General features: G+C 36.7%; 2 protein-coding genes across 3 annotated transcripts; one reads left to right on the top strand and one right to left on the bottom strand.

Annotated features, from left to right (window-relative positions):
- The first annotated feature begins 29,583 nt into the window (after positions 1 to 29,583).
- LOC113335533 (peroxisomal (S)-2-hydroxy-acid oxidase GLO4-like) lies at positions 29,584 to 32,758 on the top strand. Of its 2 annotated transcripts, XM_026581566.1 has the most exons (12): positions 29,584 to 29,705; positions 30,437 to 30,584; positions 30,680 to 30,804; positions 30,904 to 30,950; positions 31,034 to 31,111; positions 31,233 to 31,357; positions 31,434 to 31,491; positions 31,569 to 31,631; positions 31,732 to 31,801; positions 31,938 to 32,038; positions 32,218 to 32,322; positions 32,404 to 32,758. In XM_026581566.1, exons 2-12 carry the CDS (start codon positions 30,442 to 30,444, stop codon positions 32,488 to 32,490), a joined length of 1,002 nt encoding a protein of 333 aa, XP_026437351.1. In that variant the 5' UTR covers positions 29,584 to 29,705; positions 30,437 to 30,441; the 3' UTR covers positions 32,491 to 32,758. The 2 variants fall into 2 exon arrangements, with proteins under 2 accessions (XP_026437351.1, XP_026437350.1); XM_026581565.1 differs by lacking the exon at positions 29,584 to 29,705 and having other exon boundaries at positions 30,442 to 30,584; positions 32,426 to 32,605.
- Positions 32,759 to 38,147: 5,389 nt separating this feature from the next.
- LOC113335693 (zinc finger protein 7-like) lies at positions 38,148 to 38,711 on the bottom strand. The gene has a single exon (XM_026581714.1). The coding sequence runs from the start codon at positions 38,709 to 38,711 to the stop codon at positions 38,148 to 38,150; it is 564 nt and encodes a 187-aa protein (XP_026437499.1).
- Between the last annotated feature and the right edge of the window lie 33,378 nt (positions 38,712 to 72,089).

The following is a 72,089-nucleotide window of genomic DNA, read 5'->3' as shown; positions in this document are numbered from 1 at the left end:
ACCCCTCTAAGACTCGAACCAATGCTTTATATAGCCAACAGAACCAAAATTCTCGTGCAAATCCGAGAGTATTTCTCTTTTTTTCTTCTCGAGCAGTTGAGAGAATAATCTCTTTTCTGTTGCTTTGTACGCGTCCTCTGGCCAGTTATTACGCTCGAAACTTCTCTTAAGACTTGAACAAGACTAGGTGCATAGTTATCTAGCGTAAAAGTCTTCCACAAATCTCTCACAAATATTTGAAAGTGAACAGCACGGTACTGTCCTGTTTGGACTTTGATCCATTCTCCCGGTCATTCCAGCCCAATTGGTTGGGTTAAATTGCTTATACTGATCTTTTTATAGTCTAGGAAGTCCAGCCCAGTGAAAATCCGATGTTGAATCTCCTTAAAACTCGCTCAAATTCGAACCCCTAAAACTGTTCTTATGCAGAGTTCTTTTCCCGCCAAAATCCAGTTTGAAACTTTGAAGATGACCTCCCCCTATCCAGTTCCGGTGTCCCTTTATTACATGCCCTGAAATGGGGTGCCCCTTATCCAAATTAGGGGTGCCTTTAGCAATTCTTCTGGGATGTTTTCCGCACTTTTTCGGGGTTAATCCGGGGTATTTCTGGGGTACTTCCGGTACACTTCGGGGAGCTTCCGGTATGCTATCTACGGAGGTCCAAATGCCATATTTTTAGCCAATTTCTCCACAAAGTCTTATTCTTCCAAAAACACCTACAAATAAATAAAATAACCAAATAAGTACGATATCGAGCACTAACAATATATACAAATGAGCTATATTAGACACATAAATGCGTCTATCAAATACCCCCAAACTTATTATTTGCTAGTCCTCGAGCAAATCTAATCTAAAATAAAATGACTACACTTAGCACGTGCAGTAAGCCGTTAAACCACTAGGTGGCCCTAGTAGCGGAGTGTTGTCTCCGGAGGGTTTACCAGAGGTGTACCCACAAAACCTGTACTCCTAATTGGTCACAAGTATCCAAAGAGCTATGAGGACATACATATTCTCAACCTATCTCCAAGTAACTAGAATGCCAGAGAAATTAAAGGTGTCAGCTCTAAAGCTAACTGAAGAGAAGGGGAGACACATCCACACGACTGCTAGATAAAGAGATATCCGCTATACAGCTAGATAAACATTTTAAGATGCGTCCGCTGCTTTACAGCTGGATAATATTAGGAGAGAGATAAAAATGAGAGGGACATCTGCTACACAGCTGGACTAATTACGTGTGATGAGTTAAACCAGTGCTAGAAAGATCTTGTGTCATATTGAAAGCAGACTAACAAAGCAACCAAAATGCATCTTTCTTCGACTCTCTCATAGTGCCCAGTAGAAACAACGCCTTCTTCGGTCTTCAACTGTTGATGATAAACTCTCGAACCTCATAGAACCTTAACAATTAACTCTTCTCTTCGATTTCTTGCTTACTTATAAATTTATTCTTCCCTATGGCCTTATCGAACAAAAAGAACGTAATGATGTTTCATTTTTTTTTTCCATTCATTTTTTTTTTTTTTTTTTTGTTACAAAAATTTACATGGCCATGAGAGAAGGACTTTCAAAACTTGGATCTTCGCAACTTGTGATGTCTTGGTATCATGGATTCTAACAACTTATATCGTTTGCTTTTATAACTTAAACTTTGATTTTTGAATTATTCTCTTCTATTGTTGCTTCTAAACCTAAAACGTCTTCACTTTCTTCATAGATTTTGATGTCGCTCCGCTTGTTTATGATGATAAGTTTCTACTGAGAGAGAGTCACAATCCAGTAACTAAGACTACATTGTGAGATTGCTTTGTCTTACTGGCATTTCCTGACCTACTTGCCTTTCCGTCATGTATGGTTAGGTCCATCACGGTTACCCTCTAAAAGGAACAAGTTCTCTCCTGAATTTCAAGGATCTCAATGTCTTTTTCTCAAATGTCTCAATAAGTTGTTATCTCTAGCATTCCAATTTCTATCTTTTCGGTGAGAAACAATATGTAAACTTAGCTAACCGGATACCATGTGACGCTAGAAGTTTCAAAAGTGCAACTAAAAAGTTTCTCCCATACCCCCAAACTTAAATCTAACATTGTCCTCAATGTTTATAATAATAAAATTAACAGCATGAACGAGGAGAAATTGTTACCACTTGAAGCAAAAAGGGTTGAGGAAAGATATTACCGTGTTGCGTGAGATTGGGTTACCTCCCAAGAAGTGCTAAGTTTAAAGTCTTCATCCAGAAATCAAATACCTCAAAAAGGATCTTCACCTTCCAAAGTCATATACTAATAGCCGAAAAAGTTGTGGGTCCATAATACCAAATAGAGCTAACATCAATATGAGACAACTGGTTCAGAAAAATGAGCAGAATGAGCACATCCTCATCTAAGGTTTCTTGCAAGACAACCAGATCTATCCAGAGCCTCCAGTTGGGCTTCATAAGAGTGTCTTGAAAAATAGATTCATCCAAAAAACGGGTTTCTAATATATGGATTTCCTCCTGAACAGTATCAGGCGGATCAGGTTGTGGAGTCTGAATAGACTCAAGCGATACCTCAGATGCACTAGGCTTGAGTCCCAAGTTAGGGACTTCCAATGGGGATACTTGACGATCACAAGAATCATTACTACCCCCAAACTTAGGGTTTTCACTACTCTCAGACAAACCTTTAATTATTGCTTGGATTTCCGGATCTTCCCAGTCCTTAAAATGCTCAAGAGATTCTTCTAGTTCTGTACCCCTAAACTTAGAATTTTCGGTGCCTCTACATAGACTAGTCACAATGTTCCTAATTTCTAGACCATCGGGTTCTTGAAAAAGGTCAATTGCTTTCTCTAAGTTATAATCAGGTGGTTCATCCTCTACTTGCTTTATAGCTGCTATGGTCCACTCTAAAACTTCCTTATTTTCTTGAAGCATGGTCTCTGGCCTATTCTCCTGATCACTATCCAAATCGGAAGTTATAGGCAAAATCTCAGATGGGCCTACAAATGCATAATTGGGGTCCAACTTAGGAGGATCTTTAGGCTCTTCGAAATAAGGGCTTAAGGTAGATTCGGTAGCTAGTAATGGTTCAAACCTAGATTTCCATCTATCGGTATCTAACATAGGAATAGAATCCAACAGAGAATTTACTTGTTCAATGTTGCTATCATCGTCGAAATCCATGCTAAAACGGGCTAGACAACTCTCTACTGGATCTTCCGATTCGGTGTTTGGTACAGACTTCGGAACTAAGGTTCCTATCATGTTGACCTCTTCAATGCACGTGTCATCTAGCTCATAATGTAGCTTATTGACATTAAAAATATTCAACTCAATAGTCATATTACCAAAGGATAGATTCATAATACCATTTCGACAGTTTATGATCGCATTAGACGTGGCTAAAAACGGGCGACCTAAAATCACTGGTATTTGGTTCTCTGGGTCAGGGACAGGTTGGGTATCTAGGATAATAAAATCCACTGGATAAATAAACTTGTCAACCTCTATGAGAACATCCTCGATCACACCACGAGGAACTTTAACGGACCTATCAGCTAACTGAAGTGTTACCTGGGTAGGTTTCATCTCACCAAGTCCTAGCTTAAGGTACACATGGTACGGAAGTAAGTTCACACTGGCTCCTAAATCAAAGCTCTATATCAACACGGTATTTACCTATTGTACAAGCAATGGTAGGGGACCCTGGGTCTTCATACTTAGGAGCAGTGGTATTCTTAATAATAGAACTCACATGACTAGCTATGAAGGCTTTCTTTCTGGACACTGAGCTTACGCTTTCGCGTACACAAGTCCTTAAGGAACTTGGCATAAGAGGGAATCTGCCTAATTGCATCTAATAATGGAAGGTTGATATTAACCTGCTTAAAAACCTCCAATATATCATTAAAGTTGGACTCCCTCTTAGTCGGAACTAGCAGTTGGGGAAACGGGGCTCTGGGAACAAAGCTGGGCTCATCAGGACCCTTATTGGTCTCTTTGGAGACTCTATCAGTCTCCTCATTTTCTGGCTCAGCAGGGTGAACTATAGCATGTTCACTATCAGGCATGTAAACCTTGTTGTCAACTTTCTTTCCACTCCTCAGGGTTGTGACAGCATTCACATGATTGTACGATTTCTCTCCTTTGGGGTTAGGATCAGTATGACTAGGGAACCTTCCATTTTCTCTCTCACTTATAAACTTAGCTATTTGTCCTACTTGAAGTTCTAACTTGGCAAGACTCTGGGAAGTATTCTTCAATTCCTGCCTAGTTTCTTGTTGAAAGCTCATGTGGTTCTTTGATAGCATGTCATGGTTACTTACTAACATAGTGATAGCTTCCTCTAAGGTAGAGATCTTTTTCTCAGAAGTGTTCTGAAACTGGGTTTGACCTGAAGAATTCTTTAAACCAAAACCTGGGGGAGTCTGAGAATTGCTAGACTGGCCTTGACTCTGGCCCTTAGACCAAGAGAAATTAGGATGGTTTCTCCAACCAGGGTTGTAGGTTTCTGAGTATGGGTCAAACTTCTGACGGTTCTCAAACCTAGCGTTGTTATAGACAGCATGGGCTTGTTCTTCACTAACTTGACCTTCCCAAAATGAATTATCGGGTTCTATTCCACAACTAGAGACTTGAGAGGCTCTATTACTATCATCAGGTTCAACAAGAGACCTATGTTTAGACTGATTCAATTCCAAAGCTTCTAACCTTCTGGACAAAGCAGCAAACTTAGCATCTGACGCAAAACTCGTATCTACCATATTCGTGCTACTTCTATTGACCAAGAGTATTTTAGGGGGTTCAACACAAGATTCCCACTGTTGGGATTTTTCAGCGATAGCTCCTAAGAAGGTAAAAGCATCATCAGCATTTTTACTAGTGAACTCACCAGCGCACATAGACTCAACCATGGCTTTGGTTGAATAGTCTAAACCATCATAAATAATCTGTACGAGTTTCATATTATCAAATCCATAGTGAGGACACTGAGATAGAAGATCATTGAATCGCTCTAAAAACCTATAAAGAGACTCTCCCTCTTGTTGCACACTAGCACTAATTTTCTGCCTAACAGCTGCAGTTTTATGCTTAGGGTAGAACTTCATATAGAAAGCAGCAATAATTTCCTTCCATGTTTCAATGGATTCAGATGGTAGGTTGTTCAGCCAGGTCTTGGCTTCGTCTCTCAAAGAAAAGGGAAACATCTTAAGTTTCAAGACTTCATCAGTAAGGTCTTTTATTCTAATTGTCCCACAGATTTCCTCAAAGTCCCTAATATGGAAATAAGGGTTCTCATCATATTTTCCTAAGAATATAGGGATCATCTGAAGAATACTAGGTTTTATCTCAAAATTAGCCGTAGTGGCTGGCAATTTAATGCATGAAGCTCGGTTGGTCCTAGTTGGGAACATGTAATCTTTCAAAGTTGCCATCGTTGGCACAACTGGAGTACTAGGGGTACTTTTATCACGAAGAGATAGGTTCTCAAAACTGAATTTTCCAAAAACAGGGCTCTCAAAAGAAGAATCTTCGAGCACCCTGCTTAAATCAGAAGAACTACTAGGTTTTTCGCTAATCAATCGACCTAGAGTATCTCTTTTCCAAACCCTATTAACAAAATCGGGCATACACTAAAAAGGATTCAAAAAGAAATAAAAATCCTAACAGGAAGGTTCTAGCAATCACACAGCAGGCTGACTCGACTTTACCACAGCAAACCTAAAGATTTCTAGCAAACAACAAGCATGATGGCTCCACTTAGATTGTTTCTAGACTAGCTTATATCTCTCGAAGGGGAATTCGTTACAGTTTAAGAAAACCCCTCTGGAATCAATCCGAGTTAAAGTAAGTTGAATCAAGGCGAGGGAAGCTCAATGGAGCTTTGATACCCAAGGCCTCACCTCTATCACAAGGCGACGCAGTCACGCATTCAACTCACAGAAACCATTATGAACTTCGAGATTGCTTAAAAGGTAACCAATATCCTTCGAAAAATTTTCCTAACAAGCTCGATACTCTATAGGTCTCTTTCTAATCAGATTTTAAAGCTTGGGTTCGCGTTAGGTTCCGTTTTCCTAAGGCGGGCAAGAAGGGAGCGGTGATGAAATCCGAACCCTTATCTTGTTTAGGCCAGGCCTTGCCCTTTACTAGGAATATAAAAATAGTCCGGTTCGTCCTCAAACAATTATCACCTTAAGGAATACAGTAACCCGCTTGCAGGAGATTCGCGAGTGTTTCGATTGGACTTACCTCCCGTACCAGATGGGCGATGAACCGTTGAAGTCGACTCGGGCCACGACTCTTATGCCGTGTGCGAACCCGAGGGGCCGAGACGATATCGTAATCGTCGTCCTTCCCTGCAAACAGTTTGTATTTAAGGATACCCTTCCGTAGGGTTTAAAAAATAAAAATAAAAATATCCAAAAATTAATGTCCAAAGTCCATAAAAAAAAATACAAAAGAAAAGAAAGTCTAAAAAAAATTACAAAAATAAAAATGTCTCTCTCTTTATCAAAAATAAATAAATAAATAAATAAAATTCTTCTTCTTTTGCTCCTTTTGCTTTGCCTTTTACTCCAAGTCTTTAAATGTCCACCAAAAACTTTGGAAAAAATTTCTTTCGCTCCAACTTCAAGAATCTGAAAGAAAAAGACAAAAAACAAGAAACGTAAAGAAGAACAAATAAATAAATAAAAAAAAAATCTTAAAAAATGCTAACTAAACACAGGTCCGCGTCGGCGGCGCCAAAAATTTGATGGTTTTTCAAAAGTGATTGTAGTTGTAGTGGTAAAAAGGGGTCTTTTCAGACATGTGAAGAAAACAATTTTTCTAGATTTAAATCAAACAAGCAAATAAATAAAATAGTTCAAACCTTTAGAGAAAATACCAAGACTAGGATTCCACCATTGACCAATTAAATAGTAAACTCTAAATAATATTCATGCAATTCTATCTTTAAAAATAGTTCTAATATTTGCCTCAAATGTATTTTTGAAGTAATAATTGTAATCACAAAGTATAAAACATCAAAAGTTTTTAAAACCCAGCATGCTTCATCAAAATAATTCACAACTATTCAATAAAAACTAATATTTCAAATTCAATTCCATGCAAATAATCAAATAATAATATTGCAATAAATAATAAAATTAGAATTATACCAATCAATATGGATCAATGGCTTCCTCCGTCGTCTCGGCTAATGGGTTTAGCTCCTCATCCCAAAAACATAATCATAAGATGTATCCATGGCTTAATAACGTGTTTTTATTGATGAAAATGGTGTAAAAAGAAGTTTGCAACGCTGTATAAATGTTACAGCGTCACTGTTACAATGGTATTGCAGCTTATAATCGACACAAGTGAACTGCAGTAGAAAAACGACACCTATTTCTCGCTGTAAGAACTGTTGAAGAACGACACTTCAGAAGCGTCTGTTCTTCGTCTTCTTCTTCCTCCTCGAGCAGCAGCAGCAGCAACAACAAATTCTCTGTAACTTCTTTGTTTCCGGATCTAAACTCCTCCTAACTCTCTCCTAAAACTTTCCAACCCCTCTAAGACTCAAAGCAATGCTTTATATAGCCAACAGAACAAAAATTCTCGTGCAAATCCGAGAGTATTTCTCTTTTTTTCTTCTCGAGCAGTTGAAAGAATAACCTCTTTTCTGTTGCTTTGTACGCGTCCTCTGGCCAGTTATTACGCTCGAAACTTCTCTTAAGACTTGAACAAGACTAGGTGCATAGTTATCTAGCGTAAAAGTCTTCCACAAATCTCTCACAAATATTTGAAAGTGAACAGCACGGTACTGTCCTGTTTGGACTTTGATCCATTCTCCCGGTCATTCCAGCCCAATTGGTTGGGTTAAATTGCTTATACTGATCTTTTTATAGTCTAGGAAGTCCAGCCCAGTGAAAATCCGATGTTGAATCTCCTTAAAACTCGCTCAAATTCGAACCCCTAAAACTGTTCTTCTGCAGAGTTCTTTTCCTGCCAAAATCCAGTTTGAAACTTTGAAGATGACCTCCCCCTATCCAGTTCCGGTGTCCCTTTAGTACATGCCCTGAAATGGGGTGCCCCTTATCCAAATTAGGGGTGCCTTTAGCAATTCTTCTGGGATGTTTTCCGCACTTTTTCGGGGTTCCTCCGGGGTATTTCTGGGGTACTTCCGGTACACTTCGGGGAGCTTCCGGTATGCTATCTACGGAGGTCCAAATGCCATATTTTTAGCCAATTTCGCCACAAAGTCTTATTCTTCCAAAAACACCTACAAATAAATAAAATAACCAAATAAGTACGATATCGAGCACTAACAATATATACAAATGAGCTATATTGGACACATAAATGCGTCTATCAATCACATGGTTACATAGTGAACTCCAGCTCACTTGGTCTTGCCTGAGGTTTTTTTTTGGGTATTGTTATTGTATCGTCTCACAGATACAGATATGATGTAGTTACATCGATGATATTGTTCGATAGTATACTGACTAAAACTGACCGATACCGAGGATTTCTGTATAATTAAGGTATCATCGTCATCTATCATATCTAGATTTGTAAATATTAAATGTTCAAACATATTCTAAGTAAACAATAATTAAATAAATTATTACTTAGGTTTGACTGAACATATTTCATTTTTACTCCACTGACCATAAAAATTATGTGAAAATATATTAAATTTCGAGTTGATATTTTCAAATTTAAAATTTAGTAGATGATTAACTTTGTGTTTTTAAAATTAGAGCTTCGATCTTCCTTACCCAAGATTCTACGACATTATCTTTCTCTGGAATACAAAATAAAAATCGGATTGTCATATTCCTCATAGTATGTTCTATTTGTGTTGTGAACAATTACAATCAATAAGCGGCTTAATAAAATTGATTAGCAGCGGCCAGTATCGACGAATTTTTAGGATATGGAATTTGCTTTTTGCTTCCCATCTTAAAGATATTAGCACTGAAAATTGAAAGCAGTTCTCCTCTGCTAAACGATGTTTGCAGAAAAAGAAAAAGAAATCACTTATGAAACCCTCATTCTTTTCAAAAGAGATTTCCAAAGAACTGCATAGTTTGCAAAAATCAATAATCAAGGTATTCAAAACTGTGCTAAAAGGGGGAAAGAATGATGTGCATAACTCTTCTTTCTTAAAAACAACACAGAAGCAAGGAATAACCAATACTTCATCCCCTCATAAGAAACCTCTCATTCCTGCATTGGATTGGAACAATTACATTCTGTAATTTTGTTATGATGATTCTTGTATATCTCTCTTAAGACAAGAATCATATTTTTCATGACGGTTATGATGAAAAATTTGAATCTAGGGTTGTTTCGCTTCTGTTTCTTTTAACCTAAAACTGTTTTTGCTCATGAACGGCTCCTTCCTATAAGACTTCCTCTGGGGATAACCAATTTTTCTTAGGGTTTTGGTCAAGGGTCCTCTTGGGAAATTTATTCCTTGTCTTCATTCCTTTTAAAGATGAAGATTTCTCCTTAGTATGAACATTTCATTTATCTTTTCTATCATGTCCTCCTCAAGTCTTTCAAGCAAAGAAAGTGATATTTGGACTGTTCTTTTTCCCTCTACGAAGATTCGTTTTGATTCTTCCGATAATGAGATGTGCTCTGACAAACGAGATTCCTCTCAAGATGGGAACTCCTCTGCCTATCATTTTGATAAGCTCTCTTTAACCATGAATCTCGTCTTGGAACAAGTTCATGCCATGAAAAGTGATCTCGAAGCTTCTTCCAAGAGACTTGAAGAAAAGATGGATAATCTTGAATCTAGGATTCATTTGATCTAAGATGAGTTTGATGAATATAGGGAATATGAGAAGAGTATTCAAAGTAGGTGAAATGTTTCATAGGAGTTGTTTTTGATTATGTCTAGTAAATCTTCTTTTCATTTTTTTAGAAGAATAACTAGGGGTTGGAATAGCCAGTATTGTGAGTACACATAGCTATGTCCAACGTTTTCATCTTGCAATGTTTTTAGATTTATTTATTTAAATTCTAAATTTGATCTGGAAGATGATTTTTGCAGTATTAATCTTTATGGTTTTATATATTGCAATATGTTATGGGATATGTGTGTTTGCGTCCGTGAACTATGATTGTCCCATACGATGTCAAAAGTTATCTCTTTCATATGTCGATATGCATGTATTGATAAAAGATCGATGAACTTTTGACAAAACAAAAATTGAACCTATTATGTCGTTATGCAAATAATTGATGGAAGATAGGATGAATTTTTGTCTACAAAGATTATGTCTATTATATGTCGTTATGCAAATAGTGACAAAAATAGAATGAATCTTTGTCCATTCCATAGTATTGATCTTCCATGATCCATATTTTATGTATACATATTGTGCGGATCCATAAGTCTTCTTATGTGAGCATTTCCAACTAAACTAATCATGAAGTCGTTTGTGGTTAACTTGGTTGAGTATTCCGATTAAATTAATCATGGGTTCTCTTGTGATTAATTTAATTGAGAATTTTGGATACAAAATCATTTCCTTTGTGGTTTTTGATGTCCAAAGAAATCCTTATTTTCTTATGAAAGTAAGGTCGCTCTTGTTGTTCTTTCGGGAATGACATCAAATGGGGGAGAGTTCTTTTGAACTTGCGCTTAATTTCCATATCTTTGTGGGGAGTGCGGCTGTGGAATATTTTTATGAGTTATCTTGTATCTTTATAAACTCCTTGATGAATGCATTTAACTTTGGCTATATGATTGCATCTAAACAAAGTTGATATGTAGTTTTCTTTGGTCTTCAAGCATCTCTGTGGAAACGTCATTATGATCCCGTTTTCGTACCTTTTCCAATTTTATTGACAAAAAGGGGGAGAATTAATGTGTAGTTCACGCTACAAATACATATGGTTTTCGGAACATTATGTAAGGGGGAGTGGTTTTCATGTTGAGATGAAAGTATTGACTAAGTGGGAGTGATACATATCACCATAGTAAGGGGGAGTGATACATATCACCATAGTATTGTTGCCAAAGTTTTCTCATTGTTATGGCTATGGATCTTCAACAACTATGATGCTGAACTGAACATCTATGGAATCATGGGAGTACTTGGAAAAGACGAAGTTTTCGAGTAATGTTGAAGCACCAAGGAGATCCAACATGTGGACGAGAAGCTACAAAGTTTTATTTATTTTGTAAACCATATGTACTGATAGTTTTGTCACTAAAATTGACAAAGGGGGAGGTTATTAGAGCATTGCTCGGTCGAAATCGCAAGCGTTGCTATCTCAAGCTTGTTTGTTAAATTTAGTTGTCAAAACTATATGTCTTGATTTCTAGTCTACTTATAGCTAAGTCTCGGACTAGGATAGTTAAGTGTAGTTGAGCTCCAGACTCCACGGTGATCATCTAACGAAGACGAAAAACTACTCGAGGAACCAGTGGAACTTCATCCGACTAAAAGGTATATGGAGACTTGAACTTATCTACCACTCAAAAGTTTATCTACTTTATCTCATACTCTTGAGATAAAAGTAGTATAAGTATGATAGTTTTCATACATACACATTTTCTATTTCGAGCCGTGTTTATCTCGCCTATCTATTTCTCGAAATATGTGTTGGTAAGCTTTCGCTTTAACCATTTTCATCTTTACCCGTGACGAAAGTCATGATGACGTTTCAATCTCTTGAAAATTGCTTTGATGACGGTAGTAGTGAATAACGACTATAATAACATTATAAAAGAATGTTTCAATGATTGAAATGTGGAGTTGAGATTATGTAACCATCTACGGATATAAGCATATATAGTGTGTTCGCACATTAGTGTATAAATCCATGTACGCATACTGGCGGAACTTTTCCTCCCGGAAAATTCTGCTGAGTTTGTTGTTACAAACTAGTAAACCAGTCACCTTAGGTACGCATACTGGCAGAACTTTTCTACCCGAAAAATTCTGCTGAGTTTGGAAACCAAAACCAACTCAATCTGATTGCTAAGGTACGCATACCCGTACACGTACCCAAGCTGGTTATTTTCTCAAATCGGTAGTTCATGAACTTAAACAATAAATTATAACGAATGCAATCTTTACAAACCATGGCTATATTGTTCATGAATTGATTCAAATGAATCGAACCGATTTTGTTTCAATTGTGTCTATGTATAAAGACCTAAGAAATTGAACAAATCTTCAACTAGTTCTTTTGATGTCATTAGAACTAGTTATGAAGAAGATGAATACGGTTAATATAAAAGTACTCATATGACTAACCATTGGTTAACTATTTGTGAACCAACTAAGTGTATACGTTTAGGTACGGTTACTCAAACCTAAATGAAATACATTTCATTTGTGTATGACAAGCTAAGTTTCGATCCAACGGTTGAAAGATATTAGCTTGTATCTAATCAGGTTTTCATCTAATGGTGAATATTGAATGCTTTGTTACTAAGCTAACATTGATTGCAAACCCTGATTTGAAAATTATATAAAGGAGAACTCTAGCAACTGGAAAAACTAATACCCATACCTCTTGTGTGATACTAGTTGGTTTATCTAGAGTCGATTATCCTTTAACCTTAGGTTTCTTCTCGAGACCCTGTAAGTTAATGACTTAAAGACTTCATTGGGATTGTGAAGCCAGACGAAACTACTTCTCTTGTAGTTGAGCGATCTGATCTTGCCATTTTCTATCGTACGAGTTCAATTGAAAGAATTGACTTGAGATTATATCTCCGATAGGGCAAAGATAAAAATAAATCACAAACATCTTCGTCTCATCGTTTGTGATTCCGCAATATCTTGTTTCGCTACCATACGATTAGGATTATTGTGAGGTGATTGATAATTCTAGGTTGTTCTTCGGGAATATAAGTCTGAAGTATCGATTAGTTCCTGTTCACCTTGATTTTATCAAAAGACGGAACAAAACTCGTAGGTTTATCTGTGTGGGACAGATTTATCTATTACCGTAGACTTTTCTGTGTGATAAAGATTTGTTTATTCAAGTCTTCGACTTTGGGTCGTAGCAACTCTTGGTTGTGGGTGAGATCAGCTAAGGGAATCAAGTGCATAGCATCCTACTGGGATCAGAGACGTAAGGAGCGCAACTGTACCTTGAATCAGTGTGAGATTGATTGGGGTTCAACTACAGTCCAGACCGAAGTTAGTTTGTGGTAGGCTAGTGTCTGTAGCGTCTTAGTACAATGTGGTGTTCAATCTGGACTAGGTCCCGGGGGTTTTCTGGATTTGGCGGTTTTCTCGTTAACAAAACTTCTGGTGTCTGTGTTATATCTATTCCGCATTATATTTTGTTATATAATTGAAAAGAAATAACAACCTGTGATGTTTCTAGATCAGTGACTCCCGACTTCTTGCATTCTCTCAATAGTCTGGTATATTTTTATCCCTTTATTTCTTTATTGTCATAACTCAAAATTTCTTTCTATATTAATATTTTTTATATTTTCTCGCAGGCTGGAAAAGCTTCTTTTGCTGTTGCCTCAGACCTAGAGAGAAGACGCGAAAATATTGAAAAGAAGAATCTTCAATTTCGCACAAAGAATGAAGAATTGGAAGCTGAAGTTAAAGGTCTTCGCGAGAAAAATAGGCAATTAGAAATTGATTCTTCTTCGTATAAGAACAAAACCTCTAGCCTTCAGCAAGCTAATAATCAGCTTTAGGGTATGTTACTTTTCTCTTTTCCCTTCATTCATTCATCCTATTGTTTTATCTTATTTAAATGATCCTTTTTGCAGACATTTATGGTCTTTCTGATAAAGCTACCCTTCTTCGTTCATTTCCTAATGCCTTGGATAATGATACCCTTCTTGAGCGTCTTAACAATTCCTTAAATAGCTTCTCAAAGATAGAATTTCATCTCTTTCTCTAAATGAGCTTAGATCTAAATTTCGCCTCTTAGAAATTGACCATAGATCTAGTTTAGGCTTAGCCAACGATTTAAGCGTCTCCTTCTTGATTCTAAAAAGAAAACCAATGAGTTAAGAACCAAAATTAGCGGTCTCATAGATGATAAGGATCGCATCTCTGATCAAGGTGTCAAGGCTTTGGCGAAATTCCAAGAGGCTCTTATTGAAGTTCAACTTGAACGAGATGAAGCTAACCGCAAGAACATCGAACTCTGCGAAAGGGAAAATCAAATTCGTTCTCGTCTTCTTATAAGTAGTGAGGATGAATTCGTTTGGGCTGCGAAAATCTTAGATGATGATAGAAAATATTTAGGTGTAAATGTTAGTCTCCAAGTTGAGCATACAACCTTGATTAGAGATATGATTTCTGACAGAGAAGGTTACTAACTGCTCTTCTTTACTAATCTTTTGCTTCTTATGAATTTTCATCAAGTTAATAATTGATTGTCTTTTGCTCGCAGATTCTGAAAATAGATATCGTGAAAAGATTGAAGAACTCGAAGCTGAAAAGGAGGAACTCGCAAAAAAGCTTTCTTCTCGCAACGACAAGTATTCAAGATTAAAGAATCAAATCAAGATCACTGTTGCGAATTTTAAGAATGATGCTATGCATTTTGGCAATCAAACTATCCAAATGGTTTGTGACGATCATAATATCCCACATTCTGATTATCCTTGTCTATTAGAAGAAATCCCACAGAATACTCCCAGTTTGATTATCTCTGATAGCGAAGCTAACGATGAAGAATCTGATAGTGATGGAGGTTCTGATGGTGATGAAGATTCTGACGCAGACAAAGAAGGGAACAAGTCTGATGAAGATAATGAAGGATCAACTAAGAAGTAGTCTTTATTTCTTTCTTTGATTCTTTGTAATACTTGTACATTTATTTCTTCTTTCTGTATATTTGTGTTTCTTTCATTTTGACCTGCATTCATTAAAACAATTCTTCCTTGCAACACAGTTAATCAATATAAACATTAATTTTTGAATCTTTGTGTAAATCTATCATATGGAGACAAATAACATTTTCTAATTTCATTCATTCCCATACTTGCCGCTGTTATTTGAATCCAAATGAGAGATTTCATAAAAAATTTCTTATTTTATGCCTCAATTTCGCAGTTAATTATATATAACTTCACAATCTTATGCGAAGTGAATTTTGATTCTTTTCAAAATCTCATTCCTGTGTGGTCTTATTTTCCCTTCCTAATTAAAGGTCTTATTATGCCACCTCTTGTCATTGCGACAAAATCGCATGACGTCCTTGCACTTTCATGCAAAACCCCATTGATCTTGCCTTAAATTTTTATTTTGTATTATGGCCTCTTCAGGAATGTTGCGACAATATGACAGGCCTAAATATTCTTGCGAAAATGAAGCCCCATAACATTGCCGTCTTGAGACGAAATCGCAGGACGTCTTCGCACTTTCATGCGAAAACCCATTGATCTCGTCTTATCCTTTTCTTTTGTATTATTTCCTCTTCAGGATTGTTGCACAAATATGATAAGCCTTAATATCCTTGCGAATAAAAAGCCTCATGACATTTGCGTCTTAAGACACTTATCATCTCCCTAATGGAGGGTGCCGCCATTATCTCCCCCCTAGTTGCCCTTTCAAGGAGGCGTACTTCTACCATACAAGGTTAGATCCTCCCATCCAGTCTTAACAACAACCAGTTGTTTTCGCAGCCTCTTATCCGTTTTACCTATAGGGATTATGGTTACGAGACTGCACCCTAAGTGGGGTTTTCTTCAGGCCGAGTGCAGTATAAGCCAAGATTTGTCAAGAATGGCAAAGTACGCTTCAAACGTCCCTGACACTCTTGACTCAACCGTGTACCTCAGCGCCTTGATCAGATCTGCACTCCTTGGGAGAGTCCTTATTACCTTAGTCCCCCAACTTAAGTCATATGCTTAAGCTGAGAATCCAAGGTGCCTCTCCCGGATGGGCTTTATTGACCCCAAATCTCCATGACTCAAGTTCCGGTGGTGGTGTAGCCTTTCCCTGAGCCATGCAACAGGCACCCCCTTCTATGACGTACTTTAGGTCTTACATTTACCTCTTGCGAAATTGCATTCACGAACTAGGGTGTACGCCATAAAGGTTTGCCCCTTTATTTTTTGTCATTTTTCTCTGATTGTCTTCTGTAAAATTCATTATTTCTGCGAGGGTCTCGCAAATCATCATATTGTATTTGAATTTCGCAATCTCAATTTTGCCATTCAATCAGCATTTTTGAGAATTTTACTTATTGCGAGAGTATCACAACAACTTAATCATTCATACATTTCTTGTTTTTATTACCTTTGTCATCCTCTGCTTTTTTATTATTTTATGTTACTACTTCCTTGGTAGTAGTTAGTTTATCATTTTTATTCTGAGCTAGCATTAGTTTCGCAACATCTCTTCTCCTTTCCTTTCGATTACATCCACCATCAACTTCTCACTTCTTTGTGTATCCTTGATTTTGTTTCGCCAGTTTTCCTTCTTGTTTGCTCTTCCTTCGCAAGATTCTATCTCAGTTTCGTAACACCTCTTTCCTTCAACCCAATCTCCCTTTATGATTCCTACACCACTGGGGTGAGGGAATTTGATGCACTGTTGGAAAGTTGAAGCTACACCTAGAATCCCATGTAGCCAAGGTCGACCAATTAACGCATTTTAGGGTGATTCTACATCAACGATACAGAATAAAATTTCAGAAGATATTCCTTTCAATGGAATTCGCATAGTAACCTCCCCTTTAGGCTTGTTGGCAGTATCATTAAAACCATATATCTTATATGTTGATGGTATAAGATCATCATCTCTTCCACTCATGGTTTTATAAGTATGATAAAATAAAATGTTCACAGAGCTTCCAGTATCGATTAGAATTCTATTAATTTCCCATGAATCTTCAGCTTCATCATCCTCATCTTCTTTTGGTTTTGGATTAATTTATAATTTTACTACCAATGGATTGTCATGCACCTCTTCTCCTTCTGGAATTTCTTCTGCGGTAAAAGAAATGATCTGTTTCTGCCATTCCTCTAGTGGCGAGATTTTCGCAATATTCATAATTTCTCTTCCATCATTAACTCTTGCGAACACTCTACTCAAAACATTATCATGAAAATCTTCAATTGTCTTATATGAATGTACAATAGAGTGACAGAATAGATTTTTTTTTTCTTTTGCACCAACTTCTATGAAGAATGTTTCCTTCTTTTTCATCGTGTTCACTTTGTGATACTCTGGTGGTGGTGGCAGTGGTTGATATTGTGGATGCCCTACCAGAAATTCGTTTATTTTTCCTTGATCTATCATTCTCAAAATAATTCTTTTTACATTTCTGCAATCATTTGTTGTATGTCCATGAAAATGATGATAAAACAAAACTCATGGCTTCTGTGGTTTGGAGGTGGTTCCGTTCCCATGTTCCATGGTGTTGGTATATTTTCCATCAAGATTATAGCTTCCCATATCTTCTCCACACTTGCATTTAGAGGTGGCATCTTGATTTCTTCCCATACTACCTTTTGACCTCCTTGTCCTCTATTATAGTTTCGTCTTTGACCTCCATAAGTTTCTTGTGGTTGATCGAGTCTTTGAATCTTGTTATTTCCACCACGATTGTAGAAATTTCTTTCTCTTTCATACTCTTCTTGATCTCGGCTTCCCATAGCCACCAGTTTCTGTTGATTGTTACTCGTCACCTTCTCTTGTTGTACTTGCGAAGTATTCGCTACTGTGTTTATTAGCTTGGGTAATAAGCTTGCATTCGATGTTTGTGAGCTGGTGTTCGCAACTGGATATGATTCCATTTCATTTTGCCTTTCCTCTAGAGCAATGTATTCTTCTTGAAGTTATCGCGATTCAGTCATTGTGATTGTATTCTTGACTCTAAAAATTTGGACATACAATAGGTTTATTGCAAACATAGCATTGATAAATGATAATATAAGATATCTCACATCTACACGGCAAGCCATTTCGCTACACATAGTTCTCCATCTTTTAGTCAGGTGTTTCAAACTTTCGCCAATCCTTTGTTTTAATCCGAACGCATCTTCTATACCAGGTCGCGAGGAATTATTATTGTAGGATCAGAATCTCGCAATGACGATATTTCAACGAAATTATCAACAACACAATACAACAGCGTCGCAGAACAATTTCAGGAAGAATATAATAAATGACGTCAGCTAAGATCACGAGAAAGATGTGATAGTCCTGTGAAAATTAGAGAGCTATTGAACTTAATATTTGTAAGGTTGCGAGAATGTCGCAGATCATACCCGAAAATAAAGGACAGATTAGCTGTCATCCACTATGTCTTTCCCTATAAATAGTCGTTCAAGTTGTAAAGAAAAGAGAGATCTTTTTTGAGTAAGAAACAAGTAAATAGGAGAGAGAAAGTCTAGAGCAGAGATCATTCTTGATTTCTTTATCTTTTCTTGTAAGAACATTCAAAGATTGAGCAATAAAATTAAGAGTTTAAACCTAAAAGTGGCTTGATTAATAATGAAATCATATGAGGGATGTAGTATAGGATTTCCAGCAACTACATAATAACGCTAGAAACAGGGAGATTGCGACACTCTCGCAATAAATAAAATTCTCAAAAATAAATTTTATTGAATGACAAAATTGAGATTGCGAAATGCAAATACAATATGATGATGTGCAAGAATCTCACACAGATAACGAATTCTACAAAAGACAATCAGAGAACAATGACAAAAGAGAAAGGGGCGAACCTTTATGGCGTACACCCTAGTTCGCGAATACAATTTCGCAAGAGGAAAATGTAAGACCTAAAGTACGTCATATAAGGGGGTACCTGTTGCATGGCTCAGGGAAAGGCTACACCGCCACCGGAACCCGAGTCATGGAGATTTGGGGTCAATAAAGCTCATCCGGGAGAGGCACCTTGGATTCTCAGCTTAATCACATGACTTAGGTTGGGCGACTAAGGTAATAAGGATCTCCCAAGGAGTGCAGAATCTGATCAAGGCGCCGAGGTACACGGTTGAGTCAAGAGTGCCAGAGGCGTCTGGAGCGTACCTTTCCATTCTTGACAAGTCTTGGCTTATACTGCACTCGGCCCGAAGAAAACCCCACTTAGGGTGCAGTCTCGTAACCATAAACCCTATAGGTAAAAGGGATAAGAGGCTGCGAAAACAACTGGTTGTTGTTAAGACTGGATGGGAGGAGCTAACCTTGTATGGTAGAAGTACGCCTCCTTGAAGGGGCAACCATGGGGAAGATAAGGGAGGAACCCTCCATTAGGGAGATGATAAGTGTCTTAAGACGCAAATGTCATGAGGCTTTTTACTCGCAAGGGTATTAAGGCTTGTCATATTTGTGCAACAATCCTGAAGAGGCAATAATACTAAAGAAAAAGATAAGACGAGATCAATGGGTTTTCGCATGAAAGTGCGAAGACGTCCTGCGATTTCGTCGCAAGACGAAAATGTAATGGGGCTTTATTTTCGCAAGAATATTTAGGCCTGTTATATTATCGCAACATTCCTGAAGAGTCTATAATACAAAAGAAAAAAGTTAAGGAAAGATCAATGGGTTTTTGCATGAAAGTGCAAGGACGTCCTGCGATTTTGTCACAATGACAAGAGGTGGCATAATAAGACCTTTAACTAGGAAGGAAAAATAAGACCACACAGGGATGAGATTTTTAAAAGAATCAAAATTCACTTTGCATATGATTGCGAAATTATACATAAACAACTGCGAAGTTGAGGGACAAAATAAGAAAAATCTGCAAAATCTCTCATTCGGATACAAATAACAGAGGCAAGTATGGGAATGAATGAAATTAGAAAATGTTATTTGTCTACACATGATAGATTTACGCAAAAATCAAAAAATTAATAATTATACTAATTAACCATATTGCAAGGAAGAATTGTTTTAATGAATGCAGGTCAAAATGAAAGAAACTCATATATTAAGGAATATGGAGAACCAAATGAATTCGCAAATATACAAAAAGGAGGAATAAATGTACAAGTATTATAGAAGATTAAAGAAAGAAACAAAGACTACTTCTTAGTTGATCCTTCATCATCTTCATCAGACTTGTTCCCTTCTTTGTCTGCATCGGAACTTTTATCCCCATCAGAACCTTCATCACCATCAGATTCTTCATCATCAGCTTCGCTATCAGAAATATTCAGATTGGAAATATTCTTTGGGATCTCCTCCAAGAGACAAGGATAATCAGAATGAGGAATACTATGATCATCACAAACCATTTGAATATTTTGATTTCGAAAATGCATAGCATCGTTCTTAAAGTTTGCAACAGTGATATTGATTTGATTCTTTAATCTAGAATACTTATCGTTGCGAGAACAAAGATTCTTTGCGAGTTCCTCTTTTTCAGCTTCAAGTTCCTCAATTCTTTCGCGATATCTACTTTCAGAATCTGTGAGCAAAAGGCAATCAACTAATAACTTGATGAAAATTTATAAGAAACAAAAGATTAGTGAAGAAGAACAGTTAATAACCTTCTCTGTCAGAAATCATATCTCTAATCAAGGCTGTATGCTCAACTTGGAGACTAACATTTACACCTAAATATTTTTTGGCATCGTCTAAGATTTTCGCAGCCCAAGCGAATTCATCCTCATTATTTATAAGGAGATGAGAACGAATTTGGTTTTCTCTTTCGCAGAGCTCAGTATTATTGCGGTTAGCTTCATCTAGTTCAAGTTGAACTTCAAGAAGGGTCTCTTGGAATTTCGCCAAAGCCTTAGCACCTTGATCAGAGATGCGATCCTTATCATCTATGAGACCGCTAATTTTGGTTCTTAGATCATTGATTTTCTCTTTAGAATTAAGAAAGAGAAGCTTAAATCGGTTGGCTAAGCCTAAACTAGATCTATGGTCAATCTCTAAGAGGCGAAATTTGGATCTCAGTTCATTCAGAAAAAGAGATGAAATTTTATCATTTGAGAAACTATTTAAAGATTTATTAAGATGCTCAAGAAGGGTATCATTATCCAAGGCATTAGGAAATGAACGAAGAATGGTAGCTTCATTAGAAAGACCATAAATGTCTGCAAAAAGTATCAATTAAATAAGATAAAACAACGGGATAAATGAATGAAGGGAAATGAGAAAAGTAACATACCATAGAGTTGATTATTAGCTTGCTGAAGGCTAGAGATTTTGTTCTTGTACGAAGAAGAATCAATTTCTAGTTGTTTGTTCTTCTCGCGAAGACATTTGACTTCAGCCTCCAGTTCCTCATTTTTTGTACGAAATTGAAGATTCTTCTTTTCAAGAATTTCGCGTCTCCTCTCCAAATCTGAGGCAACAGCGAAAGAAGCTTTTCCAGCCTGCGAGAAAATGTAAGAGTATTAAAATAGAAATATATTTTGAGTTACAATAATGAAGAAGTAAAAAGACGAAAGTATACCAGACTATTAAGAGAATGCAGGAAGTTGGGAGTAACCGATATAGAAACTCCGCGAAGAGAATTATCACCATCTAGTAAAGGAACATCGCAAATCGTAGCGAGAGCTTTGCAGGTATTAGCGAATTGATTATCTCCCATTCCTTGCCAAGAATCAGAAAAGAGTCCAGAGAGATTAGCCATAGAAGATTCAGATGGAGAATCTTCATTTGCAGCAAGGTCATCATTATCCTCATCATCCTCATCATTCTCGGAGTTTTCATGAGAAGGAACATTTTAAGGAGAGGAAGAACAGACTTTTCTCTTCTTTGAAGGAGGAGCAATTGGTTTTTCCCTGCGAAGAGCACCTTTGCCTTTATCACCAGTCTTCGCAACATTGGCAGACTCTTCTATTTCAGCAATAATCTTCACATACAGATAGAAATAAGAAATATAGGCAACAATATACTGTTTAAAATCATAAGAGAATATTTCTTACCTCATCTGTGTATGAGCGAAGAGCTAACAAGGTACTAGCCTTCCCAGTCCTCTGATAGCTATCTTTCAGTTTCTGGATCTGTAGAATGTCGCAAGAGTCAGCGAACAAAAGAATAAAGACAAATAAAGAAATATAAAGTGGGTAAAACTGGAAGAGACATACCTCTTTCTCCTTCTCGGGCCAAGAGAATACCCAAGGGTGATAGGAAGCGAGATTCTCAGGAAGAACATTTGACCCAGCAATGTAAGGTCCTTTCAGCACCAAGGGAAAAACACACCATTTATCATCTTTGGATTGGCGAGGAGTTGTGTTCTTACCAGAATGCCAATGAATGTCTTGCATGAGTATTTTAGCTTCATCAATATTATCTTTCCTTTTCAAGCGAATACCCCAGCGAGTATTCTCTTTCTTCATGGAGATCAATTCATAATTTTCAAACAAATTCGCTACTGTGTATTTTCAACAATTATCTCCAAGTCTGTGAATTTAGGATCCCTAAGCTCTTTGGAGTAAAGAGATCCTTTGCCATCACCACGGTTAGATAACTCCAGCATCAGACGGATGCAATCCCCACTCAATTGGAAGATAGCTCGCAAAAATCCTGAGTGAGTGAGAATTTCATAGAACAGAGGAATATCTGGGTCATAAAGAGGAATGGGGAGACCTGCGATAATTTGACCTAATGAAATTATGATTGATTGATCATCATAATGTTGATCAGAGAAAAGTTTGATAGAAAGAATTGACTTGGCACTTTCACCAGGAATGGTAGAAAGTGTGAAACCTTTCTCAACAAGATCTTTTTGGACGTCTTTTAAGTTTTTCTCATGTTTATGGCCACTTGGAGGCATATCTGAATATAGAGTATGGGAATGGATAAAAAGTAAGAAGATTGAAGAGGGAAGAATTACAGTAGCAGAACTTACGAAAGAACAATAGAGTTGCAGAGATGAGAGAATAAAAAGAGAAGAGAAAGTAAAAAGAAAATGGAAAGAAGAGTAAGAAGAATATATAAGGAAGATTTTTTTTACTCGAAGAAATAAACACCATTAATGCGAAAAGACATGAGCGGTTGAAAAGCGGTTACAGAAGACGTGTCAAGAAATAGATGGAAGAAAGAATACGTGTCATAAATGCAGAATATGAAGAGATGAACAGCTGCGGCATTTCTCACATCATTCTCTACTTCGCAGAGAAGATATGAGAAGAGGAAAGATGTAGGATTAGAATCTCACAGCAATAATGCCTCAGCGAAATTATTAACAACACAACACAACAACGTCGCAGAATAACTTCAGAAACGAAATAATAAACAACGTCAGCTAAATCATGAGAAAAATGTGATGATCCTGCGAAAATTAGAGAGTTTGCGAGATTAACATTTGTAAGGTTGCGAGAATGTCGCAAACCATATCCGAAAATAGAGGTTAGATTAGCTGTCATCCACTATGTAAAACTCTATATAAAGAGTCGATCAGCTGGAAGGAGGGGGGAGATCTTTTTCTGATTGAGAAGCAAGTAAATAGGAGAGAGAAAATATAGAGCAGTGGTTATTCTTGATTCCTTTATCCTTTCTTGTAAGATTGTTCAAAGATTCATTAATAAAATTAAGATTGTTAATATAAAATGAGTTGAATGTTAATAAAATCTTGTGAAGGGTGTAGTGTAGGATTTCCTGCAACTACAGCACCCATAGATATGATAAGGTCAGCCCAAGTCGGTTAGATGCTAAAAGACTATTTTAACCTCCTTACGAATCTGATGAAATCTTCTTCATCCGGTATCTGAATGACATGTTCGAGCAGTCCATTTAGGCTAACTTTTCGATATTTATTTAACGATACTAATTTCGTTTCTAGATTATTGCTAGATTAATTTTTATTAATTAACGTTCGTGTTAATCTAATCGATTCATTAGCGGCTAAATCACGTCTTGACTGGTCTAATAGTGTTGACGAACTTGAGGGTCCTTACACTTTTGAACCCTAAACCATTAGTGTTTCCAAAGGATCTTTGACCAAATAACATTGCTGAGATTTTGTTAGAACTTCCAGATAACCTTTGTAGGTCATTCTTAAGAGTATTAATCTCTTCATCCTTTAGAGACATGGTTTTGGCGAAATCATTATTAAGACATTCTATCTCAACATTTTTCACCAGGAGTGATGATTCAACTTTCTTTAAGGACGCCTTTAGTTGAAGGTTTTCTTGAAGAATCTCCTTATTCAAGAATCCAAAAATCTCTATGTCAGACTCCACTTCTGAATCAGAAGTTAAGCAGGTGCCAGAATCTGCTGTAAGAACTGAAAGTCCATTACACCTCTAAGAAGTGTCTAAGATGTTGACACTCAGAGTAGATTTTTCTTGTGTTGAATTATCTAAAGCAATAACTAAAGATAAACGTTTATCACATCTATTTTTCCTCCTCATAAATTCTTTGATCTCTTATGTTATTCGTGATTTATCAAAATCAACATGATTGGAACAACATTCATCAACCCAAGACAAGTTAGAGGATTCACTTGTTTTGGTCACGACATTGAACGCAGAAGTCCTGGCTGTGTTTTGATTAAGATCAAGAATTTTTAACTTTCTAATCAGAGAATTTATGGAAAGTGTATCAAGGTTATTTCCCTCAACGATGGCATGCTTCTTAGAAAGCGATTACGTATCCTTTTCCCAAACAAACATGCATTGTACCTGATTTTAAGTAAAGTTTTTATGAGTCTGGCGTGACGGTGCAGATTTTTGGTCATTAACAGGAACTAGCTACAATAAAACTTCTATAAAATAATAGGCTGAGGATCACCCTGATCCTATTATTTTAAAGAGATATTATATAATCGATAATTTGATAATTTATTATTTTATAAATATGTTAATAATATATTAATTTAACCAATAATTCTTTTTTTTTCTTCGAATTTTTACCATTATGGTTTGACATAAAATACCTAGGATGTGCAGCCATTGACTAATTTGATAGAAATTTATAGATAATGAAATATTGGAATTGTAGGAACATTAATATTATGCTACATTCAATGTATTCACGAACCCTAACTTAATATAAATAACCATTAGCATACAATTTACATATGAATTTGATATTAACGAAAATTATTTTCTATTTTTTAATAGAACTATTATTTTATATAGTTTTTGGGATATAATAATATTTACGATAAATTTTTGGAATGTATTATATTATAATATTATCGAATTTATTATTTTAGCACAGCGACTTGAGTCTGGACCAGAAAATTCTATTATTTTAATAACAAAAATATTATATTATCAAGTATTATATTTAAAAAGTTTTAAAGTATAGTTTTTGGTTTCAAACTTTCAATCCTTAAAATTAAAATTTTTGTTGCATCCTACAGCACATACCTTCACCTTCAGGGATGGGCCTATGAGAGGGCTAAGAGCAACTGCAGTGGTACGAGTATAACCAAAGACCAAAGAGGGAAAAAAAGATCAAATTTTGAGTTTAGTCTGGTGTGTGACGCTACGGTGGAAAAACTAAATTTGGTCAAACGTACATTATACGTTCGCCTGGTGTGGGGCGTGGACTATACCAACGCCTGGTGTGGGACGGAGACTATACGTTCGCCCGGTGTGTAGAAAGATTCAAAAAGAAATAAAAAAAAAAAAGAAAAAAAAATGGGGCGGAGGTATTAAGCCCGCCCCATGCATTTGAACTTTGTAAAGAGTGGGGCGGAGGTATAAACAACGCCCCACACAAAAGAAAAAAAAGAAAAAAACAGGCGTGCATTATACGTTCGCCTGGTGTGGGGCGTGGACTATACGTCCGCCCGGGGTGGGATGTGGACTATACGTCCGCCTGGTGATGGGGCGTGGACTATATAAACGCCCGACTATATTTGGGTTTGGTCTTGGTCGCGGACCAAATTTGGTCTGGATTTTAGTTTTTGATCAAATTTGATCGATGGTCCGTCCCACTACGCCTATCCACTGGACACTATATTTGGGTTTAGTCGTCCATTGTGGACGCTCTAAGTGAGGCTCTAGCCCGTCCCTCAATTTGTCCCAAGAAGATGTGTTTTGTCCCAAGAAGATTTAGCCATATATAATTCAAGCAAATTATTTGTTAGCCCAATGATAATCAAGACAAGCCCATTCAATTTCTAGCCCATGTCATGAAAGTGGTGAACTTTTAGGCAAAAAAACATGACATCTTCGTAAACTTATCAATTTTTACGCGAAAAGACCTTATTTACAATTCCTAAGGCAAACATTTATAGTTTTTGAGAAATTCGCTATCGCCAATCAATTTCTCTTATCATATATGTTGTGTACTTTAAGTTTTATTCTTATATCCATTGCATATTACATAAGCAAATTAGGCTTGCCAACTAAATAATAGATTCAAGCCAAATATAATTTAGCGTTGTCTTCGGCCGCAAAGCTGACAAGATTAATCAGCTCCATCTTGGAAAGAATCCTCCCTGCATACCTTATAAAAGACACTGGGCCCACACATGGGAGTTGATGCCCTCAAATTTTAAATTCGTATCCAAAACAAAAAAAAAAATCGTTTTTTTATTTAATTTAGTTGTCTGTTCAAAAATGAAATAAATAACTTACCTGCCTCATTGCAGCATACAATAGCTTTTTTAATTTCAAGGTCCGTGGAATAATTTTTTCATAACATTCACTATTCTCAACACCAATTCTCTCTATTTCACTACCCATCAGCAAAAGTAGTAACAATGGTAGCCATACTACAGAAAGCATTGAAAGCGTGTCTTCACCAGCTGCAACTGAGTTACAGAGTATTAAGCATTTCACCGAGGAATCCAATAATGGAACCATTGCGTTCCACATGACTTATCTAATGGTTCCATTGTATGCTTTGTTAGAGCATCATCAGTTACGTAACATTCTAGAACTCTATATACATATAATGTCTTGTATTCTAGGAAAATGATTATATTAGGCAATACTTGTATTCCAAGTCTTTACACGTTTAGAATTCTACAAAGCCTGTTTGTATAAATAGGTTATTAAGGATTTGCAATATTGTACTGTAAAAACGTATTCAGATATACAGAACATAGTTCTTCTAAACCCTCTTTTCTCTTCTCTTCTTCGTCAGCTACTGCCTCAGCTTCTTCGTCAGCCTCTTCGTCAGCTTCTGCGTCTGTTTCTTCGTCTCCTACTGCATCAGCTACTTCGTCAGCTCCAGAGCATCCTACACCGCCTACTACAAGTGTTTTCTGAAACTACGGGTCATCCAATGATTACCAGGTCTAAGGACGGGATCTTTAATCCTAATACATCTAAGTATGCTATTTTTGCAGATTCTGAACTAGAACCAACCTGTTATTCACAAGCTCAGGCAAATCCAGACTGGCGTGAATCTTCTGATAATGAGTATAATGCATTACTTCGAAATGGTACGTGGACTCTAGTACCTTATCATCCTTCTATGAATCTCATTGGTTGTAAATGGGTTTATCGTATTAAAAGAAAACCAGATGGTTCTATTGAACGCCGTAAAGCTCGACTAGTAGGAAAAGGATTTAATCAACAGGAAGGTGTTGACTATGGTGAAACTTATAGTCCGGTTGTAAATCCTTGTATTATCCATGTAATTCTTACACTGGCACTCTCTCATAACTGGCCTATTAATCAATTTGATGTTCAAAATGCCTATTTACATGGCAATCTTGAAGAGGAAGTTTACATGAAACAACCGCCAGGATATGTTGATCCCAATTTTCCTACATATGTTTGTAAACTGCATCGTTCTCTTTATGGATTAAAGCAAGCTCCACGTGCTTGGCACCATCGACTCAGTACTTTCTTATTGCAGAATGGATTCGTTACTTCAAAGTGTGATTCTTCACTCTTTATTCGACGTGATGACGCTGGTACTGTTTTCTTACTCGTTTACGTTGATTATATTATTCTTACTGGCTCGAGTTCTTCAGGATTACAATCTATTCGTGTTTCTTTACAAACTGAGTTTGCAATTAAAGATCTTGGTACTTTATCTTACTTTATTGGAATTGAAGCAAAATGTACGTCTTCCGATTATTTCTTACGCAAAGGAGATATGTTCATGATCTTCTTATTAGAGAAAAATGGATGGTGTTAAACCAATTAAAACTCCACTCAGCACAAGTGGAGATATATCGTATGATCGTAGCACTTTATTAACTGATGCTACTGAATATAGAAGTATTGTTGGTGCACTGCAATACTTGACATTTACTCGTCCTGATTTAGCTTATGCAGTCAATAAAGTTTGTCAATTTATGCATGCTCCAACAGAATATCACTGGAGTCTAGTTAAACGTATATTACGTTATCTACAAGATACTTCTACTTTTGGAATTTTCCTTAAACCTGCCAACACCTTGCAATTATCTTTCACTGCTTATACGGATTCAGATTGGGCTGGTTCTTTGGAAGATCGTCGTTCTACTAGTGGATATTGTATCTTTCTGGGAAATAATATTATTTCTTGGAGTGCTCGTAAACAAAAGACATTTTCTCGTTCAAGCACTGAAGCTGAATACCGTGGTCTTGCTATTGGTACTGCTGAAATCATGTGGATTCAGTTTCTTCTTTCAGAATTACAAGTATCAACTAAGTATCCGCCTGTTCTATGGTGTGATAATCTTGGAGCTACATATCTTACGGTTAATCCCATATTTCATGCTCGAACAAAACACATAGAGATAGACTATCATTTTGTTCGTGATCAAGTGGCTTCTAAAAAGCTGGATGTTCGACTTATTTCTTCTAAAGATCAAGTGGCGGATATATTTACCAAACCTCTTTCTAGAGACCGGTTTGCTTCTCTAAGGATCAAGCTAACGGTTCAAGATGACCCGTTGCGCTTGCGGGAGGGTGTTAGAGCATCATCAGTTACGTAACATTCCAGAACTCTATATACATAGAATGTCTTGTATTCTAGGAAAATGATTATATTAGGCAATACTTGTATTCCAAGTCTTTACACGTTTAGAATTCTACAAAGCCTGTTTGTATAAATAGGTTGTTAAAGCTTTGCAATATTGTACTGTAAAAACGTATTCAGTAATACAAAACATAGTTCTTCTAAACCCCTTTTCTCTTCTCTTACTTACCCTAATATACACAATCTCGACTTGCTTCATCGGCGAAAATCTAAGTAATAAGTTTAATGTTGTTGGTTTAAATTGAATGTGTTCAGCAGCTGCCATTTGAAGAAAGCAGTAGTCTGTAATGATTACATCGAGTCTCATGCAAATGAGGTTCATGCCAAGTTGTTTGAATCAGTATATGTTCATAGTAGTAGTATATACTGTACATACATTTTTTTGTTCTATATGTAAATACACGTATGCATTTAGGAACTTGTTATGCTATTAGAGAGAATTTTGAATGTTTTCTTCACCAATAAATAATATTATGTAGAAGATAAATTGTCCATTTAGTTTGTTTTCAACAAATTAAAATATCATCCAACGCTAAAAATAGAACCTACATGAACGATAAAATTTTGTGTAAATGATTCATGGTTTTTCAATATGCGGTCCATTGTTCATCAAAAACATTATTGTTACCTTGTAAACTTTAACTTATTGATATCATCAACCTAATGTAGTATAGTGAGATGCATTATGGAAGATAAATCGCAATTCTAAAATAGTTTTGAAATTTTGATGATCATAGGTCACGTGTATCACATGTGCAGTGTTACTAGTACAGTAGAAGTCAACTCCCATAACTGCAGTAACTGAGTTTGTTTCTCTCTTTCATTGGTTTCCATTTTCCACACAACAAGCACCTTCTCCTCTGCATCTAACTTTTCAGGTCAACCTCTTCATCAGTTCTCCTCCACTCTATACTCTATAGGTATGAATTTTCCCTTCATATATTTTAGTTATATTCATAAACAAAAATCTATGTATATATCTTTATACTTGGATTTTGATTGATTTCTTCGAGTAATCACAACAATGATGAGAAACTTTAATTTTCCAGTCTCTGTGATCTCTTCTATCAAACAAAAATTTTGTGTGTACAGATCTTAGTTAGCTAGTAATCGAACAGATGAGGACTTCTTTGATTACATATGTGACCCAGACCCACCCAATATGACCTTGGTGGACTTAATTAGAGAGCTACCGCCTTTTTTTGTGGTAGTCTCTCCAAAAAAACACAGTTCAGTCATAAGTAGAGAAAATTACCTAGAGATGACCAATTCACAGGAATTGGACCATTTAATTGCCATCTTTGCATTGGAACAACTATTTACCATCTTTGCCTGATACATTTGCTGATATGGTATGTGGTGTCTCCGGTGGGCGTCTTTCTACCATGTGAAAAATAACATGGAATTTTGTTGACCGGAGACCAAATCCGACCATTGTGAATTTAGGATGTCGTTAGACCATAACCGCCCAGGAGATATGTAAAAATGATAGCATCATAGATAGAACAAGCGGGTAGACATGGTTCGCATGATTGGATACAAGAATAGTTTTTAGCAGGGGGCTACTTCATGAGTACATAAATTATTGAAGAACTTGCATTTACAATGTTTCGCTGATTGACAAATTGATGGGATAATATTTCATTTCTAGGAAACATGGTGGTTGAAGTGGTTAATGTAAGTGAGTTCCAACAGTTAGCTAAACAAATTCTTCCAAAGATGTATTATGACTACTTCACTGGAGGTGCAGAGGATGAACATACACTGAAGGAAAATGTGGACGCATTTCGCAGAATCACGTGAGATATCAAAGCTGAATCAGTACATTTTCATAATTGGGACTAATGTAGTTAATGATTTAGTTGTTCATTTTGAATGGGATATTCATGAACAGGTTTCGACCAAGAGTTCTTATTGATGTGAGTAGAATAAATCTATCGACAAATATACTGGGTTATGATATGTCTTCGCCAATTATGGTAGCTCCAACTGCATTTCATAGCTTAGCTCACTCTGAAGGTTTGAATTCACTGACACTCGGGCAAAAAATAGAAGTTCGTATGCTATTTTTCTTGAATGTGTTTCAGTTACGCTAACCGCCTAACATTTGTGATTCAGGAGAAGTTGCAACAGCTAAAGCTGCAGCTGCATCTAATACGATTATGGTAATAACATTGAAGTTTATTTGTCCTTGTTAACATTCAAGATTTTAGCGTAAAAATATGTTTATATTCCTTTTTTACCATAGGTATTATCCTATTCGTCCACTCGCACGATAGAGGAGGTTGCTTCAAGCTGCAATGGTATTCGGTTCTTCCAATTATACGTAAGATATGCACAAAATTCATTCGCGTAAACCTTTAGTTCTGTTGAATTTCTAGTTTCAATAATCTCATAATGCTCACTAGTGGTTGCAAACTTGGTATCTCATATTCTCGCTTATAAAGGTATTCAAAAGAAGGGATGTTTCAGCTACATTAGTGCAGAGAGCTGAAAGAAACGGATTCAAGGCTGTAGTTTTAACGGTAGACACTCCAAAACTTGGTCGAAGATGGAGAGACATAAGGAATAAGTGAGATCCATTTCCCTTATTTGCTGAATATGTGGATGCTTTTCTCGAATTGAACATACCAGTGATGTTTATGCAGGATGGTTTCACCCCAACTGAAGAACTTTGATGGTCTTTTGGCAACTGAAGTGGTTGCTGTGCGTATAAATATTCATTAGAAATCAAAGGTGTTACAAGTTCCATTGCAATTCACTTGTTCCTATCTGTTTTGCAGGAAAACGGGTCAAACCTTGAAGCTTTCGCCTCTCAAACACTTGATTCTTCTTTAAACTGGAATGTATGAATCAGCAATCTTGGTTATCCTGCCAAGCATTGTAAATTTGTAATGTTATCAAACTTCCAGTAAAACTCTAAAACTTCGTTTGGCTATTTTGTAGGACATAGAATGGTTGAGGTCTATAACAAACTTACCGATTATTCTCAAAGGGGTGCTCACTGCTGAAGACGGTATGTCCAAGATGATTGAAATCAATAACTGAGTAGTTGATACTTCATGGTGTTCCTTGTAGAGTATGGTTTTCATTTTTGCTTTCAGTCTTATTCAGTTTAACGGGGTTGTATGCAAACGGTCCTCTTTTTGCAGCTGTAAAAGCTGTAGAAGTAGGAGTAGCTGGGGTTATTGTATCAAACCATGGAGCTCGTCAACTTGATTTTGTTCCAGCCACTATTTCTGTTCTCGAAGAGGTGATTTCCTGCTAAAACGTTTTGAGAAGCCTTAGATTTTCTCGTTGTGATCGGTGGAAATGCATTCGAAATGAAAAATTATTTTCTTTCTTCGGATAAACTGTTCTCACTTATAATGTGAAGCATGCGTTGTTGAAATGACAATTATGGAAAGTTTTGCTGATGATGGAAAATTGCAGGTTGTACAAGCTGTTAGAGGAAGAATTCCTGTTCTCTTGGACGGGGGAATTCGACGTGGAACTGATGTATTCAAAGCTTTAGCCCTTGGGGCTCAAGCTGTTCTTGTAAGTCAATCATCAGCTCATAAAAATGTGGCAGCGAGAGAGAGAGGTCGACAGTTACAGGGAGCTTATATTTGTAATCAGATTGTATTCATGTCTATTGCAGATTGGCAGGCCAGTGATCTACGGGTTAGCAGCAAAAGGACAATACGGGGTAACACGTGTCATTGAGATGCTGCGGGATGAACTTGAGCTAACCATGTCCCTGTGTGGATGCTGTTCTGTGAAGGATATAACGAGAAATCATGTGCGGACAGAACGTGAGAAATTGCAATCGTTGCTCTAAATACCTAAGAAACGGCTCCTTTGTAACGCGATTCAAACAAAACCTCCAAAGATAAGTATTCGCACCTAAAACAGATTGATCTCTTAAAACCAGATTAAAACACTTTGATGGAGTGTGCGCAATATTGGATTCCATTATCTCTTAATTTTTCCACTGTTCTAGTCACTCAGAAAAAATTTCTAGCTAGGAACCACAATCTCAAATACAGTAGATTTTACTGATAAAAGTTTCTGAGTTATTGAAAATTACAAATGAGAGACACAGCTATTTATAGAACTAATTAACATGATTGAAAAATCCAAAAAACAAATTTGCTGATCATATCAACCAGAGTGGAAGGTGTGAATCCTATTCTTGACAGATTGATGAAGTCCTAGCAAATTTGCTGATCACATCAGCTACATTATTTTATTTGTGTCTCTATGCGAGTAAACACAAGACAAAAAACTGAATTGTTTAAGCAAAACTAAAGCATCTGAAATAAAGCTTAGATTTGTCCACTTCATGGCTGAGAAATTTCCATTCACAGGATTGATAACATTTGAACAATCTCCTTCAAAAATTACTCGTGCTATTCTTTTCTCCTTAGCCCAAGTGACTTCCTCTAGAAAAGCCGCAGATTCAACTTGTTCTGGATCCGTAGTTAACTTTGTGAACCCTGTGGCTCCGGTGCAAGCACCTACATTGTTCGGAGCAATTAGTCATATTCCAGACGGAGAAGAATTATTAATAAATGAGGCATCAAAATTAATTTTCAATATTGATTGAGTAGGAGGTTTCCAAAAGTAGTTTGTAGGAGTTAAATATCGCACACGATAATAATTACGCAAAGTGAAGAATACAACCTGAGCGAAAATCATCGCACATAGCAAAGTTGAGATGACGCACCGGATGATGTCGGCAAAGTCACGAGTAAAGCGTGAAGAATTATGCGAAGAAGTATGCTATGCGAAGATGAGCGACTGTATATGAGTGAATATGTCGCATAGTGATCCCGAAAATAATGGGATTCTTAGCTGTCATCCACTATGTAAAATCCTATATAAAGGAGAGAGTCATTGTTTCTGGGAGGATTCTAGGACAAGTCTTGGAAAAGAAATAGGAAGAGAGAGAAAGTAAGCTTAGGTTTCAAGTAAAATTGTTATAATACTTGAATCATTCTTGTAAACATTCTTAATCTTTGGTTAATAAAACAAGAGTTCATAATGATCACCTAGAGATTAAATCAGTTATTGTGGAGTTTAGTTGTAACATTTCTTACAACTACATGGTTAACATATGTATTCAATGTTCTACAACAATCACATTACTGTATATGGTGCTAATCATTGACATGGCTAGAAATTTGTCTTGCCACTCCATCCACATTAACCTGTAAATTTTCAATGACATTTTTGCATCTACTTTTCCAGATATGTCAAGCAACAAAGCTAATATTTTCCAACAGGGAGCAATCATATATGTTATTTGAGGAGCTGAAAAAACCAAGTAAGCAGTTATGAAAATTAAGAGCAAAGTTAAGGACCGAGCTAGTAGGAAATACCACCTGCCAAATCCTTTTCGACATCATGCAACCAACAATAAGATGCTGCATTGTCTCAGGGTGGTTACCACAAAAGATGCACCAATTATTTTTGTGTTTAGTGAATCTAGATAGCCTGTCCATTGTGGCCACACACCCATGAATAAATTTCCACAAAAAGTGTTTGATTCTGGGAGGGAGACTACATTTCCAATCTACATTGGGGTTATTTTTGGAAGGATGAGATGCTAAATGATCATCTAGAATGAGTCCAAATCTGTTCACACTCTTTTAACGAGTGTATATTTCACATATTCCTCTGATTGGTTGATTATTTAACTGATGGTCACATTACCCTCCATGTTTAGAATCACGGCCCTCGTTACATAACTCCCTAAATTAAATCAAGGGTAGAGATTGAAATGTGAAATATACACTCGTTAAAAAGTGTGCACGAATTCGCACTCATCTAGAATGGCTTTGTAAGCACTTTTAACACCTAATTAAGCACTCTTTCCAGATAAAGATAGACTTACCAGAACCAATCCAGATCTCATTCCAAATTCAAGATCTTATTTACTAACAATATCACGAATAGAATTAGCATTGACAAAATATCTGGATTCAAGAATTTAAACCCAAAAATCAGGTGGATGAGTAATCGTTTTCCATGCTAGTTTAGCAAGGAGAGTTGATTGAAAATATCTGACTTCTTTATGTTCGTATTGCGTTCATTTTATTTTAAATTTTCTGTTTATATTGCGCTTCTAAATGGAACATATGTTTAGGTTTTTATATGGCATCATTTCATTTAATAGCTTCATGGATAATGCGCTTCATCTTCTAACAATTTAATAAACTATTTTTTTATTCTTGGATTTAAAAGAAAAAGATTATTTTTTTTTAGAATGCATGGTCACAAGTAGGGCTGGCAATGGATAGCCGAAATCCAAGATCCGTTTCCGAAAATCCGACATCCTATAGGATTTAATCCGACATATCGGATATCGGAATCCGATAAGCTATCGGATAATACCTCTTATCGGAATCGGAATCGGATTGGGGTCCTTCCGTTAGGTTAATATCCGACATCCGATAGCCTAGGGGTGTACTTGTAATTTCCTACCCCTAGGTATTATCTGTCGGGAGAATAACCTAATCAAAGTCTCAGACTCTTTAGTGTTACTCATTTTTTCTCATTCTCTAACACAGAAAACTCAGAAAAATATTTGTGAATCGTGATTTGATCGAGAGAGAGGGACTGAGTGATCGATTTGATCGTGATTTGGTCGATAATATTGATGATCAGAGACTCTCACTCAAGAAGTAAGTCATTAGTCATGAATCTAATCGATTGTTTCGAAGTTAGTTTTTTTTTCCCCAAATCGATTGCGTATTTGCATGTTTGATGTTTGAATATATCTGTTTTTAACTGTCAGAATCAATCATGTATTCATGTTCTTCTTTAGCTTTTTCATTACAACTGAATTCAGATGAAATTAGGGTTTTCGATTTGATTTAAATTTAGGGTTTTGAGTTGTTTGATTGATTATCAATTTTATATCAACCAACGATACCCTTAAGCTGCTATATATTGTTGTTGCTCCAAAGGAATTTGAATCTTCCTTTTAGTTTAATTTTGTCATTTCTATGTTAATATGTCAACTGATTTCAAGAAATCTTTGTGAGATTTTGCCCCTGCTACTTTCATTTTTATACTATTTGGAATCACTATTTGTTTGTCTGCATCACTATTTGTTTTTCTTTCTAATTGATTGTTTCTGTTTAATCCCTTTTTATGTCATATGTACATTAATGAACTCATGAACTGTGTGTTTATTTCTGGGTTGTCGTTGTTCTCAGAATGTCTCAAAGTGAAAAAGCATCCAATAGAGTTGGAACTCCAAGCTGCAGTCAACCAATTTCCCAACAGCCAGAACAAGAAGATCAAAGTGTTGCTCCTGCTTTCTTTAGCAACTCTTCAGCTCCTGCTTTCTTTAGCAACTCTGTCTCTCGATGTAAGAGGCCCAGGTACAACTAACCCAGATTATGCTACTTTTCTGTTGGAAATGATGAATATGATGTTCAAAAATCTGAGTTAGAGACGTACTTAGAAGAACCAATTCTTCCAACTGTGTCACCCCAAGATGAATACAATTTTGATATATTGAGTTGGTGGAAGCTAAGTGCCGCTAAGTACCCAATTCTATCAAAGATAGCAAGGGATGTGTTGGCTGTTCCGGTGACCAGTGTAGCATCAGAGTCCATGTTCAGCGATGGTGGAAGGGTTCTAACAACACACAGAGCTTCATTAAGTCCAGAATTAGTCCAAGCACTTCTATGCTTAAGTGATTGGCTTCCAGGCTTCTTTGATGCAGGTAAATATTCTTTTCCTTTGGTTAGTTCTTTTCCTTTGCTTTTCTGTGATGCATCATGTACCATTAGCTGATCGAACAACAATTGAATCTCTCATTTTCTGCAACAACCAAGGAAAGCATAACCATGAGCATGACCATGAGTAGCATGAGTATGGAAAAACATGTATAAACCCTGTTGCTAGTATAACTCCACCTGCAAATGCGCTTTTATCATAAAGAATATATTGTTTCGTTTGTTTCGTTTTGTTTCGTTTAAACCCTGTTGCTAGTATAAACCATGTTTGCTTCTCTTTTGTTTCGTTTTTCCCCATTTCCGTCACATGAACACTCCGCGGAGACCAGTACTGGAACAACCAATAATATAAGAACCTAAACTGCTTTGAATTCAGTTTTTGGTGTTACAGTGTAGAAGATGTCTCTCATGTTTAAGACTATTTGTTTTTCTTTTCTAATTGATTGTTTGTGAATGCAGATATGGAAGTCATCGACTGAAGTTGATGCAATGATGCAACATATAACCAGGCATCCAAGGAAGATCATCACTAGCAAGTTGTTTGACATTATTGTTAAGTCTATGTACAAGAAGACATGGTTTTTTCTCTTTTGTTGTTGTGTACTTTAGTTTGCAGACTGTTTGGTTGGGTGTTTGTAGTTTTTTTCTTCATGTGTGATGTGACTGAGACACTGGAGTAGTGTTTGTGTGGGTTTTTCTGTCTTTCAGTTAAGCTAAACACTTGAAAATTCCGTTAAATTTCAGATTTTGCTTCTGTCCAACAAAACCGATATTAACGGATAAAAATCCGATATCCGATAGGTTAACCATAACCTTATCGAATTGGATTTTTGATATCCGTCGGATGTTATCGGATATCGGTTATCCGATAACCCTTAACCTTAACCTTATCGGTATGGCCAATATCCGGCGGATATTTATCCATTGCCAGCCCTAGTCACAAGGGCCCAAAAGAAGAAGACAAATAGAGATTACACAACACAACAGTTGTTTCCCATTGAAACAAGGCCTGCGAAACTGAACACATCCTTGAAGATGTCTTTATCAGAGCACCACAAGTATATCAATCGTGTTTCACTGCAACTATCATCATTTCAGAGACTGCCTTACATTTTCCTCCATGAACTCTAATGTTTCTTTCCTTCCACAGTTTTTCCTCGCAATGAATGAACAAGTGACGGATAATCTCCTCCTCCCCATTACAGCAAGCAAGAAGTTAATTGAATGAAGAGAAAATATCTTTCTGCTGGAGATTTCACTTGTTGGAAGAGAATTGCACTACCATAAAAACATTGGCAACAGCCGAGGAGGATAGAAAATAAACTAAACAAGTGAAGTGGAGCAGCATTACAGTAAAACTAAAAGAAATTCCGACAAGAAATGAATCGAGGGACAACAGTCGCTTATGTATTACCAACAAGTGCATGCCTGTGATAGTGTGATGTATCTTAGTGTATATATAAACGCTGACACTTTTAATATTTAACTTCAATCAACACAACGCAGAGGTATCTTTCAAAAAAGAAAAAAAAAACACAGAGGTTTGACGCTTCGAAACTACAAGGGCCAACCACCATATTCAACTGAAACAGTGACATTTTGACTATGTTGCATTTGTGGCTCACGGTATCAAAGACTAAGATTCAAATTAAGTGAATGATCATCGGTTGATGCCGATTGACCATTTGAGAACACTGGCTGGTTGGGCTGATGATGATGATCAACATGAAAATTTCCAGGCCATATCATATTACTCGAGGCTTTCACATCGACAAAATGGCCAACAGTGTTTCCTTCTAATATGTTAGGGTTTTGCACGACCATTGAGTGATTACTTTCATCAAATGTTGAAGGAGTAGCATGAATATAGGGGTTGGGTAAACTCATAGTACTCGCTAACTCATGGGAACCGTACCTTCTAGCTAGTCCTCTTTCTCTCTTGTGAGCGTTCTGATGACCACCCAATGCTTGTGAGCTACAGAACTTCCTCATGCAATAATTGCATGTATAGATCTTGTGGAATGTTTGTTTTGTTTGCTCATACTCATCCTTCGAATTGTCCCTGCTGCTAGATGTTCTACCAAGGCTTAATTCTAACCATTCTCTCTTGTTGTTGTTGATCGAACCATTATTTTCTTGGCTGTTCTCTTGAATTTCTTTTGTTGGATATCTGTCTTGTTGTTGAGAGAACATTTTGAGACCTTTGTATACTCTCTATGAATTCAGATAAGAGAATTAAGGTGAGGAATAAACTCGAGTGAAGGGATATTGGGATTGGGTTCCCTATGCTTTAAAACAATGAGTAGATCGAAGGGAATAAATAACAAGGGAGAAGTGGTGGTAGTAGGGTTGAATGGCTATGGATCTTATGTACCCAAAAGATCACCTGTCTGATGTCTCGGCCTATCAGAAAACGCCGCATGGCTTACTTCTATTAGAAAAGAGTTTTCTCGCACAACACATCACCCACAACAAGACCAAGGATGCTAACAGGATACCAATTTTGCTTGAGAGTGTACCGACCCAGGCAAATATTATTTTGTCTTATTCCTATATTGCTACACTTCCAAAAAATTCCGTACCCCTATTAGCAATCTTGCAGCAAGACCATTTTACCCATTATGGTTTTGAGTTTCATTTTTGGTTTTGGTACAAACACATACAACTGACTAGGACAAAAGTTTGGATGCGCACATTTTCTACTTATAGTTAACTGCGTACTAATATTGTCTGATTTTTCACTAGTATATATGCTTATTTTATTAATAAATTTTCTTTTGTTCCCAACAATATAAAAACACTAAATTGGTCTAGTAACCCATAAAATCTCATTTTTGGATGTAATGGATGGCTAAAAAAAGATACCATCCAAATATCATCAAATCTAAAATATATTGTTATAATATCTTAACTAGGTAGTACACCCAGAAAATTGTCTTTGATTTTTCTGTAACAGACTAAAATATCCCAATGTTATGAATGGTTTAGATTTCTCTATTATCAACTGATTGTCTTCATCACTGGAGTTGCCCTCGATCATACACCTCTCCAAATAATAACGGTTCCTTTGATTTGTTCTCATTTGATTACAGTTTGATCCTATTTATTTTTTGAATAATTTTTCATGTCTTTCTTGAAATCAGGATGCAACGAGTTTCATCTTAGCTATTTTTTTGACTAACTTAATTTTTCTTAGTTTAATTTAGGATATATTCAGTTTCATCCTAGTCAGGAACGGAGCCAAAATAATTTTTCAGGGAAGGCTAATTAACCAAAACAAAAATTCAAGGGGGGCAAACTAACAATTTTTCTTCTAAATAATAAAATTTCCAAAGGATTTATAATGAATTAAAGAGAAACAGGGAAGGCGAGCGCCACCCCTGAACTACACTTAGTTCCCTCCCTGATCCTAGTTATTTTTCAGTGATTCTTTCTATTTTAGTTTAAGTCTGGATGTAACCAATTTCATCCTGGCTATTTTTTTCTCAATAAATTGAAGATAAGATGTAACCAGTTTCATCCTAGTAATTTTTTTTTTTTAAATATACTGTTAATAATGGATCTTGTTTTGTAGATCATCTCAAACCCCTCCCAAAGATATGAATTTCATAAGAATCCGACTTAAATTTCAAAAGCTATGATTTTTTTCGTTATTTATTTTTAATTGTGTAGTTGCAGGAAATCCTACACTACATTCCTCACAAGATTTCATTAACATTCAACTCATTTTAGATTAACAATCTTAATTTTATTGATGAATCTTTGAACAAATTTACAAGAAAAGATAAAGGAATCAAGAATAACTACTGCTCTAGATTTTCTCTCTCCTATTTACTTGCTTCTCACTCAGAAAAGATCTCTCCCAGTTCCTTTACAACTGAGTGGCTATTTATAGGGAATTACATAGTGGATGACAGCTAATCTGCCTTTATTTTCGGATATGACTTGCGACATTCTCGCATCCTTAGAAATGTTAATCTCGCAAACTCTCTAATTTTCGCAGGACCATCACATTTTTCTCATGATTTCGCTGACGTCATTTATTATTTCGTTTCTGAAGTTGTTCTGCGATACTGCTGTATTGTGTTGTTCATAATTTCGCTGAGGCATTATTGCTGCGAGATTCTGATCCTACATCTTGCCTCTTCTCATATCTTCTCTGCGAAGTAGAGAATGATGTGAGAAATACCGCAGCTGTCCATCTCTTTATATTCTGCATTTATCACACGTATCCTTTCTTCCATCTATTTCTTGACACGTCTTCTGTAACCGCTGCTTTTCAACCGCTCACGTCTTTTCGCATTAATGGTGTTTATTTCTTCGAGTAAAAAAAATCTTCTTTATATATTCTTCTTACTCTTCTTTCCATTTTCTTTTTACTTTCTCTTCTCTTTTTACTCTCTCATCTCTGCAACTCTATTGTTCTTTCGTAAGTTCTGCTACTGTAATTCTTCCCTCTTCAATCTTCTTACTTTTCATCCATTTCCATACTCTATATTCAGATATGCCTCCAAGTGGCCAAAAACATGAGAAAACCTTAAAAGACGTCCAAAAAGATCTTGCTGAGAAAGGTTTCACACTTTCTACCATTCCTGGTGAAAGTGCCAAGTCAATTCTTTCTATCAAACTTTTCTCTGATCAACATTATGATGATCAATCAATCATAATTTCATTAGGTAAAATTCTCGCAGGTCTCCCCATTCCTCTTTATGACCCAGATATTCCTCTGTTTTATGAAATTCTCGCTCACTCAGGATTTTTGCGAGCTATCTTCCAATTGAGTGAGGATTGCATCCGTATGATGCTGGAGTTCGCTAACCGTGGTGCTGGCAAAGGATCTATTTATTCCAAAGAGCTTAGGGATCCTAAATTCGTATATCTAGAGATAGTCGCTGAGAAATATACATTAGCGAATTTCTTCGAAAACCATGAATTAACATCCATGAAGAAAGAGAATACTCGCTGGGGTATTCGCTTGAAAAGGAAAGATAATATTCATGAAGATAAAATACTCATGCAAGACATTGATTGGCACTCTAGTAAGAACACAACTCATCGCCAATCCAAAGATGATAAATGGTGTGTTTTTCTCTTGATGCTGAAAGGACCTTACATTGCTGGGTCAAATGTTCTTCTTGAGAATCTCGCTTCTTATTAACCTTGGGTATTCTCTTGGACCGAGAAGGAGAAAGAGGTATGTCTCTTCCAGTTTCACTCACTTTATATTTCTTTATTTGTCTTTATTCTTTTGTTCGTTGATTCTTGCGACATTCTACAGATCCAGAAACTGAAAGATAGCTATCATAGGACTGGGAAGGCTAGTACCTTGTTAGCTCTTCGCTCGTACACAGATGAGGTAAGAAATATTCTCTTATGATTTTAAATAGTATACTGTTGCCTCTATTTCTTATTTATATCTGTGTGTGAAGATTATTGCTGAAATAGAAGAGCCTGCCAATGTTGCGAAGACTGGTGATAAAGGAAAATGTGCTCTTCGCAGGGAAAAACCAACTGCTCCTCCTTCAAAGAAGAGAAAAATCCGTTCTTCCTCTCCTTCAAATATTCCTTCTCATGAAACCTCTGAAAGTGATGAGGATAATGATGACCTTGCTGCAAATGAAGATTTTCCATCTGAATATTCTATGGCTAAGCTCTCTGGCCTCTTTTCTGATTCTGGGAAAGGAATGGGAGATAGTCAATTTGCTAATACCTGCAAAGCTCTCGCTACGATTTGCGATGTTCCTTTATTGGATGTTGATAATTCTCTTCGTGGAATTTCTAGATCGGTGACTCCCAACTTCCTGCATTCTCTTAATAGTCTGGTATGCTTTCGTCCTTTTACTTCTTCATTATTGTAACTCAAAATATCTTTCTATTTCAATATTTTTTACATTTTCTCGCAGGCTGGAAAATCTTCTTTCGTTGTTGCCTCAGATCTGGAGAGGAGACGTGAAATTCTTGAAAATAAGAATCTTCAATTTCGTACAAAGAATGAGGAACTGGAAGCTGAAGTCAATGTCTTCGCGAGAAGAACAAACAACTAGAAATTGATTCTTCTTCGCACAAGAATAAAATCTCTAGTCTTCAGCAAGCTAATAATCAACTCTATGGTATGTTACTTTTCTCCTTTCCCTTTATTCATTCATCCTGTTATTTTATCTTATTTGATTGATCCTTTTTGCAGACATTTGTGGTCTTTCTGATGAAGCTACCATTCTTCGTTCATTTCCTAATGCCTTGGATAATGACACCCTTCTTGAGCATCTTAATAAATCTTTAAATAGTTTCTGAAATGATAAAATTTCATCTCTTTCTCTGAATGAACTGAGATCCAAATTTCGCCTCTTAGAGATTGACCATAGATCTAGTTTAGGCTTATCCAACCAATTTAAGCGTTTCTTTCTTAATTCTAAAGAGAAAATCAATGAGCTAAGAACCAAAATTAGCGGTCTCATATATGATAAGGATCGCATTTCTAACCAAGGTGCTGAGACTTTAGCGAAATTCCAAGAAATTCTTCTTGAAGTTCAACTTGAACGGGATGAAGCTAACCGCCAAAATGTCGTGCTTAACGAGAGAGAAAACCAAATTCGTTCTCATCTTCTTATAAATAATGAGGATGAATTCGCTTGGGCTGCGAAAATCTTAGACGATGCCAGAAAAGATTTAGGTGTAAATGTTAATCTCCAAGTTGAGCATACAACCTTGATTAGAGATATGATTTCTGACAGAGAAGGTTATTAACTGTTCTTCTTCACTAATCTTTTGTTTCTTATGAATTTTCATCAGATTATTAATTGATTGCCTTTTGCTCGCAGATTCTGAAAGTAGATATCGCGAAAGAATTGAGGAACTTGAAGCTGAAAAATAGGAACTCGCAAAGAATCTTTCTTCTCGCAACGATAAGTATTCTAGATTAAAGAATCAAATCAAGATCACTGTTGCTAACTTTAAGAACTCGCAAAAAATCTTTTCACAATCAAACTATTCAAATGGTTTGTGATGACCATAGTATTCCTCATTCTGATTATCCTTGTCTCTTGGAGGAGATCCCAAAGAACATTCCTAGTCTGACCATCTCTGATAGCGAAGCTGATGATGAAGAATCTGATGGTGATGAAGGTTCTGATGGAGATAAAAGTTCTGATGCAGACGAAGAAGGGAACAAGTCTGATGAAGATGATGAAGGATCAACTAATAAGTAGTATTTGTTTCTTTATTTGATATTCTGTAATACTTGTACATTTATTCCTTCTTTCTGTATATTTGCGAATTCTTTTGGTTCTCCATATTCCTTAATATATGAGTTTCATTCATTTTGACCTGCATTCATTAAAACAATTCTTCCTTTCAATACGGTTCATCAACATAATCATTAATTTTTTAATTTTTTGCGTAAATCTATCATGTGGAGACAAATAACATTTTCTAATTTCATTCATTCCCATACTTGCCTCTGTTATTTGTATCCAAATGAGAGATTTAGCATATTTTTCTTATTTTGTGCCTCAACTTCGCAGTTGTTTATGTATAATTTCGCAATCATATTAGAAGTGAATTTTATTCTTTTCAAAATCTCATCCCTGTGTGGTCTTATTTTTCCTTCCTAGTTAAAGGTCTTATTATGCCACCTCTTGTCATTGCGACAAAATCGCAGGATGTCCTTGCACTTTCATGCAAAAACCCATTGATCTTTCCTTAACTTTTTCTTTTGTATTATTGCCTCTTCAGGAATGTTGCGACAATATGACAGGCCTAAATATTCTTGCGAAGAAATCGCAGGACGTCTTCTCACTTTCATGGGAAAACCCATTGATCTCGTCTTATCATTTTCTCTAGTATTATTGCCTCTTCAGGATTGTCGCACAAATATGAGAAGCCTTAATACCCTTGCGAGTAAAAAGCCTCATGAAATTTGCGTCTTAAGACACTTATCAGCTCCCTAATGGAGGGTGCCTCCCTTATCTCCCCCCTGGTTGCCCCTTCAAGGAGGCGTACTTCTACCATACAAGGTTATCTCCTCCCATCCGGTCTTAACAACAACCAGTTGTTTTCGCAGCCTCTTGTCCCTTTTACCTATAGGATTTATGGTTACGAAACTGCACCCTAAGTGGGGTTTTCTTCGGCCGAGTGCAGTATAAGCCAAGACTTGTCAAGAATGGCAAGGTACGCTCAAGATGCCCCTGACACTCTTGACTCAACCGTGTACCTCGGCGCCTTGGTCAGATTCTGCACTCCTTGGGAGAGTCCTTATTACCTTAGTCGCCCAACCTAAGTTATATGCTTAAGCTGAGAATCCAGGGTGCCTCTCCCAGATGGGCTTTATTGACCCCAAATCTCCATGACTCAGGTTCCGGTGGCGGTGTAGCCTTTCCTTGAGCCATGCAACAGGTACCCCCTTATATGACGTACTTTAGGTCTTACATTTGCCTCTTGCGAAATTGTATTCGCGAACTAGGGTGTACGCCATAAAGGTTCGCCCCTTTCTCTTTTGTCATTGTTCTCTGATTGTCTTTTGTAGAATTCATTCTCTGCGAGATTCTCGCACCTCATCATATCGTATTTGGATTTCTCAATCTTAATTTTGTCATCCAATAAAATGTATTTTTGAGAATTTTATTTATTGCGAGAGTGTCGCACCAAATCAATCATTCATACATTTCTTATTTTTATTACCTTTGCCATTCTCTGCTTCTTTGTTATTTTCTGTTACTGCTTCCTTGGTAGTGGTATGTTCACCATTTTTTATTCTGAGCTAGCATTAGTTTCGCAACATCTCTTCTTCTTTTCGTTCGATTGCATCCACCATCAATCTCTCACTTCTTTGTGTCTCTTTGATTTTGTGTCGCCAACTTTCCTTCTTGTTTGCTCTTCCTTCGCAGGATTCCACCTCAGTTTTGTAACACCTTTTTCCTTCAACCCAGTCTCCCTTTATGATTCCTACACCACTGGGGTGAGGGAATTTGCTGCACTGATGGAAAGTTGAAGCTACACCTAGAATCCCATGCATCCAAGGTCGACCAATTAATGCATTGTAGGGTGATTCTACGTCAACGACACAGAACAAGATTTCAGAAGATATTCCCTTCAATGGAATTCGCATAGTAACTTCCCCTTTAGGTTTGTTGGCAGTACCATTAAAACCATATATCTTATATGTTGATGGTATAAGATCATCATCTCTTCCTCCCATAGTTTTATAAGTATGATAAAATAAGATGTTCACAGAGCTTCCAGTATCGATTAGAATCCTATTAATTTCCCATGAATCTTCAGCTTCATCATCCTCATCTTCTTTCGGTTTTGGATTAATTTCTAATTTTACTACCAATGGATTATCATGTACCTCTTCACCTTCGGGGATTTCTTCTGCGGTAAAAGAAATAATCTGTTTCTGCCATTCCTCTAATGGCGAGATTTTCGCAATACTCATAATTTCTCTTCCATCATTATCTCTTGCGAACACTCTACTCAAGACATTGTCATGAAAATCTTTAATTGTCTTGTATGAATGTACGATAGAGTGACAGAATAGATACTTTGCTTTTGCACCAACTTCTATGAAGAATGTTTCCTTCTTTTTCATCGTGTTTACTTTGTGATGCTCTGGTGGTGGTGGAAATGGTTGAGATTGTGGATGCCCTACCAAAAAGTGGTTTAGTTTTCCTTGATCTATCATTCTCATAATAATTCTTCTAACATTTCTGCAATCATTTGTAGTATGTCCATGAAAATGATGATAAGAACAGAACTCATGACTTCTGTGGTTTGGAGGTGGTTCGTTCCCATGTTCCATGGTGTTGGTATTTTCTCCACACTTGCATTTAGAGGTGGCATCTTGATTTCTTCCTATATTACCTTGTGACCTCCTTGTCCTCTACTATAGTTTTGTCTTTGACCTCCATAAGTTTCTTGTGGCTGATCAAGTATTTGAATCTTGCTATTTCCACCACGATTGTAGAAATTTCTTCTCTTTCATACTCCTCTTAATCTCGGCTTCCCATAGCCACCAGTTTCTGTTGATTGTTGCCCGTCACCTTGTCTTGTTGTACTTGCGAAGTGCTCGCCACTGTGTTTATTAGTTTGGGTAATAAGCTTGCATTCGCTGTTTCTGAACTGGTGTTTGCAACCGGGTACGATTCCATTTCATTTTGCCTTTCCTCTAGAGAAATATATTCTTCCTGAAGTTCTCGCAATTCAGTCATTGTGATCGTAGTCTTGACTCTGAAAATTTGGATATACAGTAGGTTGGTTGCAAACATAACATTGATAAATGATAAGATAAGATATCTCTAATCCACACGGCCAGCCATTTCGCTACACATAGTTCTCCATATTTTAGTTAGGTGCTTCAAACTTTCTCCAATCCTTTGTTTTAATCCAAACACGTCTTCAATACCAGGTCGCGAAGAATTATTACTTATATATGCCCCCAGGAATGTAGTCTGCAAATGATTGAAGGATGTTATTGTATTCTTTGGTAGACCTTCGAACCATTTTAACGCCTCCCCTGTTAAGCTGGATGCAAAATACTTGCATAATACGGCATGATGATTTTCCCATTGCAACATGTACCTCACGTAGGATTTAATGTGTTGAATTGCACAAGTTGTTCCATCAAAAATGCTGGTTAATGCGGGCAAATTGCATTTCGGAGGTATTCCTCCTAGTTGTACTTCCCTTGTAAATGGAGTTTTCGCAGCTTCTTCTATAGCTTCATCTAATTGTCTTCTGCCTACTTCTCCTCTATTATTTAACATTCCTTTCATTTCTTCTAATTCTTTTAAGATTTGTTTATTTACACCTGAATTTTCATCCATTGGTCTTTTTAATTTCTCCTCCCTTCTTCTGCGTTCATGTCTTTCTTCTCTCACGAAATTTTGCATTTCTTCTTCATCATCCTCATCTCGTCTTATTCTGCGATTCTCTTCCTCATCTCTATCTTGAATTCGCATATGATGATGTCTCTCATTTTCCCCTCCATGATTTTGTTCATTTCTTATCAATTCCATTCGTTGTCTTTCAGCCATCCTTTGTACTCTATCATACTCTTCATTGACATTACCGTTACTCCGGTTTTGTGTACGCCTTCTTTCTCGATTGTCGTGATTGTTCTGGCGAATTGTCTCTTGTAGCTCTTGTTATTCCATTTTCGCTCTCAATATTTCACGTTCGCAAATTAAACGTGCTTGTTCAGCATAACGTCTTTCAATTTCTTCTTCAATCGTTTGTTGATTTCTTTGATCTTCTCTCTCATGTAAAATTCTCCTTCCTTCCTCTCGATTCCCTTCGCCATCTTGATTATTTCGTCCCTGACGTTGTCCATTCTCTTGATTTCTATCATTTTGCATATCATCAAAAGTTTCATTTTGTGGAACATAACGATCATCAGTCCTTTCTCTATCTTCGTGATGTTCTTTATTAGGATTTGATATTTCTTCTCAAATATTATTTCCAGCATTAATTGTGGGTGAGTTTCGCCTCATCTCTCTTCTAGTCGATATTGAATATGATTTTGTAATACTTCTCGATCTTCTACTCTGTAGTCTCATATTTTCCATCCTCAATTCGTGATTTTTCCTTGTTAGATTTGCACGTTCTTCTGCCTCAGCTCTTCTTTCTTCATGTATTCTTTGTCTCAACGTTTCTAATGTTCCAATTTCCTCATCTCCATGAATTATTCCTTCATCTGCTTCTTGATTTCCCTCTACCTGTCTATTGTTTCTGGTTTGCTGCTCTTCAGCTACTTCTTCTGCTGAATTTGATTTTCAAGTGTGTATACTCACCCTATCATAATCTGTATTCCTTCCTTGTACTAGTGTTTGTTGAATTGGTGGTTGAATTTGATTTTCTCCATTATTTCTCATTCTAGTAGATTCTCCCATTTCACTTCTTTCCCTTCCAGCAAGTCTCCTGCTTCTTCTAACAGTAGTTGGTTGTTCTGATGTATTTCTTCTTCTAGCCATTTCTTCAATATTAATGAATTGCAAGACATTATGTAAAATTCTTAACCAATCATTCTAAATCTTCACAAATTTCAATATTAATCTTCAATTTTTCTAGAATAATGTTCAATCTTCAATTTTTCCCTCTTTCTAGCGCCATTATGTAGTTGCAGGAAATCCTACACTACACCCCTCATAAGATTTCATTAACATTCAACTCATTTTAGATTAACAATCTTAATTTTATTGATGAATCTTTGAACAATCTTATAAGAAAAGATAAAGGAATCAAGAATAACTACTTCTCTAGATTTTCTCTCTCCTATTTACTTGCTTCTCACTCAGAAAAGATCTCTCCCATTTCCTTTACAACTGAGCGGCTATTTATAGGGAATTACATAGTGGATGACAGCTAATCTGTCCTTTATTTTCGGATATGACTTGCGACATTTTCGCATCCTTACAAATGTTAATCTCGCAAACTCTCTAATTTTCGCAGGACCATCACATTTTTCTCATGATTTAGCTGACGTCGTTGATTATTTCGTTTCTGAAGTTGTTTTGCGACACTGCTGTGTTGTGTTGTTCATAATTTCGGTGAGGCATTATTGCTGCGAAATTCTGATCCTACAAATTGGAAAGAGAAATAAACAAAAAGAAGAAATATATAAAAAGTAAAGGGCATAAGTGTCTATAAGTTTTATTGGCTATTTCACCCAATTACAATTTTAGTCGCCAACTTGAACTAACTTTTATAGGTTGTTATCCATTTCACCCATTATTTTAAGCCTGGATGTAACCAATTTCATCCTAGCTACTTTTCGGAAAACAAAAAATTCCTATCATAGTTTAAGTCTGTATGCAACCAATAAAATCCTAACTATTTATTTAAGGGCCAATTACAAAATGGTCATACTTTTTGTAATTGTTTGACAAAATAGTCATACTTTTTAATTTAGATTACAAAATGGTCATCAGCCATCCGATCTGACAATTTTGATAAAAATGGTCCCAAATTTTTACTTATATACCCTTCCCTTATAACCCAAGTAGCTTAACCATAGTTAATCAGACACACAGCACCATCAAGACCCTGGTTCTGGAATGGTGAACCTTTAGGAGCCCATGGTGGGTTTGTTCTAGACCAGTACTTCAGCAGCAACCAATTGGTCCATTTGCACTCCAAAACCACCACAGCAGCATCTAGCAGTTGGAAGTTTGATCCATTTCCACCTCCATCAACATCTTAAAAATCACCAGCATCCTCCTTAAAACCACCACAACTATTAATTTGGCCCATTTCCACCTCCATCAACATCTTCAAAACCACCACAACAACAGCGACAACAACTTGGTCCATTTCTACCTCCATCAACATCTTCAAAACCATCACATTAGATCAGTAAACATTTTCGTAGAGAAATTATCTCTTAACAGAAGCTAAAACATTTTCTTTGGGAATCCATTCAGGAAAGAAGAATCAAAACTAATGGCCACTAAGAACATTCAACACCATTTTTAGACAACCTCTATAAACACCAACAAAAACACCACCACAATCACTCTTGCAATAGGGCTGCTGTAACAATGAGCATTACTGATCATTCCCCCTTAATTAACATCATACAATCAACAAATGGGAGCAGGTTCCAAAAAATTAATCAGGTTCGTGTGATATAGCTATATGAATTGAACATATCAACAATTAATAAGACACAAAATTTCTGACAGTCCCACAACAACAAATTTAACATTACTAACACATTCAAACATTTCATATAAGTGATGATTTGAGTAGCCATTAACCAAAATTTTAACGGACGAAAATCAGATAATCTCTGCAACTAAGAATGACTAATCTCATTTGCAGCATCAACCCATTCAAAATCACCAACATAAATAATCAGTCCATTTCTTAATGATGCTAAATACATGCAACCAGGATCGATTGAAATGTAACAAAATTGAAATTAGGGTTTCAGAAAAAAAAATCCCCAAATCCAAAATGTAGGATCAGAATCTCGCAACAACGACATGCTTTTGAAATTACTAGCAATACATCACGAAGACATCGCAGTATGATTTCAGAAATGACATAACAGATGACATCAGCTTAAACGTGAGAAAAGTATGATGATCGTGCGAAATTTAAGATGTTTGCGAAGTTAACATTTGTAAGTTTGCGAAAATACCGCAAGTCAGATCCGAAATTAGGGGAAATGTTAGTTGTACCCCACCATATATGAGTTGTCATCCATTATGTAAATACCTATATAAAGAGAAATGCAAGAGAGAGAGAAAGGAGGATAATCAAAAAAGAAAAAGGAGAGAGACACTTTAGGGAGGACACATTTGTAGAGAGAGAGAGAGAGCAGAATTTGTATTATTATCTTCTTCGTCCTTCTTCAACCAAGAGCTCCAAATACTCATTAATGGAGTCTCAATTGTAATCCATATGTAATTACAAACAATTATAGTGAAGATCTCTAACCCCATGGATGTAGATCATATTGATCGAACCACGTAAATCTTGTGTCTTATTTTCTATTTTCATTATTTTTATCTTTATTTTCATATCAAATAAGTTTAGATCTAGAAATTATAGTCATGATAATACAAGGGGTGTGTTGTGGGATTTCCTGCAACTACATTTTGGCGCTAGAAACAGGGAGGAGTAAAGGATTTATCCCTCCTGTAGCTTGTTGGTTCAAGAAATTTCCATGAAGATTAGCTACTGTTCATATTTTTCTAGATCTACAAAACTTAGGTTCAAAAATGGAAATTTTATGGAAGAAATCAAACTTTCAGGGAGTAAACATCATCAACAATTCAAAGACATGAAAAGAGTGAGAGAAAAAAATTAGTTGTTGTGGTGAAATTTAAGGAAAAAAATGGAAGTTTCAGTGGAAGATTTTCATGTTCAGGAGACAAAACAAGGGAAAGACGAAGATAAGATAAGAGGCAAGCGTTGTAATTTCTGTCGCAAACAGAAATTCGCACAGATGGTTCAAGGCTGAGCAAACAATAAATAGGTCACGGGTTCGAATTCGCAGAGACACATATTTTTCATTTTCTTCTCATTTGCATGGGAGAATAAAAGAATTCTAGGATCAGAATCTCGCAACGATAATGTCTCAGGGAAATTATCAACAACACAACACAATAGCGTCGCAGAATAATTTCAGAAATGATACGATAAATGACGTCGTCTAGAATCACGAGAAAGATGTGATAGTCCTGCGAAAATTAGAGAGCTTGCGATATTGACATTTGTAAGGTTGCGAGAATGTCGCAGACCATATCCAAAAATAAAGGACAGATTAGCTTTCATCCACTATGTATTATTTCCCTATAAATAGTCGTTCAAGTGGTAAAAAAAGAGAGAGAGATCTTTTTGAGTAAGAAACAAGTAAATAGGAGAGAGAAAGTCTAGAGCAGAGGTCATTCTTGATTCCTTTATCTTTTCTTGTAAGAACATTCAAAGATTGATCAATAAAATTAAGAGTGTAAATCTAAAAATGAGTTGAGTAATAATGAAATCATATGAGGGGTGTAGTGTAAGATTTCCTGCAACTACAAAATGGCGCTAGAAACGGGGACGTATTGAAGATTATTCTAGAAAAAATTGAAGATTAATATTGAGATTTGTGAAGATTTAGAGTGATTGATTAAGAATTTTACATAATTTCTTTCAATTTGTTAACATTGAAGAAATGGCTAGAAGAAAAAATACATCTGAACAACCGACTACAATTAGAAGAAACAATAGAATTGCTGGAAGAGAAAGAAGTGAAATGGGAGAATCTACTAGAATGAGAAGTAATAAAGAAAATCAAATTCAACCACCAAGAGAATCTACTAGAATGAGAAGTAATAGAGAAAATCAAATTCAACCACCAATTCAACAAACACTAGTACAAGGGAGGAATACAAATTATGACAGGGTGAGTATACATACTTGGCAATCAAATTCGGCAGAAGAAGTAGAAGAAGAGCAACAAACCAGAAACCATAGACAGGTAGAGAGAAATCAAGAAGAAGATGAAGGAATAATTCATGGAGATGAGGAAATTGGAGTGTTAGAAACGTTGAGACGAATAATACATGAAGAAATAAGAGCTGAGGCAGAAGAACGTGCGAATCTAACAAGGCAAAATCACAAATTGAGGATGGAAAATATAAGACTACAGAGTAGAAGATCGAGAAGTATTACAAAATCATATTCAAGATCGACTAGAAGAGAAATGAGGCGAAACTCACCCACAATTAATGTTGGAAACAATATTCAAGAAGAAATATCAAATCCTAATGAAGAATATCGCGAAAATAGAGAAAGAGTTGATGATCGTTACGTTTCACAAAATGAAACTTTTAATGATGGGAAAAATGGTAGAAATCAAGAGAATGGACAACGTCAGGGACGAAATGACCAAGATGGCGAAGGAAATCGAGAGGAAGGAAGAAGAATTTTACATGAAAGAGAAACTCAAAGAAATCAACAGATGATTGAAGAGGAAATTGAAAGACATTATGCTGAACAAGCACATTTAATTTACGAACGTGAAAGATTGAGAGCGGAAATGGAAGAACAAGAACTTCAGGAGAAAATTCGCCAGAACAATCACGACGATCGAGAAGAAGGCGTACACAAAATCGGAATAACAGTAATCTCAATGAAGAGTATGATAGAGTACAGAGAATGGCTGAAAGACAGCGAATGGAATTGATAAGAAATGAACAAAATCATGGAGGGGAAAATGAAAGGCATCATCATATGCAAATTCAAGATAGAGATGAGGAAGAGAATCGCAGAAGAAGACGAGATGAGGATAATGAAGAATAAATGCAAAATTTCGTGAGAGAAGAAAGACATGAACGCAGAAGAAGAGAGACGAAATTAAAAAGACCAATGGATCAAAATTCAGGTGTAAATAAGCAAATCTTGAAAGAGTTAGAAGAAATGAGAGGAATGCTAAATAATAGAGGAGAAGTAGGCAGAAGACAATTGGATGAAGCAATAGAAGAAGATGTGAAAACTCCATTTACAAGGGAAGTACAATTAGGAGGAATACCATCGAAATGCAATTTTCCCGCATTAACCAGCATTTTTGATGGAACAACCTGTGCAATTCAACACATTAAAGCCTATGTGAGGTGCATATTGCAATGGGAAAATCATGATGCCGTATTGTGAAAATATTTCACATCCAGCTTAACAGGAGAGGCGTTAAAATGGTTTGAAGGTCTACCAAAGAACACAATAACATCCTTCTATCATTTACACACTACATTCCTAGGGGCATATATAAGTAATAATTCTTCGCGACCTGGTATAGAAGATGTGTTTGGATTAAAACAGAGGATTGGCGAAAGTTTGAAGCACCTGACTAAAAGATGGAGAACTATGTGTAGAGAAATGGTTGGCCATGTAGATGAGATATATCTTATATTATCATTTATCAATGCTATGTTTGCAACAAACCTATTGTATGTCCAAATTTTCAGAGTCAAGAATACGATCATAATGACTGAATTGCGAGAACTTCAAGAAGAATAAATTGCTCTAGAGGAAAGGCAAAATGAAATGGAATCATATCCAGTTGCGAACACCAGCTCACAAACAGCGAATGCAAGCTTATTACCCAAGCTAATAAACACAGTAGCGAATACTTCGCAAGTACAATAGGAGAAGGTGACGGGTAACAATCAACACAAACTGGTGGCTATCGGAAGCCGAGATCAAGAGGAGTATGAAAGAGAAAGAATTTTCTACAATCGTGGTGGAAATAACAAGATTCAAGGACTCGATCAACCACAAGAAACTTACGGAGGTCAAAGACAAAACTATAATAGAGGAAAAGGAGGTCACAAGGTAGTATGGGAAGAAATCAAGATGCCATCTCTAAATGCAAGTGTGGAGAAAATAAGGGAAGCTATAATTTTGATGGAGAATGTACCAACACCATGGAATATGGGAATGGAACCACCTCCAAACCACAGAAGCCATGAGTTTTGTTCTTATCATCATTTTCATGGACATACAACAAATGATTGCAGAAATGTAAAAAGAATTATTTTGAGAATGATAGATCAAGGAAAACTAAACCACTTTTTGGTAGGGCACCCACAATCTCAACCATTGCCACCACCACCAGAGCATCACAAAGTAAACACGATGAAAAAGAAGGAAACCTTATTCATAGAAGTTGGTGCAAAAGAAAAGAATCTATTATGTCACTCTATCGTACATTCATATAAGACAATCGAAGATTTTCATGACAATGTTTTGAGTAGAGTGTTCGCAAGAGATAACGATGGAAGAGAAATTATGAATATTGCGAAAATCTCGCCACTAGAGGAATGGCAGAAACAGATCATTTGTTTTACCGCAGAAGAAATTTCTGAAGGAGAATAGGTTCATGATAATCCATTGGTAGTAAAATTAGAAATTAATCCAAAACCGAAAGAAGATGAGGATGATGAAGCTGAAGATTCATGGGAAATTAAGAGAATTCTAATCGATACTGGAAGCTCTGTGAACATCTTATTTTATCATACTTATAAAACTATGGGAGGAAGAGATGATGATCTTATACCATCAACATATAAGATATATGGTTTTAATGGTACTGCCAACAAACCTAAAGGGGAAGTTACTATGCGAATTCCATTGAAGGGAATATCTTCTGAAATCTTGTTCTGTGTCGTTGACGTAGAATCACCCTACAATGCATTAATTGGTCGACCTTGACTACATGGGATTTGAGTTGTAGCTTCAACTTTCCATCAGTGCATTAAATTCCGTCACCCCAGTGGTGTAGGAATCATAAAGGGAGATTGGGTTGAAGGAAAGAGGTGTTACGAAACTGAGATAGAATCTTGCGAAGGAAGAGCAAACAAGAAGGAAAACTAACGACACAAAATCAAAGATACACAGAGAAGTGAGAGGTTGATGGTGGATGCAATCGAAAGAAAATGAGAAGAGATGTTGCGAAACTAATGCTAGCTCAGAATAAAAGTGATGAACATACCACTACCAAGGAAGCAATAGCAGAAAATAATAAAGAAGCATAGGATGGGAAAGGTAATAAAAACAAGAAATGTATGAATGATTAAGTTGTTGCGACACTCTCGCAATAAGTAAAATTCTCAAAAATACATTTGATTGAATGACAAAATTGAGATTGCGAAATTCAAATACAATATGATGATGTGCGAGACTCTCGCAGAGATACTGAATTTCACAGAAAATAATCAGAGAACAATGACAAAAGAGAAAGAGGCGAACCTTTATGGCGTACACCCTAGTTCGCGAATACAATTTCGCAAGAGGAAAATGTAAGACCTAAAGTACGTCATATAAGGGGGTACCTGTTGCATGGCTCAGGGAAAGGCTACACCGCCACCGGAACCTGAGTCATGGAGATTTGGGGTCAATAAAGCCCATCCGGGAAAGGCACCTTGGATTCTCAGCTTAAGCATATGACTTAGGTTGGGCGACTAAGGTAATAAGGACTCTCCCAAGGAGTGCAGATCTGATCAAGGCGCCGAGGTACACGGTTGAGTCAAGAGTTCCACGGAAGTTTGAAGCGTACTTTGCCATTCTTGACAAGTCTTGGCTTATACTGCACTTGGCCTGAGGAAAACCCCACTTAGGGTGCAGTCTCGTAACCATAAGACCTATAGGTAAAAGGGATAAGAGGCTGCGAAAACAACTGGTTGTTGTTAAGACTGGATGGGAGGAGCTAACCTTATATGGTAGAAGTACGCCTCCTTGAAGGGGCAACCAGGGGGGAGATAAGGGCGGCACCCTCTATTAGGGAGCTGATAAGTGTCTTAAGACGCAAATGTCATGAGGCTTTTTATTCGCAAGGGTATTAAGGATTGTCATATTTGTGCAACAATCCTGAAGAGGAAATAATACAAAAGAAAAAGATAAGACGAGATCAATGGGTTTTCGCATGAAAGTGCGAAGACGTCTTGCGATTTCGTTGAAGGCAATGTCATGGGGCTTTATTTTCGCAAGAATATTTAGGCCTGTCATATTGTCGCAACATTCCTAAAGAGACCACAATACAAAAGAAAAAGTGATGGCAAGATCAATGGGTTTTTGCATGAAAGTGCAAGGACGTCCTGCGATTTTGTCGCAATGACAAGAGGTGGCATAATGATGAGTGCCAAATATTGTATATATTTATCCCTTTTTGTTGGCATTTTAACTCATCTTTTGTGCATGAATTCTACATTTTATCCCATATTCTGTATTTTCATTGTTTTCAAGAATAAATACTTTTATTAATTAATTTTGTATTTTTAGGTAATAAATAAAGTTCGGATGAGTCGCGGAGCGAAAAGAGCAGAAAAGTAGTGAAAAGCCGGGAGAAATTACGCAAGGAAGCCGCGAAGAATGGTGCGCACAACCTCATTTTCTACACACAAAAGCGCCTCCGTTCTCAGCCGTCAGATCAGTTCTCAGTTGAATCCAACGGTCGCTCCCTTGCTGTGCATCAAAGCTTGATATCTCCGCCTTACACTACAACACCTAACCCCATCTAGAGCCGTTAACTTCGTTGTATGATATAATCCAGCGGTCGCTACAAGCTTCACTTCACATCACCGTCCGATCTACCTACCAGCTTCGCATCCAGTGACTCAGCATCGCAGAACATCAAACTCGATACGCCCGCCTAACACCCTAGCAACCGAGCACCTACACCTCAAACAAACGCACCCTTCCCTTTCTCCATCGAACCACCTCCTCCATCACCCCCTCTGCAGAACCGCCATGCCCCGTACCACCACCATGTCCGTCTCCATCACCACCACCTCACCCCAAATCACTCCACTAATTTCTCCCCAACTCTATTCTACCTAAACCCATCACGTACCATCTCTTTAATCATCATTTACAACCTCAATTTCTCATCTCTCTGCCTGAAACCCTAGGTGAGAAATTGGGGATATATATGATGATTAAAGCATCAATTGGAGCTCGAGAGGAACGAGAAGAAGCAGGAGAAGATTGGGTCGACGAGATGGAGCGAATATCTCATCAACAGTAGGTAAATCAATTTCACCAAACCCTAGTTCTACTGATTTTGGGGGAAAATTGGGGGAAAACCCTAAATGGGTAATTGGGTATAAATTGGTGTTGTGGGGAGTGTGTGAAGGACACTATTGACCTCTCTGGACTAGCCAGTAGAGAAATTGCTACAAATTGTTATGAACTTCAAATTTCAGTGTTTTTCAGTTAACAGTTGAGAATTGCTTCTGTTGTAGTTATCTGATATGTTGCAATTTGTGTTTAAATTATCTCATATGATGTATGTGTGTTGCCAAAACATGGTTAGCATGAGCTAATCAGTTTCAGGCCAAGGCTCAGTGAAGCCTTGTGCACTGTCAAGTGTAATTGAGCTAGGATAGTTACTTCCTGTTGCTGTGTTTAGATTGTGCAAATGAGAGATGTCAATGTTCATAGAGCCTGTGATTGGCTGTACTGTCAAAAGACAGCCAATGCTAGGGGTAGACTAGTGAGCAAGTTGGTGTTCTTTCATTTCTAGTTGTATGCTTAGGAATGAACATAACCTAGACCATGTCACTTGATTAGGATACAAGGTGGATCATATGCCTTGGCTTACCCACCACTTCTCTTTCAGTCAATCTTAATTTCAGTCACTTTTATTTTCAAGTCCTGTGTGTTTGCAATTTCAGTTATATTTTCTTGCTTTTTATTTTCTTGCACCTTGTAGCTACTGTGCACTGAAGTCAGTGCACAACCCTGCCTCTTGCCCTTGGCTGCCAAGCCTTGGTTGTTTGCTGCTTTTCTTAACTGCTTCTTTATTGCTTTACCCTGCATTTTTGGTTCTTTGCTTATCTTTCCCTGCTGTGGTTCTTAGCATGTTTCTCTATTGCTTTACCTTGTGTTCTTGTTTGTATGCCTGAAACCTTGTTTGCCTTTAGCTCACTGCCATAGTGCATTGCCACTCTTGTTAGCCTAGGAAAACTTCTCATATGCTCCTCTCCCTGTGGACAAACCCTTACTCACCCTTTTATTACAAATCTTGACCTTGTATACTTGCAAGTGTAGTGTGTGCATCTTAGAATCCACAACACATAATAAGACCTTTAATTAGGAGGGAAAAATACGACCACACCGGAATGAGATTTTGAAAAGAATCAAAATTCACTTCGCATAAGATAGCAAAATTATACATAATTAACTCCGAAATTGAGGCATAAAATAAGAAAAATTTATAAAATCTCTCATTTGGATACAAATAACAGAGGCAAGTATGGGAATGAGTGAAATTAGAAAATGTTATTTATCTCCATATGATAGATTTACTCAAAGATTCAAAAATTAATGATTATATTGATTAATTGTATTGCAAGGAAGAATTGTTTTAATGAATGCAGGTCAAAATGAAAGAAACACAAATATACAGAAAGAAGGAATAAATGTACAAGTATTACAGAGAATCAAAGAAAGAAACAAAGACTACTTCTTAGTTGATCCTTCATTATCTTCATCAGACTTGTTCCCTTCTTCGTCTGCGTTAGAATTTTCATCACCATCAGAACTTTCATCACCATCAGATTCTTCATCATCAACTTCGGTATCAGAAATAATCAGATTGGGAGTATTCTGTGGGATCTCTTCCAAGAGACAAGGATAATCAGAATGAGGGTTATTATGATCGTCACAAACCATTTGGATAGTTTGATTGCGAAAATGCATGGCATCATTCTTAAAATTCGCAACAGTGATCTTGGTTTGATTCTTTAATCTAGAATACTTGTCGTTGCGAGAAGAAAGATTCTTTGCGAGTTCCTCCTTTTCAGCTCTGAGTTCCTCAATTTTTTCACGGTATCTACTTTCAGAATCTGCGAGCAAAAGACAATCAATTATTAACTTGATGAAAATTCATAAGAAGCAAAAGATTAGTAAAGAAGAGCAGTTAGTAACCTTCTCTGTCAGAAATCATATCTCTAATCAAGGTTGTATGCTCAACTTGGAGACTAACATTTACACCTAAATCTTTTCTGGCATCATCTAAGATTTTCGCAGCCCAAACAAATTCATCCTCATTACTTATAAGAAGACGAGAACGAATTTGGTTTTCCCTTTCGCAGAGCTCGATGTTCTTGCGATTAGCTTCATCTCGTTCAAGTTGAACTTCAAGAAGAGTCTTTTGGAGTTTCGCCAAAGCCTTAACACCTTGATCAGATATGCGATCCTTATCATCTATGAGACCGCTAATTTTGGTTCTTAACTCATTGGTTTTCTCTTTAGAATCAAGAAAGAGATGCTTAAATCGGTTGGCTAAGCCTAAACTAGATCTATGATCAATTTCTAAGAGGCGAAATTTAGATCTAATCTCATTCAGAGAAAGAGATGAAATTCTATCATTTGAGAAACTATTTAAGGAATTATTAAGACGCTCAAGAAGGGTATCATTATCCAAGGCATTAGGAAATGAACGAAGAAGGGTAGCTTCATCAGAAAGACCACAAATGTCTGCAAAAAGGATCATTTAAATAAGATAAAACAACAGAATGAATGAATGAAGGGAAAAGAGGAAAGTAACATACCGTAAAGCTGATTATTAACTTGCTGAAGACTAGAGATTTTGTTCTTATACGAAGAAGAATCAATTTCTAGTTGTCTGTTTTTCTCGCGAAGACATTTGACTTCAGCTTCCAATTCTTCATTCTTCGTGCGAGATTGAAGATTTCTCGTTCTAAGATTTTCACATCTCCTTTCTAGATCTGAAGCAACAGCGAAAGAAACTTTTCCAGCCTGCGAGAAAATATAAAAAATATTAAAATAGAAAGAGATTTTAAATTACAACAATGTAAAAATAAAAGGATAAAGCATACCAGACTATTGAGAGAATGCAAGAAATCAGGAGTCACTGATCTAGAAACTCCGCGAAGAGAACTATCACCATCCAGCAAAGAAACATCACAAATTTTAGCGAGAGATTTACAGGTGTTAGCGAATTGACTATCTCCCATTTATTGCAAAGAATCAGAAAAGAGGCCAGAGAGTTTAGCCATAGAAGACTCAGATGGAGACTCTTCTATTTCAGCAAGGTCGTCATTATTCTCATCATCCTCATCATTCTCGGAGTTTTCATGAGAAGGAATATTTGAAGGAGAGGAAGAACGAACTTTTCTTTTCTTTGAAGGAGGAGCAGTTGATTTTTCTCTGCGAAGAATACCTTTGCCTTTATCACCAATCTTCGCAACATTGGCAGACTCTTGTATTTCAGCAATAATCTTCACAGAACAGATAAAAATAAGAAATAGAAGCAACAATACACTGTTTAAAATCATAAGAGAATATTTCTTACCTCATCTGTGTATGAGCGAAGAGCTAACATAGTACTAGTTTTCCCAGTCCTGTTATAGCTATCTTTCAGTTTTTGGATCTGCAGAATGTCGCAAGAGTTAGAGAATAAAAGAATAAAGACAAATAAAGAAATATAAAGTGAACTAAACTGGAAGAAACATACCTCTTTCTCCTTCTCGGGCCAAGAGAAAACCCAAGGTTGATAAGCAGCAAGATTCGTAGGAAGAATATTTGACCCAGCAATGTAAGGTCCTTTTAGCATTAAAGGAAAAACACACCATTTATCATCTTTGGGTTGGCGAGGAGTTGTGTTCTTACCAGAATGCCAGTTAGTGTCTTTCATGAGAATTTTAGCTTCATCAATGTTATCTTTCCTTTTTAGGCGAATACCCCAGCGAGTATTCTCTTTCTTCATGGAGATCAGTTCATAGTTCTCAAAGAAACTCGATACTGTGTATTTCTCAGCAATTATCTCTAGGTCTGCGAATTTAGGATCTCTAAGTTCTTTGGAGTACAGAGATCCTTTACCAGCACCACGGTTAGCGAACTCTAGCATCAGACGGATGCAATCCCCACTCAGTTGGAATATAGCTCGCAAAATCCCGAATGAGCGAGAATTTCATAGAATAGAAGAAGATCTGGGTCCTAAAGAGGAATGGGGAGACCTGCAAGAAATGTCCTAGAGAAATCATGATTGACTGATCATCACAATACTGATCAGAGAAAAGTTTGACAGAAACAATTGACTTGGCACTTTCACCAGGAATGGTAGAGAGTATGAAACCTTTCTCAGCAAGATCTTTTTGGACATATTTTAAATTCTTCTCATGTCTATGACCACTTGGAGGCATATTTGAATATAGAGTAAGTATGGGAATGAATAAAGAGTAAAAAGATTGAAGCGGTAGCAGAACTTGCAGAAGAATAACAGAGTTGCAGAGATGAGAGAATAAAAAGAATTCTAGGATCAGAATCTCGCAACGATAATGTCTCAGAGAAATTATCAACAACACAACACAACAGCGTCGCAGAATAATTTCAGAAATGATACGATAAATGACGTCGGCTAGAATCACGAGAAAGATGTGATAGTCCTGCGAAAATTAAAGAGCTTGTGATATTAACATTTGTAAGGTTGCGAGAATGTCGAACACCATATCCAAAAATAAAGGACAGATTAGCTGTCATCCACTATGTATTTCCCTATAAATAGTCGTACAAGTGGCAAAGAAAGAGAGAGAGATCTTTTTGAGTAAGAAACAAATAAATAGGAGAGAGAAAGTATAGAGCATAGGTCATTCTTGATTCCTTTATCTTTTCTTGTAAGAACATTCAAAGATTGATCAATAAAATTAAGAGTGTAAATCTAAAAATGAGTTGAGTAATAATGAAATCATATGAGGGGTGTAGTGTAGGATTTCCTGCAACTACAAGAATAAGGAAAAAAGTTATGCGTTAATTTCGCTGAGAGGTTCTTGCACAATTGGTCCAGCGAGCAGTATGTGCGTTCGTGGTCGCAAGTTCGAATTCGCCTGCGAACATAGTTTTCTTCTTTTTTACAGATAGCGAAAAAATGAATAATTTCGCAATATTGTTTCATTATCTCGCAAACAAGAGGCAGCAAAATTGGTCATCTGCGAAGTTAATGAGTTCATGGTCGTGTGATCAAGTCCCAACACATGCGTATTTTTTCGTACAGATATTTCTTTGATTATTTCGCACAGAAGAGAGTTGATGATAATTTCACAGAGATATTTCGCAAATAAGAAGCTTGCACAGTTGGTCACAAGGCATGAATGCAAGCAGCAGGTCGTGAGATCAATTCTTCCTTCTCGCATGATTATTTTTGTTACGCGAAATTTATACAGAATTGCCTCTCACACAGTTGGAATTTGATTACTTCGCAAGAAATTTGATTATTTCGCAAGAGAGACTTAGCACAGTTGGTATGGTGCAAGAAAATCCAAGAAGCGGGTCGAGGGTTCAAGTCTCACTTCTCACACTTCTTTTTGATGTGCGAAATTCATACATTTCAAGGCATTTATTCACTTCTCTGACAACAATAGCGACTCACATGAAAGATAAGTACCACCTCCTTGAACATTTTACTTTATACTAGGAACGAATAAAAAGATTTTTGATTTGATTTACAAAAAGCGATTCAATCGCACGATTACAAATATTTCAAGATTTCAAAGATTATAAAGATTACTAAGATTTCAAGATTACAAAGACTTCAAAATTACAGAGATTTCGAGATTTCAAAATTACAGAAAACTGAGAAAATTCAATTTATATATTTCTCTAGAATATTTCTTTTGCAAAGAATAAAAAGATTTTTGATTTGATTTACAAAATGCGAAACAATCGCAGAATTACAAAGATTTCAGAATTATAATGTATTAGAATTTCTCTTGAATATTTACTTTGCTTCAAATGATATGATATTATGAGAATGAAAGAATGGATGAAAGATATGAAAAAAATGAAAGAATGAATGAAAGGGATGACTGAAATGAAAAGATGAATGAGAGAATAAAGAAACGCGAACATTTCACAGAAACAAAGAGACGCGAAAATTTCGCAGAAACGCGAATAAAATTTCGCATATATAGGCGAACCTTTATGGCGTACACCCTAGTTCGCGAATAAAATTTCGCAAGAGGCAAATGTAAGACATAAAGTGCGTCATAGAAGGGGGTACCTGTTGCATGGCTCAGGGAAAAGGTTACACCGCCCCTGTAACCTGAGTCATGGAGATTTGGGGTCAATAAAGCTCATCCAGGAGAGGTACCTTGGATTTTCAACCTAAGCTTTTGCTTTAGGTTGGACGACTAGGGGTATCTTCTAAGGAGTGCAGAATCTGATCAAGGCGCACAGGTATACGGTTGAGTCAAGAGTGCCAGGGGCGTCAGGAGCGTACCTTGACATTCTTGACAAGTCTTGGCTTATACTGCACTCGGCCCAAAGAAAACACCACTTAGGGTGCAGTCTCGTAACCATAATCCCTATAGGTAAAAGGGACAAGAGGATGCGAAAACAAATGGTTGTTGTTAAGACCGGATGGGAGGATCTAACCTTGTATGATAGAAGTACGCCTCCTTGAAGGGGCAACCAGGGGGGAGATAAGGGCGGCACCCTCCATTAGGGAGCTGATAAGTGTCTTAAGACGCAAATGTCATGAGGCTTTTTACTCGCAAGGGTGTTAAGGCTTGTCATATTTGTGCGACAATCCTGAAGAGGCAGTAATACTAGAGAAAAAGATAAGACGAGATCAATGGGTCATTACATGAAAGTGTGAAGACGTCCTGCGATTTCGTCGCAAGACGGCAATGTCATGGGGCTTTATTTTCGCAAGAATATTTAGGCCTGTCATATTTTCGCAACAATCCTGAAGAGGCAATAATACAAAAGAAAAAGTTAAGGCAAGATCAATGGGTTTTTGCATGAAAGTGCAAAGACGTCCTGCGATTTTGTCGCAATGACAAGAGGTGGCAAAATATGACCTTTAACTAGGAAGGCAAAATAAGACCACATAAGAAAATGAGTAAGCAAGTAAGCTTGCGAGAATGATTATATGTAAGCAAACAAGCTTGCGGATATGTACATGGAAATGAAAGTGAGGCAGTAAAAATGCCGCAGACTTGATATTATGATCATACCGTTATGAGATACTAATAGTGCAGGAAAGAGGGAAGATGAAACACAAGTAAGAACTTGTGAAGAACAATAACTACACGAAGAAGAATGCATACACTAAAGAAAAAGGCAGAGAAATGAAGAATGGAAGCAATTTAAAGCTACATCAATTTTAGACGGCAAAATGAGCTAAGTAACACAAACCTTAACTATACATTGCAATAGATAAGCATTCTCATCATACAAGTATCATACTCGCATCATAAAAGCATTGCATAAGCATTTCATGGCATAAACATCGCATACACATTTCATAACATAATCATCACATAAGCATTAATATCGCAGAATTTAGCAGAATTATTCAGGATTACTCAGAATTTTACAGGATTATTCAGAATTTTGCAAGATTATTCACAACTTCGTAGAATGATTCAGAACTTCGCAGAATGATTCGAAATTTCGTAGAATGTGTCAGAATGTCGCAGAATGTGATTATTTCGAATGATTTGGTTATCTCGATCAATTATTTCGCACAATTATAAGCAACTTGAAGAGATTATACTATCGCATGAGCACAAAACATGAGACAGGGGCAATATAAGAATGAACAGACAATTCGCACATTCAACATTTTCTCAAGGATTCTACCCTCATAGATAAAGAACAGAGGCAACTATGGATTACCAAGAAAACATTTTATGTTCTTTATCTTCTCGGCAAGAATCACCAAAAATGGAGTAATAATTTCGCATGAATAGAGGCAATACTTATTATTCTCATTCAAGGACGGATATTTCTTATATTTCTAGGATTGAGTACTTCTTATACTTCTTCAAGGATACTTCATACTTCTTATACTTCAAGTTTTAATACTTCTTATTTACTTCGCAACATTCCGGAACTTCACAAAATAATGGAGGCAAGTACGTACTTTTCAAGTCCAGTATTCTTTCGCTCGTTCCTTCATCAACAAAGATCAAAGACTACTCCAACAACACGTATCTCGCTCTAACAATTACAACAACGGATTTTTTCTTGAAGATCGCTCTTCAAGCAATATTCAAGAAAAAAGAGGAAAGATGTAGGATCAGAATCTCGCAACAACGACATGCTTTTGAAATTACTAGCAATACATCACGAAGACATCGCAATATGATTTCAGAAATGACATAACAGATGACATCAGCTTAAACGTGAGAAAAGTATGATGATCGTGCGAAATTTAGGATGTTTGCGAAGTTAACATTTGTAAGTTTGCGAAAATACCGCAACCAGATCCGAAATTAGGGGAAATTTTAGCTGTACCCCACCATATATGAGTTGTCATCCATTATGTAAATACCTATATAAAGAGAAATGCAAGAGAGAGAAAGGAGGATAATCAAAAAAGAAAAAGGAGAGAGAACCTTTAGGGAGGACACATTTGTAGAGAGAGAGAGAGCAGAATTTGTATTATTATCTTCTTCGTCCTTCTTCAACCAAGAGCTCCAAATACTCATTAATGGAGTCTTAATTGTAATCCGTATGTAATTACAAATAATTATAGTGAAGATCCCTAACCCGTGGATGTAGATCATATTGATCGAACCACGTAAATATTGTGTCTTATTTTCTATTTTCATTATTTTTATCTTTATTTTCATATCAAATAAGTTTAGATCTAGAAATTATAGTCATGATAATACAAGGGGTGTGTTGTGGGATTTCCTGCAACTACACAAAATTCCAAAATTGAAATATAAGGTTACTTAAAATACTCGAATTTGACTATCAGGGGTTAAATAATTACCTCTTTACGTTTGCTAATTTCGTTGCATTTACCATCTTCATCATCAACTACCCTCGAAGAATGAACAACAACCAGTGATAACTAAACCTAACGCTAAACATGAACAACCGGTAAAGAAAATTCTAAACACGAGCTCTAATCTTCAATAAACACGAGCTCTCCTGTTCTTATATTGCATCCACCATGATCTCCATCTTTTCTTTCTTAGTTGCAGACTCACAAGTGAGAGAGAAAGAGAAACGGCGGTCCAATGTAGTGAGAATGTGAGATCGAGTTAGGTTTTATTAGTCTTTAATCCATATCATCTGGAACCGTCGGATGATTCTCGAGATCCAACTATCCCATTCAGAGGTAACCCAACGCTGCACGTGTAAATATCTTCACCAGGGACAACAAAGTAAATTGGTAGTGTACTTTAACTCTGACATATTTTTTTTTTAACTCTGACTTTGGGGACCCCAGCTACTTAACTCTGACCCAAACAGAAGTGTGACCATTTAGTTAATTGTTTGCAGCAGTACGACCCTTTTGTGAATCGGGTCTTAATTGTAGGACCTTTTCTTACATTCTCCTTTATTTAATTATCTATTTTAATTATTTTAAGTCAGGATGCAACAGTTTCATCGTAGCTATTATTTTTCGGAAAAAAAAATGTTTGAATTTACTATCAACAATGTATCTTGTTTTGAAGATAATTTAAAATCCTTTCCAAATATATAAATTTTTATTAAAATCGGATATATATTTTGAATGTTAAGAATGTTTTTGTGATTTATTTTAAATTGGAGAGTGAAAATGATGGAAAAAAACTTTAAAATAAAGGCATAATTATGTTAAATTTTTAGTACCATTCCACCCATACCTAATGTTTACTCGTCCATTACATTCATGTTTTATAAACCTAGCGAGATTGGGGTATACCCAGATTTATATGGACATAGTGCCTTAGTAAGGGGAGTCTAAATGTGGGTCAGTTTACTTTATTACCTTTGAACTAATTAACCCTATTGCTTAATCTAATAACCCTAAAATTAAAAACTTAAACAAACCGTTAATATTCTCTTAATCTTCTCTTCTTCTTCATCTCATCTTCCATCAAAATCATAAGAAAAAATCTTTGAAAATTGAAAAATTTGATTTTCCTGAAAAATGGTTGATTCCAAACGATCAATAGATAACACAGATTCAACAGGAAGTATCAAAAGATCCAAATCAGAGAAAAAGGTAAGGGAAAGGATGGAACTAGTAAACCCGAAAGTTCAATCCCTGATAATGTTGAAAACAACCCTCCGCCAGTGAAAAGAAGACTGTAAGTGATTTCTAAACTCAAACCCATTATTGTTTAGTGTTTTGTGATTGTTAAATTAGGTTAGAAATCACTCGCTTTGTTTTTTCAGGATTCTAGGTCGACAAGGTTTTTTTAAAATAAGATGTCGGCCTTCTCATTGTTAGTGACAGTCGGCATGGTCGTAACATGAAGATCATGCCGACTTTTCATATCAGCCATGGCGACTGCGAAACATTAACCAGGGACGGCATGGTAATCAAAACAAACCTTTCCAACTTTCCTTTAGTCGGCATGTTCTTAAAATTGTACCGTTCCGACTTTAGGTCACAGAAACCTGATTTTGCTGGGTTAACTGTCGGCATTATTATTGAATATAACCCTACCGACTTTTTATTAGTCGGCGTGTAAGATAATTACTACCATGCCGAAGAAAAAGAAGAAGATCTACTTTGTTCGGTTACTGCAGAAGAGCTATTAGAATTTGTTGACGGAATTTATCCCAATGTAGAAGATCCTAAAGATGAAACTGAATAGAATTGCCCTGTAAGGAAGTTACTTCTGATGGGTAAGAAAGATCCTGAAGAATTCCTAAGGTTTATGCACAGTCCTAGCAATCCCCTCAACTATGAAGAATGCACATCATCAGAGGAGGAAGAAGAGGAGGTTGATCCAAGGACTTTTTTCAGGGCATGTGACTTTTCTGGAGTGAACCCCTATTACAATGAGGATGGTGATTACATAGGTCCAGATAAGGGAAAAGCAAAAGTTGATCTGTTGCTGAAAAAGCTAGTGATGGTGAAGAAGCTAGTGATGTGGAGGAAGATAACAACAACAAGAAGGATCCATGAAATTTTTAAATTTTATTATGTTTTACTTGGTTTAGAAACTTAGATTGTGGTTTGAACTATTACCTTATGTTTTGAACTGTTAGTTGTTGGTTTTAGACTTGTTAAACTTATGTTAATTTTCAGTTTCAGTTGCTTTAGAAGTTATTCTTTTTTGTGCAGTTTTAGACAATTTTTCATGTTTTACTGAGTCGGCATGGTGTGTAAACTATACCATGTCGACCATACTAGGCTTTATATGCCACAATGCTGTCAGGGAGGTCGGCAGGGTTTTAAATCTCGACCTTGCCGACTTATATGTTATTTGTACTTTTTAGGTACAAAGTACAACCCATTGAATGCTCAACAGCTAGAAATTTCGAAATCAAGATATTAGGTGTGTTGTTATTATAAAAGCATTCTCAACTTCATCTTCAACCTTGCATAAAGAATGTAAGTTTCAAGTGCAACACAACCAAATATTTGTAGTCTTTGTACACTAAGTGGTCATTTTGCAAACGATTTTCCCTTTGAAGGAAGCAAATGCACTATTGAAGGTTGTAAGGGATTCTTATTTCTCATGAAAGCTGCAGTAGGAGATGTATATCACCCGTATGCTTCAAAATGCACTTGTTGTGGGCTTTTCTATTGGATAGATGAGTGCCTAGCTCCTTATGAAGATGAAGTTGCTAAAATCAACCTTCTGCCATGCACAGATCCATCTTGCGACGGTAAGATGAAGCTAATTACCTCTCCTAAGAAATTGTGTACCGGAAAAAGATACTATCTATGTCCCAAATGTGTTAGGGTTAAGTTTTTAACATTTGTATGCTTTAATTAAGGTTTGTATTCGATGTAAAGTCGGCATTGTACTAAATTTGAAGCATGCCGACAGCTTCACAGTCGGGACGTTAGAGTTTACAAACCATGCCGATGAATATATGGTCGGCTGGTTTCTCCTAATACACCCTGCCGACTATAATGTATGAGAACATCCAGAAACAGGTTTTTTTTTTCTGTTTTGATCGGCATGGTTATCTTCATAAAACCTGCCAGCGGATTTACAGTCGGCACTGTAAGAGGGAAAAACCTTGCCGACCGTCGTAGGCCTATTTTCCTGTGCTTTCATGCAGTGCAGCCGGCATCCTGACGAATTAATAACATGCCGACCTTGGAGGGACGACAGGGTCGTGTGACAAATACAATGCCGACCAAAGGAGTATACACACAAAAAAAAAACCACATCCATTTCATTCATTTGTAGTACGCCAAAGTACATTACACAAAACACGAACGCCATTACAAAAGTACTCCAAAAAGATTCTTTAGTTCTTACCATAATCAATCATCACTCAAATCTATTGGAGGGAGTTCATTCAAATCTATTAAACCTCCTTTAGTCAAATCTATGGGACATTCCTTAGACTCATCTAAAACATTCCAAAAGTCCATGTTGTCCTCATAAAGTTTCATCCATTCCTTGCTCTTATTGTTTGTGAACTTCTCCCAAAAACTAAACCTACAAAGAGGAGGTAATTGCCATTCCTTGTTAAGTTGTAGACCAATAAAATGATTTTTATCCACCAAAGCCATGACAATTCTTCTATGCTTGAGTTGCTCCACGCAAACCGCATGTTTCGGTGCAAATGCTATAGATAGTCCCTTACTAAAAAAAATGTAACACGCAATTCCACGTATCCGCCAATAGATGGCCACACTCAGGCATTCTCATCCAATGCTCCCATTTGACCGGTGTATTTCCCTCCGGGCCTTTAACACTAGTTAACAAATCTTTAAAAGTCGCTTCTTTGTCCTCCATAGAACCTTCTAGCATCATTGAGATATGAAACTCCTTGTCGTTTTCTAGTCGGGCGGCCATCTTCTTTCTTATGTATTGGCATTGGGTGAGATTCTCCTCAACCGCTCCACTTAGGTGTACCAATTGTTGTGAGACAACGTGAAACCCACAATTTCCATCTTTTGGGACGTTGTCGGTAGCAATAACGAACTCTTGAATAATTGGAGGGAGTTGTACGCGATACTCTTGCAACACCGGTTGTACTACCTTCCTTGGACGACCTCTTTTCTTCGCAACATCTCCTTGGCTTTCTTGACTCTCAAGAAAAGGTAGAGTGCCATTTGGATTCAAGTTTGAGACCGTTGGTGTAGTTAAATCCTTCCTTGGTAGACCCCTTTTCTTTCCAACAAATTCCTCACTTGCTTGACTCTCAAGAAGTGGAGTGCTATTTGGATTCAAGTTTGAAACCGTTGGTGTAGTTGTTTCTTTCCGGAGACGACCTATTTTATTTTTAGCCGACTCCTCCTTGTATTGCACCTCGGTATAAACATGTCTGGATGGATCGCACTTTGTACTCAAATGCTCTTTAATTTGTTCCCTTTCGGATTGATCGCACTTTGTACTCAAATACTCTTTAATTTGTTCCTTTTCGGATTGATCGCACTTTGTACTCAAATACTCTTTAATTTGTTCCCTTTCTTCCGCCCTCGTCTTTGTGGTAGGTGGTCTACCGTTAGGATCTTGTTTTGCCGGTTCTTGAAGTTCTTCCATAAAAGGGTAAACAATCGGCATCAACTTGTGCTTCATAGTTTGTTTGTCCAACCTATTCAACTTGGGGTACTTTGCAAGGATTATTCTCCCAAGTTCCATGTCGCCAAACTCTTCACCGGGATCTTCTCTTCGAGTCGGTTTGAAAGATAATTGCTTCCAATAAGGATCGATATCATCAAGAGGAATGGGAGTTTTATACCTACCAAGCATATGACGACATGGAAGTACGATAGACTTCATTATCCTACACTTACAAGGAGTGCTCGGGTCGTCATACTTTTTATACCTTTTAAACAAAGCAAGATGTTTCATCATAAAACGTATTGCCCAATGCGAGACGTTGCAATGTATATTAACAAGCATCCAATTATCCTCCTTAAACTCCCTCAACTTCCGGAAGCTACTTTCTTGGAATTGCTTTTTTATCTTGTTGATATCAGTATTAGTGTACTCATGGATAGCATGTTGCACCGTCACAATCCCATTTTGACTTGTGAAAAGTAGACCTTTTAGTCTCCCATGAGCTTGCTCTACCATACTTATGGATTCAAGTTTGAAATGTTTATAGTCGTAAGAAAAAATATACACAAACCTCTCTTTGTGTGTCCTCAACCATTGTTTCTTGCAATATTCCACTACTTTGGGGTAATTAGTCCCCCAATCTTCCTCGAACTCCTTCAAGTTTATCTCATATCTTGCAACACTCATCGACCAAACCACCTTATCCCACGCTTTCATGAATAACCCAAACTTGATCTCACCTTTTTTCCATTCTTCATCTTCTTTCTCTTTCTCTTTCTCCTTCTCTCGCTCCTCTTTAGTTAGTTTGCTAAGACGTTCATCTTCCTCTTTTTCACATTTAGTTCCTTTCTTTACCTTCGGTTTTTGGATATGACTTCTATAATTCATTCTAAGATTGCATTGTATATGCCAAGTGCAAATGAAATTTTGTGCATTGGGAAAGACTATCCTCACGGTGTTCATTATTGCTTTCTCATTGTCGGTGACTATAACCCCGGGAGTCTCGTCTTCGTGGTAGAAAAGCTTCAAAGTTTTCAATGCCCAGATATCACTATCATCCTTCTCACGATCCATAAAACACCATGCCACCGTGAACGATTTCTTATCCGAGGCTTGTCCAACAATGTTCAACTAAGGC

This window comes from Papaver somniferum, unplaced genomic scaffold, assembly GCF_003573695.1.
Source record: "Papaver somniferum cultivar HN1 unplaced genomic scaffold, ASM357369v1 unplaced-scaffold_15, whole genome shotgun sequence".
Classification (NCBI taxonomy): Eukaryota; Viridiplantae; Streptophyta; class Magnoliopsida; order Ranunculales; family Papaveraceae; genus Papaver; species Papaver somniferum.
The sequence above is the reverse complement of the archived record's forward strand: the minus strand, read 5'-3'. Positions and strand labels throughout refer to the sequence as shown.

Excerpts from the sequence above, each read along its gene's own strand:
- LOC113335693 (XM_026581714.1), bottom strand. The coding sequence starts at position 38,711 with ATGTTCTCTCAACAACAAGACAGATATCCAACAAAAGAAATTCAAGAG.
- LOC113335533 (XM_026581565.1), top strand. The coding sequence starts at position 30,442 with ATGGTGGTTGAAGTGGTTAATGTAAGTGAGTTCCAACAGTTAGCTAAA. Across the intron at positions 31,802-31,937 it reads GGTGCTCACTGCTGAAGACG|CTGTAAAAGCTGTAGAAGTA; the intron begins GTATGTCCAAGA and ends CTCTTTTTGCAG. Across the intron at positions 32,039-32,217 it reads CTATTTCTGTTCTCGAAGAG|GTTGTACAAGCTGTTAGAGG; the intron begins GTGATTTCCTGC and ends GGAAAATTGCAG.